The 71,031-nt window shown below is 46.1% G+C and overlaps 1 protein-coding gene and 1 pseudogene across 1 annotated transcript; both read right to left on the bottom strand.

Moving 5' to 3' along the window:
- Positions 1-43,581: 43,581 nt before the first annotated feature.
- LOC133754913 (ras GTPase-activating protein 4-like) lies at positions 43,582-70,574 on the bottom strand (annotated as a pseudogene).
- Positions 51,742-54,766, bottom strand: LOC133754898 (dehydrogenase/reductase SDR family member 2, mitochondrial-like). The gene is made up of 3 exons (XM_062185246.1): positions 54,713-54,766; positions 52,516-52,621; positions 51,742-52,395 (listed from the first exon to the last, which is right to left on the bottom strand). The coding sequence occupies exons 1-3, from the start codon at positions 54,764-54,766 to the stop codon at positions 51,833-51,835; spliced, it is 723 nt and encodes a 240-aa protein (XP_062041230.1). The 3' UTR covers positions 51,742-51,832.
- Positions 70,575-71,031: the final 457 nt, after the last annotated feature.

Raw genomic sequence — 71,031 nt, 5'->3', positions numbered from 1 at the left:
CTGTGGCTTGGGGTTAGGCCTATGCACTATACGGCAGTTCTGTAACCAAAGTGTATGAAAAACACTGTATGGGAGTGCTGCAGCCTGGGAGTAGATAGAAGAGTTTACAAGAGTTCTGTATGCTGAGTGTACAGAGCCATGGTTTGCGGGAGTTCTGCAGCCTGAGTGTAGAAGTGGTAGCTTAGGGCAATTCTGTAACCTGCGTGTAGAGAAAGACAGTATACCTGCGTTCTGTAGCTTGAGTTCTGGAGACCTGTTTAGAAGGAGTTCTGTATCCTGAGTGCAGAGAAGTGCTGTTAATGGGCGTTCTGTAGCCATAGGGCATAAGAGGCAGCTGCTGGGAGTTCTGTAGCTTGGGGTTAGGCATATGCACTAAATGGAGTTAGCGGTCGTTCTGTGGCTTGGGGTTAGGCCTACGCACTATACAGCAGTTCTGTAACCCAAGTGTATGAAACACACTGTATGGGAATGCTGTAGCCTGGAAGTAGAGAGAAGCAGTTTACAAGAGTTCTGTATGCTGAGTTTAGAGAGCCATGGTTTGCGGGAGTTCTGCAGCCTGAGTGTAGAAGTGGTAGCTTACGGCAGCTCTGTAACCTGGGTGTAGAGAGACGCAGTAAAAATGCGTTCTGTAGCCTGAGTGCAGGAGACGCTGTTAGCGGTCGTTCTGTGGCTTGGGGTTAGGCCTACGCACTATACAGCAGTTCTGTAACCCAAGTGTATGAAACACACTGTATGGGAGTGCTGTAGACAGGTAGTAGAGAGAAGCAGTTTACAAGAGTTCTGTATGCTGAGAGTAGGGAGCCATGGTTTGTGGGAGTTCTGCAGCCTGAGTGTAGGAGACACAGCGTTTGGGAGTTCTGTAACCTCGGTGTGGACAATCACAATATACCTTCATTCTGTAGCCTGAGTGCGGGAGACGCAGTTAGCGGTCGTTCTGTGGCTTGGGGTTAGGCCTACGCACTATACAGCAGTTCTGTAACCCAAGTGTATGAAACACACTGTATGGGAATGCTGTAGCCTGGAGTAGAGAGAAGCAGGTTACAAGAGTTCTGTATGCTGAGCATACAGAGCCATGGCTTGCGGGAGTTCTGTAGCTTCAGTGTAGAGAAGTGCTGTTAATGGGCATTTTGTAACTTTAGGTAAAAGATACAGCTTACGGGAGTTCTGTACCTTGGGATTAGGCATACGCACTATATGGGAGTTCAGTAGCTCACGAGCTTTCACACGCCATATACAGTAGTGCTGTTGCCTTTGAGTAGAGAGTAGCAGTTTACAAGAGTTCTGAATGCTGAGTGTACAGAGCCGTGGTTTGAGGAAGTTCTGCAGCCTGAGTGTAGAAGTGGTAGCTTAGGGCAGTTCTGAAACCTGGGTGTAGAGAGACGCAGTATACCTGCGTTCTGTAGCCTGAGTGCAGGAGACGCTGTTAGCGGTCGTTCTGTAGCTTGGGGTTAGGACTACGCACTATATGGGAGTTCAGTAGCTCACGAGGTGGCAAGTGCAGTATACAGCAGTGCTGTAGCCTGGTAGTAGAAAGAAGCAGTTTACAAGAGTTCTGTATGCTGAGAGTAGGGAGCCATGGTTTGTGGGAGTTCTGCAGCCTGAGTGTAGGAGACGCAGCGTTTGGGAGTTCTGTAACCTCGGTGTGGACAATCACAATATACTTTCATTCTGTAGCCTGAGTGCGGGAGACGCAGTTAGCGGTACCTCTGTGGCTTGGGGTTAGGCCTATGCAGTATATGGCAGTTCTGTAACCAAAGTGTATGAAAAACACTGTATGGGAGTGCTGCAGCCTGGGAGTAGAGAGAAGCAGTTTACAAGAGTTCTGTATGCTGAGTGTACAGAGCCATGATTTGCGGGAGTTCTGCAGCCTGAGTGTAGAAGTGGTAGCTTACGGCAGTTCTGTAACCTGGGTGTAGCGAGACGCAGTATACCTGCGTTCTGTAGCCTGAGTGCAGGAGACGTTGTTAGCGGTCGTTCTGTGGCTTGGGGTTAGGCCTACGCACTATACAGCAGTTCTGTAACCCAAGTGTATGAAACACACTGTATGGGAGTGCTGTAGCCTGGGAGTAGAGAGAAGCAGTTTACAAGAGTTCTGTATGCTGAGCGTACAGAGCCATGGCTTGCGGGAGTTCTGGAGCTTGAGTGTAGAGAAGTGCTGTTAATGGGCATTTTGTAACTTTAGGTAAAAGACACAGCTTACGGGAGTTCTGTAGCTTGGGGTTAGGCATACGCATTATATGGGAGTTCAGTAGTTCACGAGTTGTCAAACGCAGTATACAGCAGTGCTGTAGCCTGGGAGTAGAGAGAAGCAGTTTACAAGAGTTCTGTATGCTGAGAGTAGGGAGCCATGGTTTGTGGGAGTTCTGCAGCCTGAGTGTAGGAGACGCAGCGTTTGGGAGTTCTGTAACCTTGGTGTGCACAATCACAATATACCTTCATTCTGTAGCCTGAGTGCGGGAGACGCAGTTAGCGGTACCTCTGTGGCTTGGGGTTAGGCCTATGCACTATACGGCAGTTCTGTAACCAAAGTGTATGAAAAACACTGTATGGGAGTGCTGCAGCCTGGGAGTAGATAGAAGAGTTTACAAGAGTTCTGTATGCTGAGTGTACAGAGCCATGGTTTGCGGGAGTTCTGCAGCCTGAGTGTAGAAGTGGTAGCTTAGGGCAATTCTGTAACCTGCGTGTAGAGAAAGACAGTATACCTGCGTTCTGTAGCTTGAGTTCTGGAGACCTGTTTAGAAGGAGTTCTGTATCCTGAGTGCAGAGAAGTGCTGTTAATGGGCGTTCTGTAGCCATAGGGCATAAGAGGCAGCTGCTGGGAGTTCTGTAGCTTGGGGTTAGGCATATGCACTAAATGGAGTTAGCGGTCGTTCTGTGGCTTGGGGTTAGGCCTACGCACTATACAGCAGTTCTGTAACCCAAGTGTATGAAACACACTGTATGGGAATGCTGTAGCCTGGAAGTAGAGAGAAGCAGTTTACAAGAGTTCTGTATGCTGAGTTTAGAGAGCCATGGTTTGCGGGAGTTCTGCAGCCTGAGTGTAGAAGTGGTAGCTTACGGCAGCTCTGTAACCTGGGTGTAGAGAGACGCAGTAAAAATGCGTTCTGTAGCCTGAGTGCAGGAGACGCTGTTAGCGGTCGTTCTGTGGCTTGGGGTTAGGCCTACGCACTATACAGCAGTTCTGTAACCCAAGTGTATGAAACACACTGTATGGGAGTGCTGTAGACAGGTAGTAGAGAGAAGCAGTTTACAAGAGTTCTGTATGCTGAGAGTAGGGAGCCATGGTTTGTGGGAGTTCTGCAGCCTGAGTGTAGGAGACACAGCGTTTGGGAGTTCTGTAACCTCGGTGTGGACAATCACAATATACCTTCATTCTGTAGCCTGAGTGCGGGAGACGCAGTTAGCGGTCGTTCTGTGGCTTGGGGTTAGGCCTACGCACTATACAGCAGTTCTGTAACCCAAGTGTATGAAACACACTGTATGGGAATGCTGTAGCCTGGAGTAGAGAGAAGCAGGTTACAAGAGTTCTGTATGCTGAGCATACAGAGCCATGGCTTGCGGGAGTTCTGTAGCTTCAGTGTAGAGAAGTGCTGTTAATGGGCATTTTGTAACTTTAGGTAAAAGATACAGCTTACGGGAGTTCTGTACCTTGGGATTAGGCATACGCACTATATGGGAGTTCAGTAGCTCACGAGCTTTCACACGCCATATACAGTAGTGCTGTTGCCTTTGAGTAGAGAGTAGCAGTTTACAAGAGTTCTGAATGCTGAGTGTACAGAGCCGTGGTTTGAGGAAGTTCTGCAGCCTGAGTGTAGAAGTGGTAGCTTAGGGCAGTTCTGAAACCTGGGTGTAGAGAGACGCAGTATACCTGCGTTCTGTAGCCTGAGTGCAGGAGACGCTGTTAGCGGTCGTTCTGTAGCTTGGGGTTAGGACTACGCACTATATGGGAGTTCAGTAGCTCACGAGGTGGCAAGTGCAGTATACAGCAGTGCTGTAGCCTGGTAGTAGAAAGAAGCAGTTTACAAGAGTTCTGTATGCTGAGAGTAGGGAGCCATGGTTTGTGGGAGTTCTGCAGCCTGAGTGTAGGAGACGCAGCGTTTGGGAGTTCTGTAACCTCGGTGTGGACAATCACAATATACTTTCATTCTGTAGCCTGAGTGCGGGAGACGCAGTTAGCGGTACCTCTGTGGCTTGGGGTTAGGCCTATGCAGTATATGGCAGTTCTGTAACCAAAGTGTATGAAAAACACTGTATGGGAGTGCTGCAGCCTGGGAGTAGAGAGAAGCAGTTTACAAGAGTTCTGTATGCTGAGTGTACAGAGCCATGATTTGCGGGAGTTCTGCAGCCTGAGTGTAGAAGTGGTAGCTTACGGCAGTTCTGTAACCTGGGTGTAGCGAGACGCAGTATACCTGCGTTCTGTAGCCTGAGTGCAGGAGACGTTGTTAGCGGTCGTTCTGTGGCTTGGGGTTAGGCCTACGCACTATACAGCAGTTCTGTAACCCAAGTGTATGAAACACACTGTATGGGAGTGCTGTAGCCTGGGAGTAGAGAGAAGCAGTTTACAAGAGTTCTGTATGCTGAGCGTACAGAGCCATGGCTTGCGGGAGTTCTGGAGCTTGAGTGTAGAGAAGTGCTGTTAATGGGCATTTTGTAACTTTAGGTAAAAGACACAGCTTACGGGAGTTCTGTAGCTTGGGGTTAGGCATACGCATTATATGGGAGTTCAGTAGTTCACGAGTTGTCAAACGCAGTATACAGCAGTGCTGTAGCCTGGGAGTAGAGAGAAGCAGTTTACAAGAGTTCTGTATGCTGAGAGTAGGGAGCCATGGTTTGTGGGAGTTCTGCAGCCTGAGTGTAGGAGACGCAGCGTTTGGGAGTTCTGTAACCTTGGTGTGCACAATCACAATATACCTTCATTCTGTAGCCTGAGTGCGGGAGACGCAGTTAGCGGTACCTCTGTGGCTTGGGGTTAGGCCTATGCACTATACGGCAGTTCTGTAACCAAAGTGTATGAAAAACACTGTATGGGAGTGCTGCAGCCTGGGAGTAGAGAGAAGCAGTTTACAAGAGTTCTGTATGCTGAGTGTACAGAGCCATGATTTGCGGGAGTTCTGCAGCCTGAGTGTAGAAGTGGTAGCTTACGGCAGTTCTGTAACCTGGGTGTAGCGAGACGCAGTATACCTGCGTTCTGTAGCCTGAGTGCAGGAGACGCTGTTAGCGGTCGTTCTGTGGCTTGGGGTTAGGCCTACGCACTATACAGCAGTTCTGTAACCCAAGTGTATGAAACACACTGTATGGGAATGCTGTAGCCTGGAAGTAGAGAGAAGCAGTTTACAAGAGTTCTGTATGCTGAGTTTAGAGAGCCATGGCTTGCAGGAGTTCTGTAGCTTGAGTGTAGAGAAGGGCTGTTAATGGGCATTTTGTAACTTTAGGTAAAAGACACAGCTTACGGGAGTTCTGAAGCTTGGGGTTTGGCATACGCACTATATGGGAGTTCAGTAGCTCACGAGGTGGCAAGCGCAGTATACAGCAGTGCTGTAGCCTGGGAGTAGAGAGAAGCAGTTTTCAAGAGTTCTGTATGCTGAGAGTAGGGAGCCATGGTTTGTGGGAGTTCTGCAGCCTGAGTGTAGGAGACGCAGCGTTTGGGAGTTCTGTAACCTCGGTGTGGACAATCACAATATACTTTCATTCTGTAGCCTGAGTGCGGGAGACGCAGTTAGCGGTACCTCTGTGGCTTGGGGTTAGGCCTATGCACTATACGGCAGTTCTGTAACCAAAGTGTATGAAAAACACTGTATGGGAGTGCTGCAGCCTGGGAGTAGAGAGAAGCAGTTTACAAGAGTTCTGTATGCTGAGAGTAGGGAGCCATGGTTTGTGGGAGTTCTGCAGCCTGAGTGTAGGAGACGCAGCGTTTGGGAGTTCTGTAACCTTGGTGTGGACAATCACAATATACCTTCATTCTGTAGCCTGAGTGCGGGAGACGCAGTTAGCGGTCGTTCTGTGGCTTGGGGTTAGGCCTACGCACTATACAGCAGTTCTGTAACCCAAGTGTATGAAACACACTGTATGGGAATGCTGTAGCCTGGAGTAGAGAGAAGCAGGTTACAAGAGTTCTGTATGCTGAGCATACAGAGCCATGGCTTGCGGGAGTTCTGTAGCTTCAGTGTAGAGAAGTGCTGTTAATGGGCATTTTGTAACTTTAGGTAAAAGATACAGCTTATGGGAGTTCTGTAGCTTGGGATTAGGCATACGCACTATATGGGAGTTCAGTAGCTCACGAGCTTTCACACGCCATATACAGTAGTGCTGTTGCCTTTGAGTAGAGAGTAGCAGTTTACAAGAGTTCTGAATGCTGAGTGTACAGAGCCGTGGTTTGAGGAAGTTCTGCAGCCTGAGTGTAGAAGTGGTAGCTTAGGGCAGTTCTGTAACCTGGGTGTAGAGAGACGCAGTATACCTGCGTTCTGTAGCCTGAGTGCAGGAGACGCTGTTAGCGGTCGTTCTGTAGCTTGGGGTTAGGACTACGCACTATATGGGAGTTCAGTAGCTCACGAGGTGGCAAGTGCAGTATACAGCAGTGCTGTAGCCTGGTAGTAGAAAGAAGCAGTTTACAAGAGTTCTGTATGCTGAGAGTAGGGAGCCATGGTTTGTGGGAGTTCTGCAGCCTGAGTGTAGGAGACGCAGCGTTTGGGAGTTCTGTAACCTCGGTGTGGACAATCACAATATACTTTCATTCTGTAGCCTGAGTGCGGGAGACGCAGTTAGCGGTGCTTTTGTGGCTTGGGGTTAGGCCTATGCAGTATACGGCAGTTCTGTAACCAAAGTGTATGAAAAACACTGTATGGGAGTGCTGCAGCCTGGGAGTAGAGAGAAGCAGTTTACAAGAGTTCTGTATGCTGAGAGTAGGGAGCCATGTTTTGTGGGAGTTCTGCAGCCTGAGTGTAGGAGACGCAGCGTTTGGGAGTTCTGTAACCTTGGTGTGGACAATCACAATATACCTTCATTCTGTAGCCTGAGTGCGGGAGACGCAGTTAGCGGTCGTTCTGTGGCTTGGGGTTAGGCCTACGCACTATACAGCAGTTCTGTAACCCAAGTGTATGAAACACACTGTATGGGAATGCTGTAGCCTGGAGTAGAGAGAAGCAGGTTACAAGAGTTCTGTATGCTGAGCATACAGAGCCATGGCTTGCGGGAGTTCTGTAGCTTCAGTGTAGAGAAGTGCTGTTAATGGGCATTTTGTAACTTTAGGTAAAAGATACAGCTTACGGGAGTTCTGTAGCTTGGGATTAGGCATACGCACTATATGGGAGTTCAGTAGCTCACGAGCTTTCACACGCCATATACAGTAGTGCTGTTGCCTTTGAGTAGAGAGTAGCAGTTTACAAGAGTTCTGAATGCTGAGTGTACAGAGCCGTGGTTTGAGGAAGTTCTGCAGCCTGAGTGTAGAAGTGGTAGCTTAGGGCAGTTCTGTAACCTGGGTGTAGAGAGACGCAGTATACCTGCGTTCTGTAGCCTGAGTGCAGGAGACGCTGTTAGCGGTCGTTCTGTAGCTTGGGGTTAGGACTACGCACTATATGGGAGTTCAGTAGCTCACGAGGTGGCAAGTGCAGTATACAGCAGTGCTGTAGCCTGGTAGTAGAAAGAAGCAGTTTACAAGAGTTCTGTATGCTGAGAGTAGGGAGCCATGGTTTGTGGGAGTTCTGCAGCCTGAGTGTAGGAGACGCAGCGTTTGGGAGTTCTGTAACCTCGGTGTGGACAATCACAATATACTTTCATTCTGTAGCCTGAGTGCGGGAGACGCAGTTAGCGGTACCTCTGTGGCTTGGGGTTAGGCCTATGCAGTATACGGCAGTTCTGTAACCAAAGTGTATGAAAAACACTGTATGGGAGTGCTGCAGCCTGGGAGTAGAGAGAAGCAGTTTACAAGAGTTCTGTATGCTGAGTGTATAGAGCCATGATTTGCGGGAGTTCTGCAGCCTGAGTGTAGAAGTGGTAGCTTACAGCAGTTCTGTAACCTGGGTGTAGCGAGACGCAGTATACCTGCGTTCTGTAGCCTGAGTGCAGGAGACGCTGTTAGCGGTCGTTCTGTGGCTTGGGGTTAGGCCTACGCACTATACAGCAGTTCTGTAACCCAAGTGTATGAAACACACTGTATGGGAGTGCTGTAGCCTGGGAGTAGAGAGAAGCAGTTTACAAGAGTTCTGTATGCTGAGCGTACAGAGCCATGGCTTGCGGGAGTTCTGCAGCTTGAGTGTAGAGAAGTGCTGTTAATGGGCATTTTGTAACTTTAGGTAAAAGACACAGCTTACGGGAGTTCTGTAGCTTGGGGTTAGGCATACGCATTATATGGGAGTTCAGTAGTTCACGAGGTGGCAAGTGCAGTATACAGCAGTGCTGTTGCCTGGGAGTAGAGAGAAGCAGTTTACAAGAGTTCTGTATGCTGAGAGTAGGGAGCCATGGTTTGTGGGAGTTCTGCAGCCTGAGTGTAGGAGACGCAGCGTTTGGGAGTTCTGTAACCTTGGTGTGCACAATCACAATATACCTTCATTCTGTAGCCTGAGTGCGGGAGACGCAGTTAGCGGTACCTCTGTGGCTTGGGGTTAGGCCTATGCACTATACGGCAGTTCTGTAACCAAAGTGTATGAAAAACACTGTATGGGAGTGCTGCAGCCTGGGAGTAGATAGAAGAGTTTACAAGAGTTCTGTATGCTGAGTGTACAGAGCCATGGTTTGCGGGAGTTCTGCAGCCTGAGTGTAGAAGTGGTAGCTTAGGGCAATTCTGTAACCTGCGTGTAGAGAAAGACAGTATACCTGCGTTCTGTAGCTTGAGTTCTGGAGACCTGTTTAGAAGGAGTTCTGTATCCTGAGTGCAGAGAAGTGCTGTTAATGGGCGTTCTGTAGCCATAGGGCATAAGAGGCAGCTGCTGGGAGTTCTGTAGCTTGGGGTTAGGCATATGCACTAAATGGAGTTAGCGGTCGTTCTGTGGCTTGGGGTTAGGCCTACGCACTATACAGCAGTTCTGTAACCCAAGTGTATGAAACACACTGTATGGGAATGCTGTAGCCTGGAAGTAGAGAGAAGCAGTTTACAAGAGTTCTGTATGCTGAGTTTAGAGAGCCATGGTTTGCGGGAGTTCTGCAGCCTGAGTGTAGAAGTGGTAGCTTACGGCAGCTCTGTAACCTGGGTGTAGAGAGACGCAGTAAAAATGCGTTCTGTAGCCTGAGTGCAGGAGACGCTGTTAGCGGTCGTTCTGTGGCTTGGGGTTAGGCCTACGCACTATACAGCAGTTCTGTAACCCAAGTGTTTGAAACACACTGTATGGGAGTGCTGTAGACAGGTAGTAGAGAGAAGCAGTTTACAAGAGTTCTGTATGCTGAGAGTAGGGAGCCATGGTTTGTGGGAGTTCTGCAGCCTGAGTGTAGGAGACACAGCGTTTGGGAGTTCTGTAACCTCGGTGTGGACAATCACAATATACCTTCATTCTGTAGCCTGAGTGCGGGAGACGCAGTTAGCGGTACCTCTGTGGCTTGGGGTTAGGCCTATGCAGTATACGGCAGTTCTGTAACCCAAGTGTATGAAAAACACTGTATGGGAATGCTGTAGCCTGGAGTAGAGAGAAGCAGTTTACAAGAGTTCTGTATGCTGAGTGTACAGAGCCATGATTTGCGGGAGTTCTGCAGCCTGAGTGTAGAAGTGGTAGCTTACGGCAGTTCTGTAACCTGGGTGTAGCGAGACGCAGTATACCTGCGTTCTGTAGCCTGAGTGCAGGAGACGCTGTTAGCGGTCGTTCTGTGGCTTGGGGTTAGGCCTACGCACTATACAGCAGTTCTGTAACCCAAGTGTATGAAACACACTGTATGGGAATGCTGTAGCCTGGAGTAGAGAGAAGCAGGTTACAAGAGTTCTGTATGCTGAGCATACAGAGCCATGGCTTGCGGGAGTTCTGTAGCTTCAGTGTAGAGAAGTGCTGTTAATGGGCATTTTGTAACTTTAGGTAAAAGATACAGCTTACGGGAGTTCTGTAGCTTGGGATTAGGCATACGCACTATATGGGAGTTCAGTAGCTCACGAGCTTTCACACGCCATATACAGTAGTGCTGTTGCCTTTGAGTAGAGAGTAGCAGTTTACAAGAGTTCTGAATGCTGAGTGTACAGAGCCGTGGTTTGAGGAAGTTCTGCAGCCTGAGTGTAGAAGTGGTAGCTTAGGGCAGTTCTGTAACCTGGGTGTAGAGAGACGCAGTATACCTGCGTTCTGTAGCCTGAGTGCAGGAGACGCTGTTAGCGGTCGTTCTGTAGCTTGGGGTTAGGACTACGCACTATATGGGAGTTCAGTAGCTCACGAGGTGGCAAGTGCAGTATACAGCAGTGCTGTAGCCTGGTAGTAGAAAGAAGCAGTTTACAAGAGTTCTGTATGCTGAGAGTAGGGAGCCATGGTTTGTGGGAGTTCTGCAGCCTGAGTGTAGGAGATGCAGCGTTTGGGAGTTCTGTAACCTCGGTGTGGACAATCACAATATACTTTCATTCTGTAGCCTGAGTGCGGGAGACGCAGTTAGCGGTACCTCTGTGGCTTGGGGTTAGGCCTATGCAGTATACGGCAGTTCTGTAACCCAAGTGTATGAAAAACACTGTATGGGAATGCTGTAGCCTGGAGTAGAGAGAAGCAGTTTACAAGAGTTCTGTATGCTGAGTGTACAGAGCCATGATTTGCGGGAGTTCTGCAGCCTGAGTGTAGAAGTGGTAGCTTACGGCAGTTCTGTAACCTGGGTGTAGCGAGACGCAGTATACCTGCGTTCTGTAGCCTGAGTGCAGGAGACGCTGTTAGCGGTCGTTCTGTGGCTTGGGGTTAGGCCTACGCACTATACAGCAGTTCTGTAACCCAAGTGTATGAAACACACTGTATGGGAATGCTGTAGCCTGGAGTAGAGAGAAGCAGGTTACAAGAGTTCTGTATGCTGAGCATACAGAGCCATGGCTTGCGGGAGTTCTGTAGCTTCAGTGTAGAGAAGTGCTGTTAATGGGCATTTTGTAACTTTAGGTAAAAGATACAGCTTACGGGAGTTCTGTAGCTTGGGATTAGGCATACGCACTATATGGGAGTTCAGTAGCTCACGAGCTTTCACACGCCATATACAGTAGTGCTGTTGCCTTTGAGTAGAGAGTAGCAGTTTACAAGAGTTCTGAATGCTGAGTGTACAGAGCCGTGGTTTGAGGAAGTTCTGCAGCCTGAGTATAGAAGTGGTAGCTTAGGGCAGTTCTGTAACCTGGGTGTAGAGAGACGCAGTATACCTGCGTTCTGTAGCCTGAGTGCAGGAGACGCTGTTAGCGGTCGTTCTGTAGCTTGGGGTTAGGACTACGCACTATATGGGAGTTCAGTAGCTCACGAGGTGGCAAGTGCAGTATACAGCAGTGCTGTAGCCTGGTAGTAGAAAGAAGCAGTTTACAAGAGTTCTGTATGCTGAGAGTAGGGAGCCATGGTTTGTGGGAGTTCTGCAGCCTGAGTGTAGGAGACGCAGCGTTTGGGAGTTCTGTAACCTCGGTGTGGACAATCACAATATACTTTCATTCTGTAGCCTGAGTGCGGGAGACGCAGTTAGCGGTACCTCTGTGGCTTGGGGTTAGGCCTATGCAGTATACGGCAGTTCTGTAACCAAAGTGTATGAAAAACACTGTATGGGAGTGCTGCAGCCTGGGAGTAGAGAGAAGCAGTTTACAAGAGTTCTGTATGCTGAGTGTACAGAGCCATGGTTTGAGGGAGTTCTGCAGCCTGAGTGTAGAAGTGGTAGCTTACGGCAGTTCTGTAACCTGGGTGTAGCGAGACGCAGTATACCTGCGTTCTGTAGCCTGAGTGCAGGAGACGCTGTTAGCGGTCGTTCTGTGGCTTGGGGTTAGGCCTACGCACTATACAGCAGTTCTGTAACCCAAGTGTATGAAACACACTGTATGGGAATGCTGTAGCCTGGAAGTAGAGAGAAGCAGTTTACAAGAGTTCTGTATGCTGAGTTTAGAGAGCCATGGCTTGCGGGAGTTCTGTAGCTTGAGTGTAGAGAAGGGCTGTTAATGGGCATTTTGTAACTTTAGGTAAAAGACACAGCTTACGGGAGTTCTGAAGCTTGGGGTTTGGCATACGCACTATATGGGAGTTCAGTAGCTCACGAGGTGGCAAGCGCAGTATACAGCAGTGCTGTAGCCTGGGAGTAGAGAGAAGCAGTTTTCAAGAGTTCTGTATGCTGAGAGTAGGGAGCCATGGTTTGTGGGAGTTCTGCAGCCTGAGTGTAGGAGACGCAGCGTTTGGGAGTTCTGTAACCTCGGTGTGGACAATCACAATATACTTTCATTCTGTAGCCTGAGTGCGGGAGACGCAGTTAGCGGTACCTCTGTGGCTTGGGGTTAGGCCTATGCACTATACGGCAGTTCTGTAACCAAAGTGTATGAAAAACACTGTATGGGAGTGCTGCAGCCTGGGAGTAGAGAGAAGCAGTTTACAAGAGTTCTGTATGCTGAGAGTAGGGAGCCATGGTTTGTGGGAGTTCTGCAGCCTGAGTGTAGGAGACGCAGCGTTTGGGAGTTCTGTAACCTTGGTGTGGACAATCACAATATACCTTCATTCTGTAGCCTGAGTGCGGGAGACGCAGTTAACGGTCGTTCTGTGGCTTGGGGTTAGGCCTACGCACTATACAGCAGTTCTGTAACCCAAGTGTATGAAACACACTGTATGGGAATGCTGTAGCCTGGAGTAGAGAGAAGCAGGTTACAAGAGTTCTGTATGCTGAGCATACAGAGCCATGGCTTGCGGGAGTTCTGTAGCTTCAGTGTAGAGAAGTGCTGTTAATGGGCATTTTGTAACTTTAGGTAAAAGATACAGCTTACGGGAGTTCTGTAGCTTGGGATTAGGCATACGCAGTATATGGGAGTTCAGTAGCTCACGAGCTTTCACACGCCATATACAGTAGTGCTGTTGCCTTTGAGTAGAGAGTAGCAGTTTACAAGAGTTCTGAATGCTGAGTGTACAGAGCCGTGGTTTGAGGAAGTTCGGCAGCCTGAGTGTAGAAGTGGTAGCTTAGGGCAGTTCTGTAACCTGGGTGTAGAGAGACGCAGTATACCTGCGTTCTGTAGCCTGAGTGCAGGAGACGCTGTTAGCGGTCGTTCTGTAGCTTGGGGTTAGGACTACGCACTATATGGGAGTTCAGTAGCTCACGAGGTGGCAAGTGCAGTATACAGCAGTGCTGTAGCCTGGTAGTAGAAAGAAGCAGTTTACAAGAGTTCTGTATGCTGAGAGTAGGGAGCCATGGTTTGTGGGAGTTCTGCAGCCTGAGTGTAGGAGACGCAGCGTTTGGGAGTTCTGTAACCTCGGTGTGGACAATCACAATATACTTTCATTCTGTAGCCTGAGTGCGGGAGACGCAGTTAGCGGTACCTCTGTGGCTTGGGGTTAGGCCTATGCAGTATACGGCAGTTCTGTAACCAAAGTGTATGAAAAACACTGTATGGGAGTGCTGCAGCCTGGGAGTAGAGAGAAGCAGTTTACAAGAGTTCTGTATGCTGAGTGTACAGAGCCATGATTTGCGGGAGTTCTGCAGCCTGAGTGTAGAAGTGGTAGCTTACGGCAGTTCTGTAACCTGGGTGTAGCGAGATGCAGTATACCTGCGTTCTGTAGCCTGAGTGCAGGAGACGCTGTTAGCGGTCGTTCTGTGGCTTGGGGTTAGGCCTACGCACTATACAGCAGTTCTGTAACCCAAGTGTATGAAACACACTGTATGGGAGTGCTGTAGCCTGGGAGTAGAGAGAAGCAGTTTACAAGAGTTCTGTATGCTGAGCGTACAGAGCCATGGCTTGCGGGAGTTCTGCAGCTTGAGTGTAGAGAAGTGCTGTTAATGGGCATTTTGTAACTTTAGGTAAAAGACACAGCTTACGGGAGTTCTGTAGCTTGGGGTTAGGCATACGCATTATATGGGAGTTCAGTAGTTCACGAGTTGTCAAACGCAGTATACAGCAGTGCTGTTGCCTGGGAGTAGAGAGAAGCAGTTTACAAGAGTTCTGTATGCTGAGAGTAGGGAGCCATGGTTTGTGGGAGTTCTGCAGCCTGAGTGTAGGAGACGCAGCGTTTGGGAGTTCTGTAACCTTGGTGTGCACAATCACAATATACCTTCATTCTGTAGCCTGAGTGCGGGAGACGCAGTTAGCGGTACCTCTGTGGCTTGGGGTTAGGCCTATGCACTATACGGCAGTTCTGTAACCAAAGTGTATGAAAAACACTGTATGGGAGTGCTGCAGCCTGGGAGTAGATAGAAGAGTTTACAAGAGTTCTGTATGCTGAGTGTACAGAGCCATGGTTTGCGGGAGTTCTGCAGCCTGAGTGTAGAAGTGGTAGCTTAGGGCAATTCTGTAACCTGCGTGTAGAGAAAGACAGTATACCTGCGTTCTGTAGCTTGAGTTCTGGAGACCTGTTTAGAAGGAGTTCTGTATCCTGAGTGCAGAGAAGTGCTGTTAATGGGCGTTCTGTAGCCATAGGGCATAAGAGGCAGCTGCTGGGAGTTCTGTAGCTTGGGGTTAGGCATATGCACTAAATGGAGTTAGCGGTCGTTCTGTGGCTTGGGGTTAGGCCTACGCACTATACAGCAGTTCTGTAACCCAAGTGTATGAAACACACTGTATGGGAATGCTGTAGCCTGGAAGTAGAGAGAAGCAGTTTACAAGAGTTCTGTATGCTGAGTTTAGAGAGCCATGGTTTGCGGGAGTTCTGCAGCCTGAGTGTAGAAGTGGTAGCTTACGGCAGCTCTGTAACCTGGGTGTAGAGAGACGCAGTAAAAATGCGTTCTGTAGCCTGAGTGCAGGAGACGCTGCTAGCGGTCGTTCTGTGGCTTGGGGTTAGGCCTACGCACTATACAGCAGTTCTGTAACCCAAGTGTATGAAACACACTGTATGGGAGTGCTGTAGACAGGTAGTAGAGAGAAGCAGTTTACAAGAGTTCTGTATGCTGAGAGTAGGGAGCCATGGTTTGTGGGAGTTCTGCAGCCTGAGTGTAGGAGACACAGCGTTTGGGAGTTCTGTAACCTCGGTGTGGACAATCACAATATACCTTCATTCTGTAGCCTGAGTGCGGGAGACGCAGTTAGCGGTACCTCTGTGGCTTGGGGTTAGGCCTATGCAGTATACGGCAGTTCTGTAACCCAAGTGTATGAAAAACACTGTATGGGAATGCTGTAGCCTGGAGTAGAGAGAAGCAGTTTACAAGAGTTCTGTATGCTGAGTGTACAGAGCCATGATTTGCGGGAGTTCTGCAGCCTGAGTGTAGAAGTGGTAGCTTACGGCAGTTCTGTAACCTGGGTGTAGCGAGACGCAGTATACCTGCGTTCTGTAGCCTGAGTGCAGGAGACGCTGTTAGCGGTCGTTCTGTGGCTTGGGGTTAGGCCTACGCACTATACAGCAGTTCTGTAACCCAAGTGTATGAAACACACTGTATGGGAATGCTGTAGCCTGGAGTAGAGAGAAGCAGGTTACAAGAGTTCTGTATGCTGAGCATACAGAGCCATGGCTTGCGGGAGTTCTGTAGCTTCAGTGTAGAGAAGTGCTGTTAATGGGCATTTTGTAACTTTAGGTAAAAGATACAGCTTACGGGAGTTCTGTAGCTTGGGATTAGGCATACGCACTATATGGGAGTTCAGTAGCTCACGAGCTTTCACACGCCATATACAGTAGTGCTGTTGCCTTTGAGTAGAGAGTAGCAGTTTACAAGAGTTCTGAATGCTGAGTGTACAGAGCCGTGGTTTGAAGAAGTTCTGCAGCCTGAGTATAGAAGTGGTAGCTTAGGGCAGTTCTGTAACCTGGGTGTAGAGAGACGCAGTATACCTGCGTTCTGTAGCCTGAGTGCAGGAGACGCTGTTAGCGGTCGTTCTGTAGCTTGGGGTTAGGACTACGCACTATATGGGAGTTCAGTAGCTCACGAGGTGGCAAGTGCAGTATACAGCAGTGCTGTAGCCTGGTAGCAGAAAGAAGCAGTTTACAAGAGTTCTGTATGCTGAGAGTAGGGAGCCATGGTTTGTGGGAGTTCTGCAGCCTGAGTGTAGGAGATGCAGCGTTTGGGAGTTCTGTAACCTCGGTGTGGACAATCACAATATACTTTCATTCTGTAGCCTGAGTGCGGGAGACGCAGTTAGCGGTACCTCTGTGGCTTGGGGTTAGGCCTATGCACTATACGGCAGTTCTGTAACCAAAGTGTATGAAAAACACTGTATGGGAGTGCTGCAGCCTGGGAGTAGAGAGAAGCAGTTTACAAGAGTTCTGTATGCTGAGTGTACAGAGCCATGGTTTGAGGGAGTTCTGCAGCCTGAGTGTAGAAGTGGTAGCTTACGGCAGTTCTGTAACCTGGGTGTAGCGAGACGCAGTATACCTGCGTTCTGTAGCCTGAGTGCAGGAGACGCTGTTAGCGGTCGTTCTGTGGCTTGGGGTTAGGCCTACGCACTATACAGCAGTTCTGTAACCCAAGTGTATGAAACACACTGTATGGGAATGCTGTAGCTTGGAAGTAGAGAGAAGCAGTTTACAAGAGTTCTGTATGCTGAGTTTAGAGAGCCATGGCTTGCGGGAGTTCTGTAGCTTGAGTGTAGAGAAGGGCTGTTAATGGGCATTTTGTAACTTTAGGTAAAAGACACAGCTTACGGGAGTTCTGAAGCTTGGGGTTTGGCATACGCACTATATGGGAGTTCAGTAGCTCACGAGGTGGCAAGCGCAGTATACAGCAGTGCTGTAGCCTGGGAGTAGAGAGAAGCAGTTTTCAAGAGTTCTGTATGCTGAGAGTAGGGAGCCATGGTTTGTGGGAGTTCTGCAGCCTGAGTGTAGGAGACGCAGCGTTTGGGAGTTCTGTAACCTCGGTGTGGACAATCACAATATACTTTCATTCTGTAGCCTGAGTGCGGGAGACGCAGTTAGCGGTACCTCTGTGGCTTGGGGTTAGGCCTATGCACTATACGGCAGTTCTGTAACCAAAGTGTATGAAAAACACTGTATGGGAGTGCTGCAGCCTGGGAGTAGAGAGAAGCAGTTTACAAGAGTTCTGTATGCTGAGAGTAGGGAGCCATGGTTTGTGGGAGTTCTGCAGCCTGAGTGTAGGAGACGCAGCGTTTGGGAGTTCTGTAACCTTGGTGTGGACAATCACAATATACCTTCATTCTGTAGCCTGAGTGCGGGAGAGGCAGTTAACGGTCGTTCTGTGGCTTGGGGTTAGGCCTACGCACTATACAGCAGTTCTGTAACCCAAGTGTATGAAACACACTGTATGGGAATGCTGTAGCCTGGAGTAGAGAGAAGCAGGTTACAAGAGTTCTGTATGCTGAGCATACAGAGCCATGGCTTGCAGGAGTTCTGTAGCTTCAGTGTAGAGAAGTGCTGTTAATGGGCATTTTGTAACTTTAGGTAAAAGATACAGCTTACGGGAGTTCTGTAGCTTGGGATTAGGCATACGCAGTATATGGGAGTTCAGTAGCTCACGAGCTTTCACACGCCATATACAGTAGTGCTGTTGCCTTTGAGTAGAGAGTAGCAGTTTACAAGAGTTCTGAATGCTGAGTGTACAGAGCCGTGGTTTGAGGAAGTTCGGCAGCCTGAGTGTAGAATTGGTAGCTTAGGGCAGTTCTGTAACCTGGGTGTAGAGAGACGCAGTATACCTGCGTTCTGTAGCCTGAGTGCAGGAGACGCTGTTAGCGGTCGTTCTGTAGCTTGGGGTTAGGACTACGCACTATATGGGAGTTCAGTAGCTCACGAGGTGGCAAGTGCAGTATACAGCAGTGCTGTAGCCTGGTAGTAGAAAGAAGCAGTTTACAAGAGTTCTGTATGCTGAGAGTAGGGAGCCATGGTTTGTGGGAGTTCTGCAGCCTGAGTGTAGGAGACGCAGCGTTTGGGAGTTCTGTAACCTCGGTGTGGACAATCACAATATACTTTCATTCTGTAGCCTGAGTGCGGGAGACGCAGTTAGCGGTACCTCTGTGGCTTGGGGTTAGGCCTATGCAGTATACGGCAGTTCTGTAACCAAAGTGTATGAAAAACACTGTATGGGAGTGCTGCAGCCTGGGAGTAGAGAGAAGCAGTTTACAAGAGTTCTGTATGCTGAGTGTATAGAGCCATGATTTGCGGGAGTTCTGCAGCCTGAGTGTAGAAGTGGTAGCTTACAGCAGTTCTGTAACCTGGGTGTAGCGAGACGCAGTATACCTGCGTTCTGTAGCCTGAGTGCAGGAGACGCTGTTAGCGGTCGTTCTGTGGCTTGGGGTTAGGCCTACACACTATACAGCAGTTCTGTAACCCAAGTGTATGAAACACACTGTATGGGAGTGCTGTAGCCTGGGAGTAGAGAGAAGCAGTTTACAAGAGTTCTGTATGCTGAGCGTACAGAGCCATGGCTTGCGGGAGTTCTGCAGCTTGAGTGTAGAGAAGTGCTGTTAATGGGCATTTTGTAACTTTAGGTAAAAGACACAGCTTACGGGAGTTCTGTAGCTTGGGGTTAGGCATACGCATTATATGGGAGTTCAGTAGTTCACGAGGTGGCAAGTGCAGTATACAGCAGTGCTGTTGCCTGGGAGTAGAGAGAAGCAGTTTACAAGAGTTCTGTATGCTGAGAGTAGGGAGCCATGGTTTGTGGGAGTTCTGCAGCCTGAGTGTAGGAGACGCAGCGTTTGGGAGTTCTGTAACCTTGGTGTGCACAATCACAATATACCTTCATTCTGTAGCCTGAGTGCGGGAGACGCAGTTAGCGGTACCTCTGTGGCTTGGGGTTACGCCTATGCACTATACGGCAGTTCTGTAACCAAAGTGTATGAAAAACACTGTATGGGAGTGCTGCAGCCTGGGAGTAGATAGAAGAGTTTACAAGAGTTCTGTATGCTGAGTGTACAGAGCCATGGTTTGCGGGAGTTCTGCAGCCTGAGTGTAGAAGTGGTAGCTTAGGGCAATTCTGTAACCTGCGTGTAGAGAAAGACAGTATACCTGCGTTCTGTAGCTTGAGTTCTGGAGACCTGTTTAGAAGGAGTTCTGTATCCTGAGTGCAGAGAAGTGCTGTTAATGGGCGTTCTGTAGCCATAGGGCATAAGAGGCAGCTGCTGGGAGTTCTGTAGCTTGGGGTTAGGCATATGCACTAAATGGAGTTAGCGGTCGTTCTGTGGCTTGGGGTTAGGCCTACGCACTATACAGCAGTTCTGTAACCCAAGTGTATGAAACACACGGTATGGGAATGCTGTAGCCTGGAAGTAGAGAGAAGCAGTTTACAAGAGTTCTGTATGCTGAGTTTAGAGAGCCATGGTTTGCGGGAGTTCTGCAGCCTGAGTGTAGAAGTGGTAGCTTACGGCAGCTCTGTAACCTGGGTGTAGAGAGACGCAGTAAAAATGCGTTCTGTAGCCTGAGTGCAGGAGACGCTGTTAGCGGTCGTTCTGTGGCTTGGGGTTAGGCCTACGCACTATACAGCAGTTCTGTAACCCAAGTGTATGAAACACACTGTATGGGAGTGCTGTAGCCAGGTAGTAGAGAGAAGCAGTTTACAAGAGTTCTGTATGCTGAGCGTACAGAACCATGGCTTGCGGGAGTTCTGTAGCTTGAGTGTAGTTAAGTGCTGTTAATGGGCATTTTGTAACTTTAGGTAAAAGACACAGCTCACGGGAGTTCTGTTGCTTGGGGTTAGGCATACGCACTATATTGGAGTTCAGTAGCTCACGAACTGTCACACGACATATACAGCAGTGCTGTTGCCTGGGAGTAGAGAGAAGCAGTTTACAAGAGTTCTGAATGCTGAGTGTACAAAGCCATGGCTTTTGGGAGTTCTGTAGCTTGAGTGTAGAGAAGGGCTGTTAATGGGCATTTTGTAACTTTAGGTAAAAGACACAGCTTACGGGAGTTCTGAAGCTTGGGGTTTGGCATACGCACTATATGGGAGTTCAGTAGCTCACGAGGTGGCAAGCGCAGTATACAGCAGTGCTGTAGCCTGGGAGTAGAGAGAAGCAGTTTACAAGAGTTCTGTATGCTGAGCGTACAGAACCATGGCTTGCGGGAGTTCTGCAGCTTGAGTGTAGAGAAGTGCTGTTAATGGGCATTTTGTAACTTTAGGTAAAAGACACAGCTTACGGGAGTTCTGAAGCTTGGGGTTTGGCATACGCACTATATGGGAGTTCAGTAGCTCACGAGGTGGCAAGCGCAGTATACAGCAGTGCTGTAGCCTGGGAGTAGAGAGAAGCAGTTTACAAGAGTTCTGAATGCTGAGCGTACAGAGCCATGGTTTGCGGTAGTTCTGCAGCCTGAGTGTAGGAGATGCATTTTTGGGAGTTCTGTAACCTCGGTGTGGACAATCACAATATACCTTCATTCTGTAGCCTGAGTGCGGGAGACACAGTTAGCGGTACCTCTGTGGCTTGGGGTTAGGCCTACGCACTATACAGCAGTTCTGTAACCTAAGGCTGTAGCCTTAGGGCGTAAGAGTCAGCTGATGTGAGTTCTGTAGCTTGGGGTTAGGCATATGCACTATATGGAGTTCAGTAGCTCACGAGTTTTCAGACGCCATATACAGCAGTGCTGTAGCCTGGGAGTAGAGAGAAGCAGTTTACAAGAGTTCTGAATGCTGAGTGTACAGAGCCATGGTTTGAGGGAGTTCTGCAGCCTGAGTGTAGAAGTGGTAGCTTAGGGCAGTTCTTTAACCTGGGTGTAGAGAGACGCAGTATACCTGCGTTCTGTAACCTGAGTGCAGGACATGCTGTTAGCGGTCGTTCTGTAGCTTGGGGTTAGGCCTACGCACTATATGGGAGTTCAGTAGCTCACGAGGTGGCAAGCGCAGTATACAGCAGTGCTGTAGCCTGGGAGTAGAGAGAAGCAGTTTTCAAGAGTTCTGTATGCTGAGAGTAGGGAGCCATGGTTTGTGGGAGTTCTGCAGCCTGAGTGTAGGAGACGCAGCGTTTGGGAGTTCTGTAACCTCGGTGTGGACAATCACAATATACTTTCATTCTGTAGCCTGAGTGCGGGAGACGCAGTTAGCGGTACCTCTCTGGCTTGGGGTTAGGCCTATGCAGTATACGGCAGTTCTGTAACCAAAGTGTATGAAAACACTGTATGGGAGTGCTGCAGCCTGGGAGTAGAGAGAAGCAGTTTACAAGAGTTCTGTATGCTGAGTGTACAGAGCCATGATTTGCGGGAGTTCTGCAGCCTGAGTGTAGAAGTGGTAGCTTACGGCAGTTCTGTAACCTGGGTGTAGCGAGATGCAGTATACCTGCGTTCTGTAGCCTGAGTGCAGGAGACGCTGTTAGCGGTCGTTCTGTGGCTTGGGGTTAGGCCTACGCACTATACAGCAGTTCTGTAACCCAAGTGTATGAAACACACTGTATGGGAGTGCTGTAGCCTGGGAGTAGAGAGAAGCAGTTTACAAGAGTTCTGTATGCTGAGCGTACAGAGCCATGGCTTGCGGGAGTTCTGCAGCTTGAGTGTAGAGAAGTGCTGTTAATGGGCATTTTGTAACTTTAGGTAAAAGACACAGCTTACGGGAGTTCTGTAGCTTGGGGTTAGGCATACGCATTATATGGGAGTTCAGTAGTTCACGAGTTGTCAAACGCAGTATACAGCAGTGCTGTTGCCTGGGAGTAGAGAGAAGCAGTTTACAAGAGTTCTGTATGCTGAGAGTAGGGAGCCATGGTTTGTGGGAGTTCTGCAGCCTGAGTGTAGGAGACGCAGCGTTTGGGAGTTCTGTAACCTTGGTGTGCACAATCACAATATACCTTCATTCTGTAGCCTGAGTGCGGGAGACGCAGTTAGCGGTACCTCTGTGGCTTGGGGTTAGGCCTATGCACTATACGGCAGTTCTGTAACCAAAGTGTATGCACTATACGGCAGTTCTGTAACCAAAGTGTATGAAAAACACTGTATGGGAGTGCTGCAGCCTGGGAGTAGATAGAAGAGTTTACAAGAGTTCTGTATGCTGAGTGTACAGAGCCATGGTTTGCGGGAGTTCTGCAGCCTGAGTGTAGAAGTGGTAGCTTAGGGCAATTCTGTAACCTGCGTGTAGAGAAAGACAGTATACCTGCGTTCTGTAGCTTGAGTTCTGGAGACCTGTTTAGAAGGAGTTCTGTATCCTGAGTGCAGAGAAGTGCTGTTAATGGGCGTTCTGTAGCCATAGGGCATAAGAGGCAGCTGCTGGGAGTTCTGTAGCTTGGGGTTAGGCATATGCACTAAATGGAGTTAGCGGTCGTTCTGTGGCTTGGGGTTAGGCCTACGCACTATACAGCAGTTCTGTAACCCAAGTGTATGAAACACACTGTATGGGAGTGCTGTAGCCAGGGAGTAGAGAGAAGCAGTTTACAAGAGTTCTGTATGCTGAGCGTACAGAACCATGGCTTGCGGGAGTTCTGTAGCTTGAGTGTAGAGAAGTGCTGTTAATGGGCATTTTGTAACTTTAGGTAAAAGACACAGCTCACGGGAGTTCTGTCGCTTGGGGTTAGGCATACGCACTATATTGGAGTTCAGTAGCTCACGAAGTGTCACACGCCATATACAGCAGTGCTGTTGCCTGGGAGTAGAGAGAAGCAGTTTACAAGAGTTCTGAATGCTGAGTGTACAAAGCCATGGCTTGCGGGAATTCTGTAGCTTGAGTGCAGAGAAGGGCTGTTAATGGGCATTTTGTAACTTTAGGTAAAAGACACAGCTTACGGGAGTTCTGAAGCTTGGGGTTTGGCATACGCACTATATGGGAGTTCAGTAGCTCACGAGGTGGCAAGCGCAGTATACAGCAGTGCTGTAGCCTGGGAGTAGAGAGAAGCAGTTTACAAGAGTTCTGTATGCTGAGAGTAGGGAGCCATGGTTTGTGGGAGTTCTGCAGCCTGAGTGTAGGAGACGCAGCGTTTGGGAGTTCTGTAACCTTGGTGTGCACAATCACAATATACCTTCATTCTGTAGCCTGAGTGCGGGAGACGCAGTTAGCGGTACCTCTGTGTCTTGGGGTTAGGCCTATGCACTATACGGCAGTTCTGTAACCAAAGTGTATGAAAAACACTGTATGGGAGTGCTGCAGCCTGGGAGTAGAGAGAAGCAGGTTACAAGAGTTCTGTATGCTGAGTGTACAGAGCCATGGTTTGAGGGAGTTCTGCAGCCTGAGTGTAGAAGTGGTAGCTTAGGGCAGTTCTGTAACCTGGGTGTAGCGAGACGCAGTATACCTGCGTTCTGTAGCCTGAGTGCAGGAGACGCTATAGCGGTCGTTCTGTGGCTTGGGGTTAGGCCTACGCACTATACAGGAGTTCTGTAACCCAAGTGTATGAAACACATTGTATGGGAGTGCTGTAGCCTGGAGTAGATAGAAGCAGTTTACAAGAGTTCTGTATGCTGAGTTTAGAGAGCTATGGTTTGCGGGAGTTCTGCAGCCTGAGTGTAGAAGTGGTAGCTTACGGCAGTTCTGTAACCTGGGTGTAGAGAGACTCAGTAAACCTGCGTTCTGTAGCCTGAGTGCAGGACACGCTGTTAGCGGTCGTTCTGTGGCTTGGGGTTAGGCCTACGCACTATACAGCAGTTCTGTAACCCAAGTGTATGAAACACACTGTATGGGAGTGCTGTAGCCAGGGAGTAGAGAGAAGCAGTTTACAAGAGTTCTGTATGCTGAGCGTACAGAACCATGGCTTGCGGGAGTTCTGTAGCTTGAGTGTAGAGAAGTGCTGTTAATGGGCATTTTGTAACTTTAGGTAAAAGACACAGCTCACGGGAGTTCTGTCGCTTGGGGTTAGGCATACGCACTATATTGGAGTTCAGTAGCTCACGAACTGTCACACGCCATATACAGCAGTGCTGTTGCCTGGGAGTAGAGAGAAGCAGTTTACAAGAGTTCTGAATGCTGAGTGTACAAAGCCATGGCTTGCGGGAGTTCTGTAGCTTGAGTGTAGAGAAGGGCTGTTAATGGGCATTTTGTAACTTTAGGTAAAAGACACAGCTTACGGGAGTTCTGAAGCTTGGGGTTTGGCATACGCACTATATGGGAGTTCAGTAGCTCACGAGGTGGCAAGCGCAGTATACAGCAGTGCTGTAGCCTGGGAGTAGAGAGAAGCAGTTTACAAGAGTTCTGTATGCTGAGCGTACAGAACCATGGCTTGCGGGAGTTCTGCAGCTTGAGTGTAGAGAAGTGCTGTTAATTGGCATTTTGTATCTTTAGGTAAAAGACACAGCTCATGGGAGTTCTGTAGCTTGGGGTTAGGCATACGCACTATATTGGAGTTCAGTAGCTCACGAACTGTCACACGCCATATACAGTAGTGCTGTTGCCTGGGAGTAGAGAGAAGCAGTTTACAAGAGTTCTGTATGCTGAGCGTACAGAACCATGGCTTGCGGGAGTTCTGTAGCTTGAGTGTAGAGAAGTGCTGTTAATGGGCATTTTGTAACTTTAGGTAAAAGACACAGCTTACGGGAGTTCTGAAGCTTGGGGTTTGGCATACGCACTATATGGGAGTTCAGTAGCTCACGAGGTGGCAAGCGCAGTATACAGCAGTGCTGTAGCCTGGGAGTAGAGAGAAGCAGTTTACAAGAGTTCTGTATGCTGAGTGTACAGAGCCATGGTTTGCGGTAGTTCTGCAGCCTGAGTGTAGGAGATGCATTTTTGGGAGTTCTGTAACCTCGGTGTGGACAATCACAATATACCTTCATTCTGTAGCCTGAGTGCGGGAGACGCAGTTAGCGGTACCTCTGTGGCTTGGGGTTAGGCCTACGCACTATACAGCAGTTCTGTAACCTAAGGCTGTAGCCTTAGGGCGTAAGAGTCAGCTGATGTGAGTTCTGTAGCTTGGGGTTAGGCATATGCACTATATGGAGTTCAGTAGCTCACGAGTTTTCAGACGCCATATACAGCAGTGCTGTAGCCTGGGAGTAGAGAGAAGCAGTTTACAAGAGTTCTGAATGCTGAGTGTACAGAGCCATGGTTTGAGGGAGTTCTGCAGCCTGAGTGTAGAAGTGGTAGCTTAGGGCAGTTCTGTAACCTGGGTGTAGAGAGACGCAGTATACCTGTGTTCTGTAACCTGAGTTCAGGACATGCTGTTAGCGGTCGTTCTGTAGCTTGGGGTTAGGCCTACGCACTATATGGGAGTTCAGTAGCTCACGAGGTGGCAAGTGCAGTATACAGCAGTGCTGTAGCCTGGGAGTAGAGAGAAGCAGTTTTCAAGAGTTCTGTATGCTGAGAGTAGGGAGCCATGGTTTGTGGGAGTTCTGCAGCCTGAGTGTAGGAGACGCAGCGTTTGGGAGTTCTGTAACCTCGGTGTGGACAATCACAATATACTTTCATTCTGTAGCCTGAGTGCGGGAGACGCAGTTAGCGGTACCTTTGTGGCTTGGGGTTAGGCCTATGCACTATACGGCTGTTCTGTAACCAAAGTGTATGAAAAACACTGTATGGGAGTGCTGCAGCCTGGGAGTAGAGAGAAAAGTTTACAAGAGTTCTGTATGCTGAGTGTACAGAGCCATGGTTTGAGGGAGTTCTGCAGCCTGAGTGTAGAAGTGGTAGCTTAGGGCAGTTCTGTAACCTGGGTGTAGCGAGACGCAGTATAGCTGCGTTCTGTAGCTGAGTGCAACAGACGCAGTTAGCAGTAGTTCTGTATCCTGAGTTCAGAGAAGTGCTGTTAATGGGTATTCTGTAGCCATAGGGCATAAGAGTCAGCTTATGTGAGTGCTGTAGCTTGGGGTTAGGCATATGCACTATATGGAGTTCAGTAGCTCACGACTTGGCAGACGCCATATACAGCAGTGCTGTAGCCTTGAAGTAGAGAAAACTAGTTTACAAGAGTTCTGTATGCTGAGTGTACAGAGCCATGGTTTGCTGGAGTTCTGCAGCCTGAGTGTAGAAGTGGTAGCTTAGGGCAATTCTGTAACCTGCGTGTAGAGAAAGACAGTATACCTGCGTTCTGTAGCTTGAGTTCTGGAGACCCGTTTAGAAGGAGTTCTGTATCCTGAGTGCAGAGAAGTGCTGTTAATGGGCGTTCTGTAGCCATAGGGCGTAAGAGGCAGCTGCTGGGAGTTCTGTAGCTTGGGGTTAGGCATATGCACTAAATGGAGTTAGCGGTCGTTCTGTGGCTTGGGGTTAGGCCTACGCACTATACAGCAGTTCTGTAACCCAAGTGTATGAAACACACTGTATGGGAATGCTGTAGCCTGGAAGTAGAGAGAAGCAGTTTACAAGAGTTCTGTATGCTGAGTTTAGAGAGCCATGGTTTGCGGGAGTTCTGCAGCCTGAGTGTAGAAGTGGTAGCTTAGGGCAGTTCTGTAACCTGGGTGTAGAGAGACGCAGTAAACCTGCGTTCTGTAGCCTGAGTGCAGGACACGCTGTTAGCGGTCGTTCTGTGGCTTGGGGTTAGGCCTACGCACTATACAGCAGTTCTGTAACCCAAGTGTATGAAACACACTGTATGGGAGTGCTGTAGCCTGGGAGTAGAGAGAAGCAGTTTACAAGAGTTCTCTATGCTGAGAGTAGGGAGCCATGGTTTGTGGGAGTTCTGCAGCCTGAGTGTAGGAGACGCAGCGTTTGGGAGTTCTGTAACCTCGGTGTGGACAATCACAATATACCTTCATTCTGTAGCCTGAGTGCGGGAGACGCAGTTAGCGGTACCTCTGTGGCTTGGGGTTAGGCCTATGCACTATACGGCAGTTCTGTAACCAAAGTGTATGAAAAACACTGTATGGGAGTGCTGCAGCCTGGGAGTAGAGAGAAGCAGTTTACAAGAGTTCTGTATGCTGAGTGTACAGAGCCATGGTTTGCGGGAGTTCTGCAGCCTGAGTGTAGAAGTGGTAGCTTACGGCAGTTCTGTAACCTGGGTGTAGCGAGACGCAGTATACCTGTGTTCTGTAGCCTGAGTGCAGGAGACGCTATAGCGGTCGTTCTGTGGCTTGGGGTTAGGCCTACGCACTATACAGCAGTTCTGTAACCCAAGTGTATGAAACACATTGTATGGGAGTGCTGTAGCCTGGAAGTAGAGAGAAGCAGTTTACAAGAGTTCTGTATGCTGAGTTTAGAGAGCCATGGTTTGCGGGAGTTCTGCAGCCTGAGTGTAGAAGTGGTAGCTTACGGCAGTTCTGTAACCTCGGTGTAGAGAGACTCAGTAAACCTGCGTTCTGTAGCCTGAGTGCTGGAGACGCTGTTAGCGGTCGTTCTGTGGCTTGGGGTTAGGCCTACGCACACTACAGCAGTTCTGTAACGCAAGTGTATGAAACACACTGTATGGGAGTGCTGTAGCCTGGGAGTAGAGAGAAGCAGTTTACAAGAGTTCTCTATGCTGAGAGTAGGGAGCCATGGTTTGTGGGAGTTCTGCAGCCTGAGTGTAGGAGACGCAGCGTTTGGGAGTTCTGTAACCTCGGTGTGGACAATCACAATATACCTTCATTCTGTAGCCTGAGTGCGGGAGACGCAGTTAGCGGTACCTCTGTGGCTTGGGGTTAGGCCTATGCACTATAAGGCAGTACTGTAACCAAAGTGTATGAAAAACACTGTATGGGAGTGCTGTAGCCTGGGAGTAGAGAGAAGCAGTTTACAAGAGTTCTGTATGCTGAGTGTACAGAGCCCTGGTTTGAGGGAGTTCTGCAGCCTGAGTGTAGAAGTGGTAGCTTAGGGCAGTTCTGTAACCTGGGTGTAGCGAGACGCAGTATACCTGCGTTCTGTAGCTGAGTGCAGTTCTGTATCCTGAGTTCAGAGAAGTGCTGTTAATGGGTGTTCTGTAGCCATAGGGCATAAGAGTCAGCTTATGTGAGTGCTGTAGCTTGGGGTTAGGCATATGCACTATATGGAGTTCAGTAGCTCACGACTTGGCAGACGCCATATACAGCAGTGCTGTAGCCTTGAAGTAGAGAAAACTAGTTTACAAGAGTTCTGTATGCTGAGTGTACAGAGCCATGGTTTGCTGGAGTTCTGCAGCCTGAGTGTAGTAGTGGTAGCTTAGGGCAATTCTGTAACCTGCGTGTAGAGAAAGACAGTATACCTGCGTTCTGTAGCTTGAATTCTGGAGATCCGTTTAGAAGGAGTTCTGTATCCTGAGTGCAGAGAAGTGCTGTTAATGGGCGTTCTGTAGCCATAGGGCGTAAGAGGCAGCTGATGGGAGTTCTGTAGCTTGGGGTTAGGCATATGCACTAAATGGAGTTAGCGGTCGTTCTGTGGCTTGGGGTTAGGCCTACGCACTATACAGCAGTTCTGTAACCCAAGTGTATGAAACACACTGTATGGGAGTGCTGTAGCCTGGGAGTAGAGAGAAGCAGTTTACAAGAGTTCTCTATGCTGAGAGTAGGGAGCCATGGTTTGTGGAGTTCTGCAGCCTGAGTGTAGGAGACGCAGCGTTTGGGAGTTCTGTAACCTCGGTGTGGACAATCACAATATACTTTCATTCTGTAGCCTGAGTGCGGGAGACGCAGTTAGCGGTACCTCTGTGGCTTGGGGTTAGGCCTATGCAGTATACGGCTGTTCTGTAACCAAAGTGTATGAAAAACACTGTATGGGAGTGCTGCAGCCTGGGAGTAGAGAGAAGCAGTTTACAAGAGTTCTGTATGCTGAGTGTGCAGAGCCATGGTTTGAGGGAGTTCTGCAGCCTGAGTGTAGAAGTGGTAGCTTAGGGCAGTTCTGTAACCTGGGTGTAGCGAGACGCAGTATAACTGCGTTCTGTAGCTGAGTGCAACAGACGCAGTTAGCAGTAGTTCTGTATCCTGAGTGCAGAGAAGTGCTGTTAATGGGCATTTTGTAACTTTAGGTAAAAGACACAGCTTACGGGAGTTCTGTAGCTTGGGGTTAGGCATACGCATTATATGGGAATTCAGTAGCTCACGAGTTGGCAAACGCAGTATACAGAAGTGCTGTAGCCTGGGAGTAGAGAGAAGCAGTTTACAAGAGTTCTGTATGCTGAGTGTACAGAGCCATGGTTTGCGGGAGTTCTGCAGCCTGAGTGTAGGAGATGCATTTTTGGGAGTTCTGTAACCTCGGTGTTCACAATCACAATATACCTTCATTCTGTAGCCTGACTGCGGGAGACGCAGTTCGTGGTACCTCTGTGGCTTGGGGTTAGGCATATGTACTATAAGGCAGTACTGTAACCAAAGTGTATGAAAAACACTGTATGGGAGTGCTGTAGCCTGGGAGTAGAGAGAAGCAGTTTACAAGAGTTCTGTATGCTGAGCGTACAGAGCCATGGCTTGCGGGAGTTCTGTAGCTTGAGTGTAGAGAAGTGCTGTTAATGGGCATTTTGTAACTTTAGGTAAAAGACACAGCTTACGGGAGTTCTGTAGCTTGGGGTTAGGCATACGCACTATATTGGAGTTCAGTAGCTCACGAACTGTCACACGCCATATACAGCAGTGCTGTTGCCTGGGAGTAGAGAGAAGCAGTTTACAAGAGTTCTGAATGCTGAGTGTAGAAAGCCATGGCTTGCGGGAGTTCTGTAGCTTGAGTGTAGAGAAGGGCTGTTAATGGGCATTTTGTAACTTTAGGTAAAAGACACAGCTTACGGGAGTTCTGAAGCTTGGGGTTTGGCATACGCACTATATGGGAGTTCAGTAGCTCACGAGGTGGCAAGCGCAGTATACAGCAGTGCTGTAGCCTGGGAGTAGAGAGAAGCAGTTTACAAGAGTTCTGTATGCTGAGAGTAGGGAGCCATGGTTTGTGGGAGTTCTGCAGCCTGAGTGTAGGAGACGCAGCGTTTGGGAGTTCTGTAACCTCGGTGTGGACAATCACAATATACCTTCATTCTGTAGCCTGAGTGCGGGAGACGCAGTTAGCGGTACCTCTGTGGCTTGGGGTTAGGCCTATGCACTATACGGCAGTTCTGTAACCAAAGTGTATGAAAAACACTGTATGGGAGTGCTGCAGCCTGGGAGTAGAGAGAAGCAGTTTACAAGAGTTCTGTATGCTGAGTATACAGAGCCATGATTTGCGGGAGTTCTGCAGCCTGAGTGTAGAAGTGGTAGCTTAGGGCAGTTCTGTAACCTGGGTGTAGCGAGACGCAGTATACCTGCGTTCTGTAGCCTGAGTGCAGGAGACGCTATAGCGGTCATTCTGTGGCTTGGGGTTAGGCCTACGCACTATACAGCAGTTCTGTAACCCAAGTGTATGAAACACACTGTATGGGAGTGCTGTAGCCTGGGAGTAGAGAGAAGCAGTTTACAAGAGTTCTGTATGCTGAGCGTACAGAGCCATGGCTTGCGGGAGTTCTGCAGCTTGAGTGTAGAGAAGTGCTGTTAATGGGCATTTTGTAACTTTAGGTAAAAGACACAGCTTACGGGATTTCTGTAGCTTGGGGTTAGGCATACGCACTATATGGGAGTTCAGTAGCTCATGAGCTTTCACACGCCATATACAGCAGTGCTGTTGCCTGGGAGTAGAGAGTAGCAGGTTACAAGAGTTCTGAATGCTGAGTGTACAGAGCCATGGTTTGAGGGAGTTCTGCAGCCTGAGTGTAGAAGTGGTAGCTTAGGGCAGTTCTCTCACCTGGGTGTAGAGAGACGCAGTATACCTGTGTTCTGTAGCCTGAGTGCAGGAGACGCTGTTAGCGGTCGTTCTGTACCGTGGGGTTAGGCCTACGCACTATATGGGAGTTCAGTAGCTCACGAACTGTCACACGCCATATACAGCAGTGCTGTAGCCTGGGAGTAGAGAGAAGCAGTTTACAAGAGTTCTGTATGCTGAGAGTAGGGAGCCATGGTTTGTGGGAGTTCTGCAGCCTGAGTGTAGGAGACGCAGCGTTTGGGAGTTCTGTAACCTCGGTGTGGACAATCACAATATACCTTCATTCTGTAGCCTGAGTGCGGGAGACGCAGTTAGCGGTACCTCTGTGGCTTGGGGTTAGGCCTATGCACTATACGGCAGTTCTGTAACCAAAGTGTATGAAAAACACTGTATGGGAGTGCTGCAGCCTGGGAGTAGAGAGAAGCAGTTTACAAGAGTTCTGTATGCTGAGTGTACAGAGCCATGGTTTGCGGTAGTTCTGCAGCCTGAGTGTAGGAGATGCATTTTTGGGAGTTCTGTAACCTCGGTGTGGACAATCACAATATAGCTTCATTCTGTAGCCTGAGTGCGGGAGACGCAGTTAGCGGTACCTCTTTGGCTTGGGGTTAGGCCTACGCACTATACAGCAGTTCTGTAACCTAAGGCTGTAGCCTTAGGGCGTAAGAGTCAGCTGATGTGAGTTCTGTAGCTTGGGGTTAGGCATATGCACTATATGGAGTTCAGTAGCTCACGAGTTTTCAGACGCCATATACAGCAGTGCTGTAGCCTGGGAGTAGAGAGAAGCAGTTTACAAGAGTTCTGAATGCTGAGTGTACAGAGCCATGGTTTGCGGGAGTTCTGCAGCCTGAGTGTAGAAGTGGTAGCTTAGGGCAGTTCTGTAACCTGGGTGTAGAGAGACGCAGTATACCTGCGTTCTGTAACCTGAGTGCAGGACACGCTGTTAGCGGTCGTTCTGTAGCTTGGGGTTAGGCCTACGCACTATATGGGAGTTCAGTAGCTCACGAGGTGGCAAGCGCAGTATACAGCAGTGCTGTAGCCTGGGAGTAGAGAGAAGCAGTTTTCAAGAGTTCTGTATGCTGAGAGTAGGGAGCCATTGTTTGTGGGAGTTCTGCAGCCTGAGTGTAGGAGACGCAGCGTTTGGGAGTTCTGTAACCTCGGTGTAGACAATCACAATATACCTTCATTCTGTAGCCTGAGTGTGGGAGACGCAGTTAGCGGTACCTTTGTGGCTTGGGGTTAGGCCTATGCACTATACGGCAGTTCTGTAACCAAAGTGTATGAAAAACACTGTATGGGAGTGCAGCAGCCTGAGAGTAGAGAGAAGCAGTTTACAAGAGTTCTGTATGCTGAGAGTAGGGAGCCATGGTTTGTGGGAGTTCTGCAGCCTGAGTGTAGGAGACGCAGCGTTTCGGAGTTCTGTAACCTCGGTGTGGACAATCACAATATACCTTCATTCTGTAGCCTGAGTGCGGGAGACGCAGTTAGCGGTACCTCTGTGGCTTGGGGTTAGGCCTATGCACTATACGGCAGTTCTGTAACCAAAGTGTATGAAAAACACTGTATGGGAGTGCTGCAGCCTGGGAGTAGAGAGAAGCAGTTTACAAGAGTTCTGTATGCTGAGTGTACAGAGCCATGGTTTGAGGGAGTTCTGCAGCCTGAGTGTAGAAGTGGTAGCTTAGGGCAGTTCTGTAACCTGGGTGTAGCGAGACGCAGTATAACTGCGTTCTGTAGCTGAGTGCAACAGACGCAGTTAGCAGTAGTTCTGTATCCTGAGTTCAGAGAAGTGCTGTTAATGGGCATTCTGTAGCCATAGGGCATAAGAGTCAGCTTATGTGAGTGCTGTAGCTTGGGGTTAGGCATATGCACTATATGGAGTTCAGTAGCTCACGACTTGGCAGACGCCATATACAGCAGTGCTGTAGCCTTGAAGTAGAGAGAACTACTTTACAAGAGTTCTGTATGCTGAGTGTACAGAGCCATGGTTTGCTGGAGTTCTGCAGCCTGAGTGTAGAAGTGGTAGCTTAGGGCAGTTCTGTAACCTGGGTGTAGAGAGACGCAGTATAACTGCGTTCTGTAGCTTGAGTTCAGGAGACCCAGTTAGAAGGAGTTCTGTAGCCTGAGTGTAGAGTACTGCTGTTAATGGGCATTTTGTAACTTTAGATAAAAGACACAGCTTACGGGAGTTCTGTAGCTTGGGGTTAGGCATACGCACTATATGGGAGTTCAGTAGCTCACGAGTTGGCAGACGCCATATACAGCAGTGCTGTAGCCTGGGAGTAGAGAGAAGCAGTTTACAAGAGTTCTGAATGCTGAGTGTACAGAGCCATGGTTTGTGGGAGTTCTGCAGCCTGAGTGTAGAAGTGGAGCTTAGGGCAGTTCTGTAACCTGGGTGTAGAGAGATGCAGTATACCTGCGTTCTGTAGCCTCAGTTCAGGAGACCCGGTTAGAAGGAGTTCTGTAGCCTGAGTGTAGAGAATTGCTGTTAATGAGCATTCTTTAACCTTAGGGCGTAAGAGTCAGCTTATGGGAGTTCTGTAGCTTGGGGTTAGGCATATGCACTATATGGAGTTCAGTGTCTCACAAGTTTGCAGACGCCATATACAGCAGTGCTGTAGCCTGGGAGTAGAGAGAAGCAGTTTACAAGTGTTCTGTATGCTGAGTGTACAGAGCCATGGTTTGCGGGAGTTTTGCAGTCTGAGTGTAGAAGTGGTAGCTTAGGGCAGTTCTGTAACCTGGGTGTAGCGAGACGCAGTATACCTGCGTTCTGTAGCCTGAGTGCAGGAGACGCTGTTAGCGGTCGTTCTGTGGCTTGGGGTTAGGCCTACGCACTATACAGCAGTTCTGTAACCCAAGTGTATGAAACACACTGTATGGGAGTGCTGTAGCCTGGGAGTAGAGAGAAGCAGTTTACAAGAGTTCTGTATGCTGAGTGTACAGAGCCATGGCTTGCAGGAGTTCTGTAGCTTGAGTGTAGAGAAGTGCTGTTACTGGGCATTTTGTAACTTTAGGTAAAAGACACAGCTTACAGGAGTTCTGTAGCTTGGGGTTAGGCATACGCACTATATGGGAGTTCAGTAGCTCACGAGTTGGCAAACGCAGTATACAGCAGTGCTGTAGCCTGGGAGTAGAGAGAAGCAGTTTACAAGAGTTCTGTATGCTGAGTGTACAGAGCCATGGTTTGAGGGAGTTCTGCAGCCTGAGTGTAGAAGTGGTAGCTTAGGGCAGTTCTGTAACCTGGGTGTAGAGATACGCAGTATAACTGCTTTCTGTAGCCTGAGTGCAGCAGACGCAGTTAGCAGTAATTCTGTATCCTGAGTGCAGAGAAGTGCTGTTAATGGGCGTTTTGTAGCCTTAGGGCGTAAGAGGCAGCTGATGGGAGTTCTGTAGCTTGGGGTTAGGCATATGCACTCTATGGAGTTCAGTAGCTCACGAGTTGGCAGACGCCATATACAGCAGTGCTGTAGCCTGGGAGTAGAGAGAAGCAGTTTACAAGTGTTCTGTATGCTGAGTGTAGAGAGACATGGTTTGCGGGAGTTTTACAGCCTGAGTGCAGGAGTGTTAGCTTAGGGCTGTTCTGTAAACTGGGTGTAGATTTACGCAGTATACCTGGATGTGGGAGACACAGCTTATAGGAGTTCTGTAGCCTGAGTGTAGGAGACGCAGTTAATGCGAGTTCTGTAGCCTGAATATAGGGAGATGCAGTTTATGAGCATTCAGTATCCTTAGTGTAGAAGAACCGGTTATGGGATTTCTGTAGCTTGGGTGTAGGCCTACTCAGGATAAGGGAGTTCTGTCGCCTGAGGTTTGGCAGACATAGTAAATGGGAGTTTTATAACCTGGGTGTAGAGAGATTCAGCTTCCGGGTGTTCTGTAGCCTGAGTGTAGAAGAAACAGCTTATGGGAGTCCTGTAGCCTGAGTGGAGGAGATGATGTTTACAGGAGTTCTGTAGCCTGAGTTTATGAGATGCATTTGATGGGAGTTCTGTAGCCTGAGTGTAGGAGACACAGTATATGGGAGTTCTGCAACCTAGGGTTTGAGAGATACAGTTTCCTGGAGTTCTGTAGCATGAGTGTAGGAGATGGAGGTTATGAGAGTTCTGTAGCCTGTGTGTAGAAAGATACAGTTATGGGAGTTGAGTAGTCTGAGTGCAGGAGACTTCATTTACTGGAGTTCTTTAGCCTGAGTGTTGTTGATGTAGCTTATGAGAGTTCTGTAGCCTAGGTGTAGAGAGACGCAGTTTACAGGAGTTCTGCAGCCTGAGTGCAGGAGACACTGTTTACAGTTTTTCAGTAGCCTGTGTGTAGAGCACTGTTTTCGTTAGATTGTATCCTGGGTGTAAGAGAAGTAGTTTAGTGTAGTTCTGTATCCTGGGTGTAGGCATACACAGTATACCAATGTTCTGTAGCCTGGGTGCAGTGAGATACAGTTTATGGTAGTTGTGTTTCCTGGGTGCAGAGAGAATACTTTATGGGATTTCTGTAGCCTGGGTGTAGGTAGACGCTGTTATGGGAATTCTTTAGCATGGGAGTAGGGAGACGCAGTATACGGGAGTTCTGCATCCTAGGTGTAGAGAGAGGCAGATTATTGGAAATCTGTAGTCTGCATGTAGGAATATGCCATTTTCAGGCTTCTGTACCCTGGGTGTAGAGAGACGCAGTTAACAGGAGTTTTGTAGCCTGAGAGACACAGTTACATGGGTTTTGTAGCTTGGGTGTAGGTAGATGCCGTTAACGGGAGTTCTATGGACTGGGATTAGAGAGACGCAATATATGGGAGTTGTGTATACTGGGTGCAGAGAGAAGCACTTTACTGGATTTACCTAGCCCAGATGTAGGTAGACGTGGTTATTGGAGTTCTCGTACATTCTGATAGCCAGGAAGTGGGATCTGCAGCCGCAGCACGAGTCTAATCTCCAGTGAACAGGTGTGGTGCTCATGGCATGGACGGCATGATCCTGCGGGCGCTGCCGGGCTCCTGGAACTGCTCCCAGTGCATTGTGATCCGTGCTCAGCTGTCTCCAAATCCCGAGCTTTGGAGGGGAAAAAATAGAAGCGTCCACCAAGCGCCTGACAGCAGCACCAAGGTTGGTGGTGCAGACCCAGACCACGCCTGACCTAGGCCCATCCGCACTCCTCTGAGTGACTCTCTGGTTCTGGGGTCGCCGAAGCTCCTCCGTCTCTGCCTTTCTAATAAATATTAATATAGAATTTCAGATACTGAAAGACACAAGTCTCACATGAATTGACGCACTGGGCGACGCGAGGCGGACAGAGGCGGGGTCTGCTGACTGAGGTGATGCAGGGGCTCCAGGCAGCTCAGCAGAGTCACGCAAAAACCATTTATAGCAACTCTTGAGCTTTATTAAAAGAAAAACTTTAAGAAAGTTCCCCAGTAATAAAAAGTCTTATGTGTCCCACCCAGCAAAGAAAATCCTTGGTTATCGCCACAAATTTTTCTTTTAAAGATTTATTTGAAATGCAGAGTTGAGAGAGAGAGAGAGAGAGAGAGAGAGAGCGAGAGTGAGAGACCCTGGAACTGAGACCTTCCATCTACTGGCTCATTCCCCAAATGGCCACAACTCTGGCGGAAGCCAGGAGCCAGGAGCTTCTTCCAGGTCTCCCACGTGGGTGCAGGGGTCCAAGTGCGTGCGCCATCTTTTGAGCTTTCCTAGGTGCACTAGCAGGGAGCTGGATGGGAAGTGGAGCAGCCAGGCCCAGATACAGTGCTCACGTGGGATGCAGGTGTCACTGTCAGTCCCTTTAGCCATGAATTTATTGGTGCACTCAAGCAGAACCAAGACCCTGGGCCTGGCTCAGCTCTGACCACGTGCCGGGTGGGTGGAGAGGGGGGTGTTGGAAGGACAGTGTCTGCTGCTCCTCCCCTGTACAGGAGCCCGTGGTTCTCCCTTAAATACTGGGCGATGCTGAGCCCAGGACGGTCAAAGCCAGGGGACCTTTTGTCCTTTCTGTTTCCATATGATGGCAGTGCATGTGCTCCCCTTCCCTGGACACAGCTTTCGCCCGCGCTGGGAGGAGTCCCGGCTCCAGCCAATGCTTCCGTCTCTGACTCCTCGGTTCCCCACCTTCAGCGGCCCTGACGACCGTGGTTCCTGGGAGAAGTCCAGTTCCATCCAATGCTTCCGTCTCTAACTCCTCGGTTCCTTACCTTCAGCTGCCCTAACGCCCGTGGTTCCTGGTCTAAAAACCGACCCTGGCATCTGGAATCCATCTGTGGCGGGTCCCATGAAGGTCCTCACGGCCACAGATGCTCAGTGATGTGTGGGTGTGCATGCCCTGGGCATCAGCGCTGGTTGTTCCTTTGCTTCCAGGCTGTAGAGGAGGAGCCTGCTAAGAACCTAGGAGATACAAGAGCAGGCTCTCTGCCCACGGATGTCTGACTGAAATCACCTGAGTATGGCCATGCTTGTTTTAATGATGATGAACGTTAAAAGGGAACCATGGGTTGCTCAGAAATTATAGCACAGGAAATTCCCTAATAATAGCATGCATGTAGCTTGCAATAAAATGGGAAACTTGGTGAGGGTACTTCAAAACATTTCTAGAAAAAAAAGTAAAAACAAGCTTATTTCACTGGCAAAAAAGTGGAATCCATACCTGGTTGTTTATAATATGCATTTCCATGATCCGTTTGAAGACCCCTCATATTTATAAACTGCCCCTACAAAAGCTTTGCAAGGAAACGTTGTCATAGCTCCTACGTGGAGGTGACCCTCAGAAAGACCAGGAGGGGTCCAGGGAAAGCACCAGATTATGAGAGGAAGAGGGGAGCACAGGCAGGCGGCCCCCAGCTGCACAGGGAGCTCCACATGGCAGCAAAAGGCAGGCGAGGGGGACAGCAAGGGAGGAAGGGACTGAGCTCTCGTGCTCCTTAGGGAACCTCAGAGCCATGCACTGAATTAGATACAACACACGGTGACACAGGGCTCCTCAGGGAACCAGACCTCAGAGCAGTGCCCTGAGTCAGATACAACACACGGTAACAGTGAATGCTGAGAAAATGCAGTCAGTGAAGCTCCTTGCTGTCATCACCACCAGCAAGCCCAGAAGCTTATGTGTCCCTGCCATATAACTGGTTGGTTGTGAAATCGCCACTGAGGTTCCTTCTCTGACTCATTTATTTGTGGAGTGTGTTGCTTTGATTTCAATATTTGTGAATTTTCTTTTTTTATTTAGTAAATATAAATTTCCAAAGTACAGTTTATGGACTACAATGGCTTCCCCCCCATAATTTCCCTCCCAATAACACCCCTCCCATCTCCCACTCCCTCTCCCATTCAATTCACATCAAGATTCATTTTCAAGTATCTTTATATACAGAAGATTGATTTAGTATATATTAAGTAAAGATTTCATCAGTTTGCACCCACACAGAAACACAAAGTGTAAAAATACTGTTTCAGTACTAGTTATAGCATTACTTCACATTGGACAACACATTAAGGACAGATCCCACATGAGAAGTAAGTACACAGTGACTCCTGTTGTTGATTTAACAATTTGACACTCTTGTTTATGGCATCAGTAATCTCCCTAGGCTCTAGACATGAGTTGCCAAGGCTATGGAAGCCTTTTGAGTTTGCCAACTTCGGTCTTATTCTGACAGGGTCATAGTCAAAGTGGAAGTTCTCTCCTCCCTTCAGAGAAAGATACATCCTTCTTTGATGGCCCCGTTCTTTCCACTGGGATCTCACTCACAGAGATCTTTCATTTAGGTCTTCTTCTTTTTTTTTCAGAGTGTCTTGGCTTTCCATGCCTAAAATACTCTCATGGGCTCTTCAGCCATATCCGAATGCCTTAAGGGCTGATTCTGAGGCAAGAATGCTATTTAGGACATCTGCCATTCTATGAGTCTGCTGTGTATCTTGCTTCCCATGATGGATTGTTCTCTCCCTTTTTGATTCTATCAGTTTGTATTAGCAGACACTAGTCTTGTTTGTGTGATCCCTTTGACTATTAGACCTATCAGTGTGATCAATTGTGAACTGAAATTGATCACTTGGACTAGTGAGATGGCATTGGTACATGCCACCTTGATGGGATTGTATTGGAATCCCCTGGCACGTTTCTAATTCCACCATTTGAGGCAAGTCCGATTGAGCATGTCCCAAATTGTACATCTCCTCCCTCTCTTATTCCCACTCTTATATTTAACAGGGATCACTTTTCAGTTAAAATTTAGACACCTAAATTAATTGTGTTAATTACAGAGTTCAACCACTAGTACTAGAAAAAAAATACTAAAATGGATAAAGTATTACACTGTACATCAACAGTCAGGACAAGAGCTGATCAAGTCACTGTTTCTCATCGTGTCCATTTCACTTCAACAGGTTTCCCCTTTGGTGCTCAGTTAGTTGTTGCCGATCAGGGAGAACATATGATATTTGTCCCTTTGGGACTGGGTTAACTCACTTAACATGTTTTCCAGATTCCTCCATCTTGTTGCAAATGACTGGATTTCATTGTTTTTGACTGCTGTATAGTATTCTATAGAGTACATGTCCCATAATTTCTTTATCCAGTCTACTGTTGATGGCATTTGGGTTGGTTCCCAGGTCTTAGCTATTGTGAATTGAGCTACAATACACATTAATATGCAGACAGCTTTTTTGTTTGCCAATTTAATTTCCTTTGGGTAAATTCCAAGGAGTGGTATGGCTGGGTTGTATGGTAGGGTTATATTCAGGTTTCTGAGGATTCTCCAGACTGAATTTCATAGTGGCTTAACCAGTTTGCATTCCCACCAACAGTGGGTTAGTGTCCCTTTTTCCCCACATCCTATCCAGCATCTATTGTTGGTAGATTTCTGAATGTGAGCCATTCTAACCGGGGTGAGGTGAAACCTCATTGTGGTTTTGATTTGCATTTCCCTGATTGCTAGTGATCTTGAACATTTTTTCATGTGTCTATTGGCCATTTGGATTTCCTCTTTTGAAAAATGTCTATTGAGGTCCCTGGTCCATGTCTTAAGTGGGTTGTTTGTTTTGATGTTGTGGAGTTTCTTGATTTCTTTGTAGATTCTTTGTAGATTGTAGGTTATCAATCCTTTATCTGTTGCATAGTTTGCAAGTATTTTTTCCCATTCTGTTGGTTGCCTCTTCACTTTCCTGACTGTTTCTTTTGAAGTACAGAAACTTCTCAATTTGATGCAATCCCAAATGTTAATTTTGGCTTTGACTGTCTGTGCTTCTGGGGTCTTTTCCAAGAAGTCTTTGCTGGTACCTATATCTTGTAGGGTTTCTCCAATGCTCTCTAATAATTTGATGGTGTTGGGTCATAGATTTAAGTCTTTAATCCATGTTGAGTGAACCTTTGTGTAAGGTGAAAGGTAGGGGTCTTGCTTCATGGTTCTGCACTTGGAGATCCAATTTTCCCAGCACCATTTATTGAATAGACTGTCCTTACTCCAGGGATTGGTTTTAGATCCTTGATCAAATATAAGTTGGCTGTAGATGTTTGGATTGATTTCTGGTGTTTCTATTCTGTTCCATTTGTCTATCCATCTGTTTCTGTACCAGGACCATGCTGTTTTGATAACAACTGCCCTGTAGTATGTCCTGAAATCTGGTATTGTGATGCCTCCAACTTTGTTTTTGTTGTACAAGATTGCTTTAGCTATTTGAGGTCTCCTGTGTCTCCATATGAATTTCAGCATCATTTTTTTCCAGATCTGAGAAGAATGTCTTCAGTATTTTAATTGGTATTGCACTGAATCTACAAATTGCTTTTGGTAGAATGGACATTTTGATGGTATTGATTCTTCCAATCCATGAGCATGGAAGATTTTTCCATTTTTTGGTATCCTCTTCTATTTCTTTCTTTAAGAAATTCTGTAATTCTCATTGTAGAGATCTTTAACATCCTTGGTTAAATTTATTCCAAGGTATTTGATTGTTTTTGTAGCTATTGTGAATGGGATTGATCTTAGAAGTTCTTCCTCAGCCATGGCATTGCCTGTGTATACAAAGGCTGTTGATTTTTGTGCATTGATTTTATATCCTGCTACTTTGCCAAACTCTTCTATGAGTTCCAATAGTCTCTTAGATTCTTTGGATCCCTAAATAAAGAATCATATCATCTGCAAAGAGGGATAGTTTGAGTTATTCCTACCCAATTTGTATCCCTTTAATTTCTTTTTCTTGCCTAATAGCTCTGGCTAAAACTTCCAGAAATATATTGAATAGCAGTGGTGAGAGTAGGCATTCCAGATCTCAGTGGAACTGCTTCCAACTTTTCCCCATTCAATAGGATGTTGGCTGTGGGTTTTTCATAAATTGCTTTGATTGTATTGAGGAATGTTCCTTCCATACCCAGTTTGCTTAGAATTTTCATCATGAAAGGGTGTTGTATTTTATCAAATGCTTTCTCAGCGTCTATTGAGAGAATCATATGGTTTTTCTTCTGCAGTCTGTTAATGTGGTGTATCACGATGATTGTTTTGCGAACACTGAACCACCCCTGCATACCAGGGATAAATCCCACTTGGTCTGGGTGGATGATCTGATGTGTTGTTGCATTCTATTGGCCAGAATTTTATTGAGGATTTTTGCATCTATGTTCATCAGGGATATTGGTCTGTAATTCTCTTTCAATGCTGCATCTTTTTCTGGCTTAGGAATTAAGGTGTTGCTGGCATCATAAAAAGAATTTGGGAGGATTCCTTCTTTTTTGATTGTTCTGAATAGTTTGAGAAGAATTGGAGTAGTTCTTTAAATGTCTGGTAGAATTCAGCAGTGAATCCATCTGGTCCTGGGCTTTTCTTTGTTGGGAGGGCCTTTATTACTGTTTCAATTTCTGTGTCAGTTATGGGTCTGTTTAGGTTTTCTATGTCTTCCTGGTTCAATTTAGGTAGGTTGCATGTGTCCAAGAATCTGTCCATTTCTGATAGATTTCCCTGTTTGCTGGCATACAAGTCCTTGTAGTAATTTCTGATGATTCTTTTTATTTCTGTAGTGTCTGTTGTTACGTTTCCTTTTTCATCTCTGATTTTATTGATTTGGGTCTTTTCTTTTTTTAGTTAGTTGGGCCAATGGGGTGTCAATTTTGTGTATTTTTTCAAAAAACCAGCTCCTCGTTTGGCTGATTTTTTGTAATTTTTTTTTATTCAATCCTGTTGATTTCTTCCCTGATTTTAATTATTTCTCTTCTCCTACTAGCTTTGGGTCTGGTTTGCTGCAGATTTTCTAGATCCTTGAGATGAATTGAAAACTCATTTATTTGGTGCCTTTCCAATTTCTTGATGTAGGCACCTATTGATATAAACTTTCCTCTCAACACTGCTTTTGCTGTATTCCATAAGTTTTGGCATGTTGTGCTGTTATCCTCATTTACTTCCAGATTTTTTTAGACCTGAGGTCGCCCTGCTTATGACATATGTCCAAAATGGCGCCTGCTCCTTGTCTTGCTCACCTTTGAGAGGTGAGTGGAGAGAGAGAAACTCGTGTCCATATCGGTCACTTTTTTTTTTCCTCCCTCTTCTAGTTAGCCTGGTGAACTTTTCCCCATGGGATTCCAAGCCTCGGTCCCTCTAGTCTCCTCTTTCTACTTGCCCACTTGTGTCTCGGGCTATTGAGGTTCGGCTCGCCTCGTGTTCCAGTGTTGGTGTGTTGATTCTGCCACTGGTGTCCTGAACTGTGGGCTCCCACGCTCTCCATGTAGGTCCACTGTGAATCACTAGTTCCGGAAGAGTTTACTCTGCTATTTATTCCCCCACTCTTCCTTGAACCTGCAGTATCTCCACTTTTATGAAACTGTCTCTTCCCAGACTATCAGTGTGCTCCCTTCCTATTCTGCCATCTTGCCCTGTGAATCCATCCTTCAATCCAGGTTTCCCACACTGGCATCAGGGACCCAACCAGTTGAGCTATCTCTGCCACTTCCAAGAGTCGTATGAGTAGGAAATAAGTAGGAGACAGAATCAGGGGCTGGAACCCAGAGGCTCTGATGTGGCTTGGGTATCTTAACCAGAGACTTAGCTGCAGAGCTAAATGCCTGCCCCTTGGTGTGTGACTTTATGCACATCTTGCTGGGAGAAGGTCTTAATGTTTCCTGCACCTATAGTGCCTGAAGCTCCAAGTTCCTACACTTTCCTTGCTGAATCGCTGTCCCCAGGATCTCAGGGTTTTCCTCACCACTTCCCACACAGAGCCTCCTTGCTGCTCTCTCAGCTGTGTTTTCTATTATTACATTGAAACCCCATCATTTTGTGGTACAAGGTGGGGGAATGAAAACATTCTAGAATCATGTGATTCAATTCAGTTCAGTTTCTGTCCACCTGAGTCCCTGGATGCTCACTTTTAGAGTTATCACTTTGTGTACTCTTTCTCCTAAGACAGCAAAGCCAGATGGGACTGGAGTTGTCCACAGCCTCATCCAGGTCACACAAGGCTCTGGCAGTTTCCCACTAGGGCCGTGACTTGTCGATGAGGATCACCTGGGAGTACGTCAACCTGGCTACTCCCCCCCCCCCCCCCCCAGTATTTACAAATGAGGATTTTCCCTCTACCCTGGACCCAGGAGATTTTCTTCTACCCTTCACCATGGGCGCTAACCCTATGAAAATACAGTGGCCCATCTTAGACTGGAATGTCATGGTTTTTTGCTCTGAAGCTAATGTAAACTCAGCCTTGGCAATCCATCCAAATTCCCATTTGAATATTCCTACCAATGACAAGTTCCACTGTCTTCTGCTTTAGCTGATTTCAGCTGTGGTTCTCAGCATTTGCCTTCTGGAGGTTGAAACTGCACGGTGGTCACTTCCAGTTTGTTCAGCTGTCCTTGTGAGGATAATAGAGATGACATTCACAATCTTTTTATGTCCAAGTGAAACTTTCAGAATTGATAACTTTTTATTTTATGGACATATAAGTTTCCCCTAAAGTCACCTGTTTCCCTATGCAATGACAGTAGTTTTTTATATCCACCCAGGTGTGCAGACATCACCAACACTTTAAGAAGCACATTGTCACCCAAAGGAAAATAAATCCCTCCACCAGTCCAGTTCCACTTGCTTCAGTCTTATGCCCTGGCAACCATGAAGGGGCTTCCTGGCTTTCCTCACTATCACTCCATGAATGGATAGTATACATGTCATATACAAATACAAGAGATGCTATGAAGACACAAGCATGAGTTGAATTTTTATTCAGAATACAACACAGATGGACACAGTAAAACATGCTTACTGAAATACAGTGGTCACAGAAAGTCAGTGAGCATTTCTTTACAATACAGTACCTACAACAGACAAATTCAAAAGAAGGGGAAGTAGAGACATATGTTTGTGTTGTAATTCAGAATTTGTGTTGGGCACAACGCAAATTGTTGGTGCATATGGTGGCCATGGGCACATGGTATGTCATTGTAATTAATGTCCCTGAAATCTACTAACAAATTACAGAACAGTCAATGTTACATATCATACACACTGTAACAACTAAATGCCCAATGGAATCCATGGCAAACGTGGTAGCAGTTTACATAGATCCGCACAAGCCGAATGATCTTGGGACAGGTCAGGAGAAAAGCAGGGATTTCTCTGCCTGCAGTGTGGGCACCAGCAGGGAGAGATGCCCTCATCATGTCACACAGTGCAGAGAGCATTCACCAACTTCTACATTGGTTCTTTCATACCACTTGGTTGTCTGTAGCAAGAAGGCCAAGACTTTGTTTCTCACCGCTTCCCTGATCCTCTCCTGGGGCTTCTTGACTACACCGAGGATGACGACCCAGCAGTGCCTGAGTCTGACTGTTCACTGACCACCTCCACACAACCTAGTCCCATGTCCGCAGCAAAAAGTCTCCCTGCCTAACTCTTCCACAAGACCAATTCACTGACAGTTACCCTGTGTTCTCCTAGTTGTCCCTGAGGACCTGGTGGAAGAGATTCAAAGTGAACGGCCAGGTGAGGTGTCAAGGTTGCCTTTCTGTGTCAGACACAGAAATGTTGTTTATTTTTGGCATCCTTTTTTATATATAAAAATATGTTCGTGCATATTTAACATGGCCTAAGCTTTTTCCTCAGTGGGGGAGATTCAAGTGCAGATCTATTATCCATTGAGACTAGATTCAAGATACTATTCAAAAATGACAGCCTGAGTCTACACCTCAAGTCCAACTTTCGCCTCCCTCTCATTCCTAAGACCTCCCCATCACAGCCACTGTTCTTGCACTCAGAGGGCAACATGGCAATGTGCAAACAGAAGGAAGTGAAGATTTGCAGGGAACTGAATTCCTCTTGACCCACTTTCTTTCTCCTCCTAAGCTCTTCACTCCCTTTCTGTGCCACAGGTGATGATTCTCATCCTGAAGGACTGGCGTCACCCAGGCAGTGGATACACTTGCACCGGGGATGCAGCCCTCCTCTCTCACATGATGAGCTGCCCTCACTCCTGACCCCCAAGTTGCACTGTGATGTCATGCTGAGCAACCTAACTGGCCCTGCAGGAGCTGTAGCAGGAGCAGGTAAGCTGGGCCCCACCAAGCTCAGAAGAGAGAAACCCAGGGAGTGTGATGGTGGCTTTGGTGCCCCCAAAACAAGGCTTATCCTGTACTGCAACATTTGCAGCATGCAAAGAATGCTTGCTGTTTTCATTCCAGAGGTCTACATGTTCTCTCCAAGTGAATTACCCAAGAGCATGCAGGACATAGAAAACCTTGACCCAGAGGAGGGAGAGGGAATGTGAGGAGCAGACAGATAGGGGTAGTGGTGAGAAGTCCACATGGACTCCACTGCTTCATGTGCTTTAAAGCACATCACGCAAGCCAAGGAAATGGAACCCCAAACTGGAAAGGTGACCATCTTGCCTAAACCAGCAAGAGAAGAAAAGTGGTTGTACAGGATCTGGGCAGGCAAGAGAGGTATGCACCCTGGGAAGGTGCCAAGGCCAAATCCCCATTCTGTGTATGTCCCTAGGCCTGCTTGGCTGAGCCCTCCAGTAACCCTTAGGAGAGTCCAAAGGTCCTGGTAGGATCAGCAACTGTGTGAGAGCATTGGGGCCATTCCTAGAGGTGTGTATGCAGAGTAAAGGCAGAGCTCGCAGACATCTCTGTAGCATTAGCTGTAGCTAATGCTTCACCTGCCCAACCTCACCAGTGGGGCCTGACCCAGTAAATCACTGCAGTTTGTGAGATATGGGAAGATTCCCCTGACCTTCCCTATCTCTGGCCTCTTGGGAAGAGCATGAAGCACAGAGAGGTCCCCAGATCTTGGCTGAGCACTGTAGCTCTGTGGGCACTCAGTGGCTCCTGACATGACCTGGGGGAGATGACAGAATACAAGCACTACTGGCATTTGCCCAAGACCTGGGCTCCCCTCAGCCCCTTGAAGGATGGGGGTCATCTCATGGCACCTTTCTTTTGAGGATCAAGGGAGTTTTCTATGTATAGGTCTTTTTTTTAACTTTTGATATCATTAAGGTTTCTCTCTCTATCCATCAAATTCACTCATATCACTTGATGGCAATTCACTGCAATGTTCCTTTGAGTGAATTATAGGAATAGGACCACAGATCAGTTATGTTTCCTACATTTGTTTCCTAATTCTATATTTAAGCAACGTACATACTACTGGCTTCATTACTCTTTAAAAAGAAGTGTCTCAAATTGTCCATTTCACTTCAATTGACTGCATTATAGATACTCAGCAGTTATTTTGGATCAAGGAAAACATATTTGGGCTGGTTGTTTATAGCCCTTGTGTCTTCCATTGAGGAACAGTCCCTTTTTCTTCATATTATTTGTTGAACTCTTACTTAGTGTGGGGTTAACTTTACAACGATTAAGTGAACTGAAAATAGATCTTTGTAAAAATTAACAGTGGGAATGGGAGAGGGAGGATGAAGAATGGTTGGTGTGTTGATGGGAGGGAGGGAAAGGTGGGAATTATTATATTCCTAAATCTGTATATATAAGATACATGCACCTTGTATAACTTAAATATTTTTTTAAAAAAATAAGTGTCTTCCATAACTCTGTTGGTGCTGTAATATACTTCAGTGTCTTAAATACAACAACACAATTATTTTTCAACAAAACATACAGAGATCAGTTTTATGGTGCAGAGAGACACAACTTTACAGATGAGAAGAGAAAACCAAAGAGCTCTGGCAAGTTTTCCATAGTCTACACTCAGCTCTGTGAGGGATCGCATGGGCAGGAGCTGGATGCAGCAGTTAAGTCAGCACATGGGATGCCCACAATCCATACCTCAGTGCCTGGTTCTGATGTGGGAAGGGAAGTAGTGAGGGGAGGAGTCAACTCATGTGGCACTATGAGCCACTGCTGGGCAGCTCAAGCCAACACATGCAGCAGTGCCAGCCACTACATGACTGCTCTGGCCCAACGCATCATGGGATGGCACCATCAGGGGAATTGTGAGTTGACAGCAGCTGCAGCTCACCCCTGCAGGACAGCCTGGGCCAGCCCACAACTCAACACTCCCTTTATGTGCAGCATCCACTCACACTTCCCATGCACCACTAAGCCCACATACATCCAGGTAGCAAAAGGAAACACAAAACCCACACAAATTCCTCAACGCAGCAAATGTACAACCAGTGCTAGCTGCAAATATGCAATACGGCTGCAGGGTATGTCCCCACAATACCTTTAGGTCATTATAATGCCATTATTTTAAATTTACCATGGCCAGCACTCCCATTCCCTCAAGCACCTGAAGTCATGACAATCTGATAATTTTAAATTCAATTAAGTCCTACCCCAGACACCAGCTCCCACACTTACCAATAGCATAAAAGCGTGGTCTGAGCCTTGTTGAGGTTTCTGCAGTGTTGAAGTCTTTTTTCTATTTTGTCTGTGTGTTCACTCTCTCTCTCGAGCTGGCCTTAGCTCTTAAATGTGCACTTTTCCTGTGCTTTACATGAATCCTGCATTTCTATGCACTTTTTGTCTCCACTTTGAATTCTTTCACATGTGGAGTGAAGAATCTGGAATAATCCCAGCCTAGGACCCCACTGCAAACAGTTTGAGTCCAAGGTTCTCTGCTTCCAATTCAGTGTCCTCTAATGTACACCTTTCAGTCTAGATGCCCAAAGGAGCTTTCTTCAAGGTCAAGATTTTACTGGAATATCACTTGCAATCAGTTACTCCCACTGAGAAACCAGTAATCTATTCAGATGGAATTTGAAAGTATATTTCCATTGACAGAAAAAATTGAATTATTTTCAACATTACCTTTGTATCCCCATTTTGTTTTTTTCCCCAAGAACTTCATTTATACTTCATATTTCCTCTGGTTGCATCTGTATTCAACTATTTCTCTCAAATAGTAAGGAATCTTCTACTTGATTTCTATTCTTAATGTTCTCCAGGGTTATACAAGCACACTCCTGGCTTCCTGACCTGGGGATGCTCTGCTGCTCACTAGCCATGGACTCCCTCTGGTGGGGCAGCTGCACCAGGATCCCAGCTGCATCTGAAATAACCCCCGGCATCACTTCTCAGCAAGAGACAAGAGTTACTTCACACAAGCCCTTCCCACCTCTGGCACTCCATACCAGGGACAGGTGACCTGCCACAGAAGAGGCTAGTACAGGTTGGAAGGATGCATGGATGATGTGGTGCATCCTGGGACTTCAGAAATGCAGGCAGGGTAAGCAGTGGAGGTACTGGTCAGGCAGGATGGGCAGTGGAGGCACTGGTCTGGCCTCCTGGTGCACATGTGCATGACAGAGACAGTCTGGAAGCAGCAGATCCACATGTGAAGACAGCAGTGGGTGCAGCAGCAGCTAAGGCCTCATGAGACACGAAGAACTCCCCATGGGCGCCCTCCAGAGTGTGCACTGGGATCAGGTTGATCTGTCCATCCAGGAACCTTCCCTGTGGAATCTGTACAAACAGAAATGTCCAACCTGAGTGTGTGCCCAGACACATCCCAGCACTCAGTTTGGTCAATTAATTAATGCAAAGCAAAAATGCACAAATAGCCATTGTTAGGACATCTGGGAACTACATGAAAGCTTTTCAAATAGTTTAGAATCTCTGGCTTGAAAATTACAGCAATATTCCAGAGGAAATATCCACAAACTTACAAATAGTAAATTCTATTGAAATATTGCATCTGGGAGAAAAAAATGTTTGTTTCAAAAGCCTGTGTGTGTGAGGAACTATGTATTAATGGGGAAGACAATTCTAAGATTAACATTTCAGTGATTAAGGTGACTACAAAGCATTTTGAATTGTATACTAGAATCTAAGGTCACTTTTAAACTATGGCCTCTATAATGAAGGGCAGTGTTAGAGAAAGCACTAGATTTCAAAGCATGGATTTACATTTTAAATTAAATTCACAGGACGAAGGCCAAGCAGGAAACTTAAGCTGACTGTTCCATAGTAACACCTACAGTGACACTGCAGTTACTGCCAAAATGCTCTGAAGCTCAGAATCGGCAGAGAACCTGAAGTACCAGGCACAACCTGAGAGCAGTCACATTTATACGGGGTAAGAAGAGCAATTTCACTTACTGTGCATCATCCCCTCACCTATCTGGGTTTAGCAAACACAGACAAGGCTGCCTTCACCCCTGATTTCTGCAGGAAAGAACATGAAACTGCACAGCACACCTGGCCACCTGGCCTCTGACCTGCTCATGTCGCCCTCCATGGGGTCAGGGTATGAGCTGGCTCTTCCTGCACAGTGAGCAGCCCACAGAGCCTGACTGATGGGATAAGCAGAGACAAGAGGAAGGTCAAGGCCTGCACTCAGAGCCAGGGATCATCCTGGATATTTCAGTGAGGTTCAGAACTGAGTTCCTCCCTGTGAAATGGGAAGGGGAGCAGTGATGGGGACTTGCGTGTGCCCAGCCTTACAGAGCACACCCTAGGCTAAGTCTCTGTCTCGCCTCCAGCTGATCACTGCTGGGTTCTGTGGACATGCCCCATGAAGACTGTGTATAAAGAGTGGGAGTGGTGGTTGCTTCTCTCAGTGCTCATGGGGAGTGAAATGCATGATAACAAATCACTAGTAATGGACCCAGAAGTGAGAAGATCTGCAAATTGCTGAAAGAATGTCAAAAAGTCACTTGAATGGAAGCTCACTGAGTTACACAAGGCTAGCAGATAAAATCAGGAAAAAGTACATATATCAGAACTCTTCAGATGTTAATGATAAAGAAGAACCATGGGGCCAGCGTCCTGGCTCACTTGTTAATCCTCCACCTGCAGTGCCAGCATCCCATATGGGTGCTGGGTTCTAGTCCCAGCTGCTCCTCTTCCAGGCCAGCTCTCTGCTATGGCCTGGGAAGGCAGTGGAGGATGGGCCAAGTCCTTGGGTGCCTGCACTCATGTCAGAGACCAGGAAGAAGCACCTGGCTCCTGGCTTCAGATCGGCACAGTGCGTCGGCCATAGCAGCCATTTGGGGGGTGAACTAAAGGAAGGAAGACCTTTCTCTCTGTCTCTCTCTCTCTCACTAACTCTGTCAAAAAAAAAAAAAGAAGAATAACCACACAGAATTACTGGAGATGAGGAATTCAATATTAATTTTTAAAAAATCTTCTAAGGAAGTAAAAAAAAAAATGGCACTGGAGTGGTTGCTTGGCCTTGCAGCTGAGATGCAGGGAAAGAGGCTTGATTCCATGCGCTAATGCTTGGCTTCAGTTCCCAGATCTAGGTTTGAGCTGCTGCGGACACTTGGAAGCAGCAGATCAGGGCTCCAGCAGCTAGGGCCTTGCCACTCCTGGACTGAGTTCCCAGCTCCTGATTTGGCCCCAGTCTACCCCAGCCATGGCAGACATTTGGGGACATAAGCAGTGGATGGAAATGTATTTTCTTCCCACTCTATCCCTCTCATTTGGTCAAAAACAAGTAAATTTAAAAAACTGTAAATGTATTTTTCCTTGTGAGAATTACCTAAATAAAGATGAGAAAAACTAACATCCAGTTTACATGAAATTGTTTTTTTAAAGAGTAAAATCATTTATGAAAACGTATATTTTGAAATAACTAATCATAAGTTTCCTCTATTGGTGTCATATTTTACAAAATATTCTTCACAACTGTCCTAATGTTCGCATGAACAAAAATATTGTTAAATCCCTAAGCATTAAAATGATTTGGACAGAAGCTGCATGTTTGGCCTGCTGACCCAGGTAGATGTGCAAGCAGGGAGCCTAATTACGGTCCCAGCATTCAAGGGTGAAGAGTGTCACTCTAGCTAAAGGAGGTGTGTGGGGACTATACTGCCCATATACAAGGCCAGGACAGGTTAGGAAGCAGAGCCTTGTTCAGTCCAGCTCCTCTCTGAGTATAGCTCAGTGAGGTTTCCAGATGTCTCCTGGATCATCAATAACAGGTCACAACCTGCATGGTGGGACCAGTGTTGTGATGCAGTGGGCTAAGCTGCCACCTGCAATGCCAGCAACTCATATGGGCTCTGGTTTGAGTCCCAGCTGCTCCACTTCCAATCCAGTTCCCTGCTAATGTGCCTGGCAAAGCAGAAGATGGCCCCTGCATCCATGTGGGAGATGAAGTTCCTGGCTCCTGGCTTTGGCCTGGCCCAATTTAGGCTGTTGGAGCCATTTAGGGAGTGAACCAGCAGATGGACCATCTCCATATCTATCTCTATCTCTATCTCTCTCTCTCTCTCTCTCTCTCTCTCTCTCTCCTCTCTGCCTTTCAAATAAAATAAGTAAATGTTTGGGAAAAAACCTGTATGGTGTCCCTATTGAAAACATCCTCTTGTGGTAACACTTAGTTGTGTGCACTTGTGTAAGTGGATAGAAAAACTGAAGGAACTCTAAGGTATACACAAAACTGCAAAAATACTAAAATGAGCCTAGATATAGAGAAAGTTGCCTTACCTGTGTAGCTGTATCCTTGGGCCAGCATGCTTCAACAGCCTAGGAGGAAGGGATTTATTACTACCATAATTTCTAGAAATGTATACACACAAAATACATATGCACGTATTATGTAATAATATAACTGGACATAAACCTACATCTCCTAAATACCTGAGTTTATAACAAGAAACTATACACATACACTAAATATACATGAAAAGCATATATATATATATTTTTTTTTTTTCCAGGGCACATTTGAGTTTATTTTAGGAAAGACATGTTCAAAGCAACAAATTACAGAGAGAAGCAGCTGAGACCCCGAGCCCTACTCCTTGCCCTTGAAGTTCCCCCAAAGCACCAGCCCCTCAAACCGTTCAGTCCCACACGGCCCCACACCAAGATCCACTGAATGCCCTGGCCACGTACAGGAGGCACCGGGATGGCAGTGCCAGAAGAGCTTCTGCCTCCTCAAGCCTGGGACAAGTGAGCCCACAAATAACCACGGTTGCCACCATCCCAAGCCCAGGCCCATGGTGGCACAGCCGCTCCCAGCCCCTCAGAGCCGAGGGGAGAAGCCAGCCACCACGATGCTCTCGCCGGTGATGTAGCTGGCATCCGGGGAACACAGGAAAGCCACAAGTCCCGCGCAGTCCTCTGGCTGCCCGATCCTCTGCAGCTTCTGGTTTTCCTTAAAGAGGTTCCAGAAAGCCTTGTTTTTGTGTAACACTTTGCTGAAGTCCGTCTCAATCAGCCCTGGGATGAGGCAGTTCACCCGGATGTCCCTGGGGGCCAGCTCCAATGCCAGGGTCCTGGTGAGGCCCAGCAGGGCAGTCTTGCTGATGTTGTAGGCTCCCAGCTCCACTTGAGGCATGTATGCCGAAATGGAAGAGACCAGGACGACAGCAGCGCTCCCCCTCCGCTCCGTGTGGGGCAGCAGCAGGCTCAGGAGCAGAGCTGGGGACTTCACGTTCACGCTCAGGATCTTGTCCCACACCTGCTCACTGGCCCCTAGGGTGCTCCCCACCAGAGGGTTGACAGCAGCATTGCACATCAGGAAGTCAACGCCTCTGCAGCGCTCCAGGGCCGTGGCCACCAGTCTTTCCTGGTCCTCGGCCTTCCCTCACACTCACCACACACATTACACACATAGTAATGTTTATGTCAGGCAATACTGGGCCCACCACTCACCTGATAAAGATCATGGGGGCATAAACACCCAGAGTCCCTCTGCTGCCAGACACAAGGGACCCTGGCAGACACCAATCACCAGGTCCACATCACTGAGACAACTGACACCAGATTTGTCACTCTCAGTGTGGAACTGGCTACTTCCCAAAACTGTCCACTGGAAGGAAAATGCATCCTCTCAATAACCTATCAGGTGTTCAGGTTCTCAGGTGCCACAGGGGTGGCTGCAGCTGGGCCCCTCCCTGGAGAACATTCCCTCATTCTGTGTTCTGAGGTGACCATGGCAGCAGTGCATGTACACATGAGCTCAGATAGCTAAAGAACAACTCAGCCCGGGTGCCAGTGGAGAGTGGGTGTTTGGGGACTTTACAGAGCCAGGGAAAGGCCCCATTCACTGAAGGCTACATGGGATGACAGACTTTGGTCTCAGAGTGGAGTCGACAAGGGGTACTTTTAACTTCATGCAGAGCCTAAACTGTGTCTCTGAGATTTACCTACTCTGGAAAAGTCTGAATTCTTCAAATGAATTCATAGAGCAGAGGCTGATTCAATTGGAATCTCTTCCTGTTATTGAAAAACAAGGATTGACAGCCCACATCTTCAAAGCATACTACATGGTATGGTTTCCTTGTAAACCTCATTCCTGGAGCCCGGAGCAGCCCTGAGCACCAGGCAGTACTGAAGAGGTGGGGCTGAGGGTGCCTCGTCCCAGTGGAAGCTACCAACGGATGCTATCAAGGACAATCTCCCTGCAGAAGTTAGCATCACCACAACTGGGGACATGGCAAGAAGCAGCCTCACATTTGTGGGAGTCAGAAAGGAGTCAGAAAGAAAGGACTCCCAAGGAGTCAGAAAGGAAGTCTCTGGTAAGGGCCATGGGAGAGGTTTGAAGATAGTATTATAGCAGTTAGGAATGAGCAGGAGCCCCTGGAAGGGGGAAAGTCACCTTGGAGTCTATGGGGAAAGCAGAAGATGCTGCCGAAGATGAGGTTTTCGGCACTTGAGTCAGTAGAAAGAAATCAGGGGGCTGGCACCATGGAAGAGTGGGGAAAGCCACTGCCACTACAGATCCAGCTCTCTGCTGTGGCCTGGGAAAGCAGTGGAAGATGGCCCAAGTCCTGGGGCCCCTGCACCCACATGGGAGACCAAGAAGAAGCTCCTGGCTTTGGATTGGCACAACTCTGGCTGTTGTGGCCAACTGGAGAATGAACAAGTGAATGGAAGATATCTCTCTCTTTCTGACTCTTCTTCTCTCTCTGTGTAACTCTGACTTTCAAGTAAATAAATAAATAAATGTTAAAAAAAAAGAAAGAAAGAAATCAGAAAAGAGACCAAGGAAAATGGTAGCGTGTATCAAAGTAACCATACAGATGGCTTTTGGTCACCTCCTCATTACAAGGTCAGCTGCTATATGGGTGGGGAAGGCTGTGTTTAAAGCCTGGATGGGTACTGTTAGTATATCGGGCATCCTGTAGCTAGTTCATGTTTTTGAAAGGTCCAAAATCTATCTGGTTTCTTCACTGGATCTGTCACTGACAAATGATAGTGCCGGGTGGTGTTGGTCTTGCACTTGCATCTCACTTTCCTGATCATATCTATAAAGTACAATTCTCACTGTGTGTAGGCCAGCAATGGTACTGAAGCCATAACCCATTCACCAAGTCCTAAGAGACACATGGGATGGAAACAAAGGGCTTCACAGGTGGCTACTCCCTTTCATAACTAAATTGCCTGTGCTTCATTCTGAAATGGTGTGGGCCATGCATGTGCCCTGTCATCCACCTTCATCTGAAGATGTGGGGTGGAGGTTACATGCAGCACTCAGAACTAAATATTTAATGGTAATTATAAGTATCCAAATTTCACTTTCATCATTGACCTCAGTGATTTTATTTTTGAAATTTCACAAAGCAAGTGGCCCAGAATCTAAGAGATTCCTACAGAATGAACCCTAATTCTATCTTATAGTATATTAGTCTTTTACTCAAAATGAAATCCACATGAACTACACTGGAACAAAGACAGACACTATGAACAATAAATGAGGTCACAGGACAAGATATTCTCTCCGTGGGATACAATGAAGTGCAATTCCTGTGCACTGTCCCTGGACCCACCAAATTCTAAAGTCAGAAAAAAAGAGTTGTCTGGTACCTCACCGGTTAGTAGGAATCATTTTTTTAATTTCTTCTGGTCTATGGATCCATCTGGGACTGCTGGTAGGCTGGACACAGCACTACTTCCACACCCAGGTCTGAGTTCCAGACATTGTCTCAGACTTCTGGTCTCCAAATGGAGACATCTGGCCCTGGTTGAATCTAATTTGTGTCAGAGTCTATTTGTCTGGTAGTTCCTTCTGTATTGTTGTGTTTGTGTTGTCATTGTCACAGGGATGGGGCATGGATCATTACTCCCTGCTGATCCACCATTGGGTTATTTTTGACAAAATTTCAGTGAATTTAAAAGGCACACAGCTAGATCTTTTATTTCACCCTAAATACTTATGATTTCCAGCTTTTCTGTGAATGAGAGTGGCTGTCAGGTAGCCAACACTGAGTTGCCACTGGAGGGATCTACTAACCTTTCTATAGCTTCATAGGTCCAAAAGGTGATCTACAAAAAATCTGGTCAACTTGACCAGATTCCATACAGTGAAACCTGGATTGATTTCCTTTCCAATCCTCACCATGGCTAAAAGGTTACCAAGAAGAACAGGTAAAAATGATAGGGGGATGGCATGTCCTCTCAGCTAAACTGAATGGTAGGTGCCACCACTTCCTGTTATTCAGGGCCCCCTGGGGTATCCATTCACACTAGACGACCCCCTGTTATGGAACCAGTCCATTGGCCTCACCTCAGGAACCTTCAGTGACCACTATGCCAGAGGCCCCCTACTCTTCACAGATGATGGACTGTCACCAGGTGCGCCATCCTTTCAGCCCCCCACATATGTGCAGTGGATCGACATATCACCTGAAGCCCTAAGGAATACCTGATTCTACACAGCCACCTGAACTGGTCTATGTTCCATTTTCCACAAGTGACTTGTATAATTGAAAAAATAAAAACTCTTCTTTTTCTGAAAAGACACAGGGATTAATCTCTCTCCTTGAATCTATCTTTTTCACATGTCAGCTGACTTGGGATGATTGCCAACTACTATTCCAGACCCTCTTCACCTTTGAGGAAAGAGACCACATCTGAAGGGATGCTCAAAAGCTAATCATAGGACCAGATGGTCAATCAACCTCTGAACCAGCCCAGTTGGAGGCAGTTTTGCCTGCAGTCTGACCCCAGTGGGACCCAAATGATGACAGAGGTACAGAGGCTCTTGATTGGTATTGCCAGACTCTAATGAGAGGGGACTTAGTGGTGGCCAGGAAACCAACAAACCTTTCTAGGGTGTGTGATTCTTTTTTTTTTTTTTTTTTTGGTATTTTTGACAGGCAGAGTGGACAGTGAGAGAGAGACAGAGAGAAAGGTCTTCCTTTGCCGTTAGTTCACCCTCCAATGGCCACCGCGGCTGGCGCGCTGCGGCCGGCGCACCGCGCCAATCTGATGGCAGGAGCCAGGTGCTTATCCTGGTCTCCCATGGGGTGCAGGACCCAAGCACTTGGGCCATCCTCCACTGCACTCCCTGGCCACAGCAGAGAGCTGGCCTGGAAGAGGGGCGACCGGGACAGAATCCGGTGCCCTGACCGGGACTAGAACCCGGTGTGCCGGCGCCGCTAGGCGGAGGATTAGCCTATTGAGCCGCGGCGCCGGCCATGTGTGATTCTGTCTAAAGGCCGGACAAGTCTCCCTCAGCTTTCCTTGAATGACTCCTTGAGACTTACTGCTTATATACCCCTAGAGATCCAGAGACCCCCCCCAAAATAGGGGTGCCATAAATGTAGCCTTTGTTTCTCAATCAGCACCTGATATTCAGTGTAAATTATAGAAATTAGAGGGATTTGAGGAAAAGCTTCTTTCTGAGTTGGTGGAGATAGCCCAAAAGGTTTATAACAGGAATGATCCTGTTACCTCTCAGACAAAAACGATGGCCAAAATGTAACTCAGGGCCATCTTCTCTAGACTTGTTCTGTGAGCAGGGCAGCCACCAGCTGGCTAGTAAAGACTCCTCGATTTGATTTTATTGATTAGAGTGGTCTTTGTTTGATGTGCCCCACAACAGAAGTTAATATAGAAACAGTACACAAATTGCATGGACATATTATTTGCATATAATTATAAATACTTCTTTATGATTTATATCCTGCACATTATATCACTTTCTCTTATGTTATGATCATTGTCATGAATTTGTGATATTATTATATCTGTTTTCACAAAACTAAACACAAAATACCTTATTATGAGCTCTAGTCACTGTGCTGTGGAACATTAAAATTTATTTATTCTACATTTTTATATTCCTTATCTAACCTTTCTCTAGCCTACCCTGATAATACCCAGTCTCTAGTAACCATTATTCCAATTTCAGGTCTACTTTTATTAAACTTTCATGTAAGAGGGAAAAAGGGTTGTATTAAAATTTCTATGTCTGATTTCACCTAATATAATAACCTCCAGTTAAATCTACTTTGTGGCTAATGTTAAGATTTGATTCTTTTTATGGCTGAATAATATTCTGTTGTTTTTATATGTTGCATTTTTTTCATCTATTTACACATAAATAGGCACCTAGGTTGGTTCCATACTTTGATATTGTGAATTGTGCTGGATATGGGAGCTCAGGTGTTTCATGTGTTTATTTCATTTCATTCAAACACATGACTAGGTATCGGATGCTGGATCATAGATCAGATCTATGTTGAATTTTGTGGGGAACATCCATACTGGCCTCCAAAATGGCTGTACTAACTTTCATTCTCACCAGCAGTTTATGAGGACTCCTTTTTCTCCACATCCCCACCAGCATTTATTTTTTATCTGAGAACAGCTACTGGAACTGGAGTTGTAATTTGCATAATTAATTCTTGGGGGAATAGAGATCCTAAACAGACCAATAACCAAGGCAGAGATTGAATAAGTAATAAAGAACACATACAATCTAACACAATTGACTCCTGAGGCCACAGAAAACCAAACAGACAGAGATTCAATCAGTAATAAAGACCCTCCCAAATAAGAAAAGTCCAGGAGTGGATGGGTTCAGTGCTTAATTATACCAAACTTTTAAGTGGTACTAGTTCCAATTCTTCTCAAACTATTCAAAACAACTGAAAGGGAGGAATTTCTCCCAAACTGCTTATATGAGGCCAGTATTACCTTAATTCCAAAACTAGAAAAAGATACAACAAAGAAAGATAATCATAGACCAACATCCCTAAAGAACACAGATGTAAAAATCTTCAACAAAATGCTAGCTAATAGAATCCGACAATACATCAGAGATCATTCATTCACCTAGGCCAAGTGGGATTTATCTTTGGTATGCAGGATTGGCTCATCACATGGAAATCAATAAATATGACACATCACATTAACAAATAGAAGAAAACCATATGATTATCTCAATAGATGCAGAGGAATAACTTGTTAAGATACAATATCTTCTCATGATAAAAACCCTTCATTCATTAACATATTCAAGGCACTTTATGACAAACCCACATCAGCCTCATACTGAATGGGCAGAAGTTGGAAGCATTTCCACTAAGATGAAGAGCCAGGCGAGGATATCCATTCTCATGATGCTAGTCAATATAGTTCTGGAAATTTTAGCCAGAGCCATTTTGACAAGAAAAAGCAACCAAAGTGACACCAATTGGAAAGGAGAAAGTCAAATTATCCCTGTTTGCAGATGACACAATTCTATATATGGTGAAATCAAGAGTCCCACCAAAAGACTACTAGAATTCATGAGAGTTGATAAAGTTGCAAAATATAAAATCAACACACTGCCAATAGTCTTTGTACACAATGCCATGGCTGAAAAAGAACTTATAAAAACAGTAGCATTCACAATAGTTACAATAAATTAAATACCTTGAAATAAATTTTACCAAGATGTGAAAGATTTCTACAATGAAAATTACAAAACATTAAAGAGAGGACACAAAAAATGGAAGACACTTCCATGCTTGTGGATTGGTAGAATTAATATCATCAAAATGTTCATTCTACCCAAAGCAATTTGCAAGCTCAGTGCAATCACAACCAAAATACTAATGGCATTCTTCACAGACAAATAAAAAAATGATGTTAAAATTCATGCAGAGGGGTCAGCATTGTGGTGCAGCTGGTTAACGCCCTGGCCTGAAGTGCCGGCCTCCCATATGGTTGCCAGTTCCAGTCCCAGCTGCTCCACTTCCCATCCAGCTCTCTGCTATGGCCTGGGATAGCAGTGGAGGATGGCCCAAGTCCTTGGGGCCCTGCCCCTGTGTGGGAGACCTGGAGGTAGCTCCTGGCTTCAGATTGGCATAGTTCCAGCCAATCAGAAGTTGTGGCCAATTGGGGAGTAAACCATTGGATGGAAGACCTCTCTCTTTCTCTCTGCCTCTCCTCTCTCTGTGTAACTCTGACTCTCAAGTGAAAAAAAATTCATGCAGAAACAAAAGAGACCCTGAAGAGCTAACTTAAACAACTAAAACAAAACCAGAAGCATCACAGTATCGGATTTTAAGAACACATTTATAGGACAGTTATAATCAAAAAAAGTCTGGTACAGGTACAAAATAGACATGTAGACCAATGGAACAGAATAGAAACCCCAGAAACTAACCTACATACACACACAACCAACTAATTTTTCATAAAGAAGCTAAAATCAATGCCCAGAGAAAGGGCAATATCTTCAGAAATGGAGCTGAGAAAATTGGATCCATGTATACAAAAATATGAAACAAGATCCCTATTTACACCTTATATAACAATCAACTCAAAATGGATATAAGATCCATGACATGATACCATCAAATTAACAGAGGTAAATGTGGGTGAAGCTTTGTAATGCATTGGCATAGCCAAAAACTTCTTGGAAAAGACTGCAGAAGCACAGGCAACAAAAGCAAAAAATAGGCAAATGAATTATACTAAGAAACTTCTGAACTACAAAAGAAACTCTTAACCAAATAAAAAAGCAATCAACAGAATGGAAAAAAATGTGAATTATGCAATAAAGAAATAATATCAACAACAACAAAAACAAACTAGTTAAGAAATGTGCATAGAACATGAAAAGGCATTTTTAAAAGGATGGAATTCAAATGGCCAATAATGGAAAAATGCTCAGGATCACTAGTCATCAGAGAAATGCACATAAAAACCACAATGAGGGGTTGGTGCTGTGGTACAGCATGCAAAGATACTGTCTGCACTATCAGCATCCCTGTGGGTGCCAGTTTGAGTCCCAGATGCTAAACTTTTGATCCAGCTCCCTGCTAATGCAACTTGGAAAGTAATAGAAGATAACCCAAGTCCTTTCACCTCTGTACCACATGGGTGGTCCAGATGAATCTCCTAGCCAAGCCTTGACCATTGTAGTTATTTGGGGAGTGAACCAGTAGCTGGAAGATTCTCTCTCTGCCTCTGTCTCTCCTTCTATGTAACTCTTTCAAATAAATAAATAAAGCTTTAAAAAATAAACAAAATAGCCTGTCACTTCATCCCATTTAGAACATCTATAGTCTGGTGCCGCGGCTCACTAGGCTAATCCTCCACCTGTGGCACTGGCACCCCAGGTTCTGTCCCAGTTGCTCCTCTTCCAGTCCAGCTCTCTGCTGTGGCCCAGGAGGGCAGTGGAGGATGGCCCAAGTGCTTGGGCCCTGAACCTGCATAGGAGACCAGGAAGAAGCACTTGGCTCCTGGCTTCAGATCAGAGCAGCATGCTGGCCATAGCGGCCATCTGGGGAGTGAACCAACAAAAGGTTCACCCTCCAATGGCCACTGTGGCCGGGAACAGAGTTTAGATTAATGGCATTCTGGGGTTAATGGTGGATGAGGAGTTACTGTAAATAATAGGAATTTAGAGATTAATAAAAATGCATTTATATTAGACTGTGCTTATGGTTATAGAACTCCAAAATTATGATAAGCATGGAATAGTCACATGGGCAGAGAGGCTCCTGACTTTCACAGAAAAAACTGAAGACAAACAAATAAGACAAGGTTGCACATATTTTGCTCAATTTTGTTCAAAAATATTTAAGACCCTAAACACAGGGTCTTACAATTCAATGAACAATATTCAGTAAGAAAAAATTACACACATTTAAGAAATTTTTGCACCAAAAATAACATTTAATTCCATATTTCTTATTTGCTATTACCTAATTCAAATTAATTCCAAATACACTTAAAGAAATACTTCATTTTTTGTATGTGAAAAAAAGTAAAAGAAAGATGTATTTGGCATCAACTTAAGATAAAGTACTACCTTCTAATCGCTCCACTTAGCATAATAAAATACCAATTCTGTTATTTCCAGATTATGTTAGTCTTAATAAACTACTTCCAAAGGCAATAATATTAGAGGTGAAAATAACTTAAATGTTTTAACACTGCTTAACCTTATACACCAAGTAAGATGCTGTTTGGAGTTTATTTCTTGGCATTAATTATACACACATATGGCCTACAGAGTGAAATTTTAATTCATGCATATAATGTGTACTGATGAATCAGGGTAAACAATTTTCCCTACTTTGAAGTGTAATACTTCATTATCAGAGCCTCAGAACACCTCTCTTCTAATTGCTCATAAAATATAGAATAGATTACTGTGGACTATGTCACCCCACCATTCTATGTAACACTAGGAACTCACTTCTAAAATCTAACTCTGATTTGGTACCAATTACTCCAAGTAGTTTTTACAAATTTCTTAATTAGTGAGTTTGAAAAAAACAGACACACAGAGAGAGAGAGACAGAGAGGGAAAGATAATACTCCCATCCACTGTTTTACTTCACGGAGGCTCAGCATTGCTAATCAAGACCACAAGGGTTATGACCTCACAGATGTAAAAATGGCTATTATACAAAAATAAAAATGATAACAAGTATTGAACCAGATGTGGGGGAAAGGAAATATATAAAATTGTTTGTGGGAATGTAAAATGGAAAACACTATGGTGGTGTCTCATACAAAATTAAAAATGGAACTAGCAAAACAAAGCTTTCCCACTACTGGATATACATCCAAAGGAACTAGAATCATCTATCTAAAAGATAACCTGGGGATCGGTGCAATGGCGCAGTGGGTTAATCCTCCGTGGATGTCATCGGCTTCCCATATAGGTCCTGGTGGTCATGGCTGCTTCTCTGCTATGACTTGGGAAATCATAGAAGGATGGCCCAAGTGCTTGGGCCCCTGCACCCACATGGAAGACCGAAAGAAGCACCTGGCTCCTGGCTTTGTATTCACACAGCTCTGGCCATAGCGGCCATTTGGTGGGTGAACCAATAAAAGGAAGATCTTTCTTTCTCTCTCTCTCTCTCTCTCTCTCTCTCTCTCTCTCACTGTAACTCTACCTCTCAACTAAATAAATAAAATCTTAAAAAATAAAAGTTACATTTCTTCATATGAAGACAAGAACAAGACAAGACTGTGTGAAAAGCCACACAGTCAACAGATGAATACAGAAAACATGATACACAATGGTATCACATTCAATACTAAAAAATATATACTATTTTTTCACAGCATGGATCCAAATGTATGAGAGTGGACATCAGAATGCTTGAAGTAAGGCACAGAAAGATAAATACCACACATTGTCACTTACAAGAGGAATCTAAGAACATCAAACTTAAGCACAGAACAGAATAGTGGTTACCAGGGGCTGAGAATGAAGGAAATAAGATGGTGGTTTAAGGACACATATTTGCAGTTAGGAGATAAATTAACTCCTTGAGACCTAACACACAGTGCAGTATATTGAATATAAATACAGTATTAGATGGTCACAATTTGTTAAGATCTCAAGTACTCTTCTATAAACATATAATCTGAATTTGTTAATTTGACTGTCCTATCATTAAATAATGTATATGTACAGAAGAAACAAAAAGGTTAAAAATATGATTAAAATGTGAATTTTCCACAAACTTGAAGTCCGCTCACAAAGACGTTTGTGAAAAATAGGATTACAAGATAACGTGAATTTTCCACAATCTTTTAAAAGTTCCCTCACATATCAAAACATCAATTCACAGAATCTGAGTATATACAAATTTTGGGTGTCAATTATACTCAAATTTCAAATATTCTTGAAAATCTACCTTATATTAAATTATAAATTAAAAATAATTTAGGAATCTAGACTTGCATCTTTGGGATTGGGAAGGTTATCAGGGAACAGAAATAATTTTTAAAGCACTCATAATATGATTAGCTGAAATTTCTATTTTGAAAGTTCAAAGAGGGATAATCACCGTCAAGGTAATGTGTAAGGGCTATGATGACATCCAAGTACCAGGTTACAGTGGCCTCCTGCCCCTCTAACGCTTCAACAAAAACCCTGAGCCAAATAAACCTGTTTTGTTTTTAATTTCCCAGGTCTGTGACACTTATGTCAGCAACATAAAGTGAGGTCAGAACCCCAGAAAGAGCTATGCTGAGAGGCCAAGGTCCAGAACTGAGTCCCTGATTCCGACATCTTCAGGAAACTTGGAGAGTTTCAGGTCACCCTGGGAAGAACTGAGCACCCCATGAACAACAGCCCCTCGTCTGCATAGACCCCATCACACAACCCGCTTTCTCCCTAGCGACCACCTGGTCCCCACTCACTATTGGGGAAGATGCGAGGCTGCCGCCACACAGCTGCCCAGAGACGACTCCTGGGCTCCTGGGCCCACAAGTCTCTGCCAGGAAGGGACAGGACTCCTGGGGTCCGGTGCCAGCCCAGCCCCGACCCTGTGGACAGAGGGGCTGAGGGCAGTGCTGGGCCGGCAGCAAGATGGGGCCACAGACTCCAGAGCCCTCCCCGCCTTCCCCATTTCTGCACGCCCGCCCTGCACTCACCTTCTCACGGCTTCTGAGGGGTGCGGAATCCTGTGGGGAAAGACCCTTGGAGAACGGGGGATGAACCTCCCAGCAGCTCGGCCCCCTCCCCGGACCTCTCTCCGCTGCAGAACTGGACGACGATTATGGCGTCAAGATCCTGCGCGATTACGTAGCGTTTATTCTACTGCTCCTGATTGGACAGTTTAGATAGCTGTGAGCACGTACTAGTCACAAAGGATGCAACCAATCACCATCTCCACAGCGCTGACGTGCCAGATAGGAAAAAATAAGAGGGAGACCTGGGTTCAGTACCGAAACTTCCTTCTCCAGGGCTCCACCTTGACTATAGAAGGAGGGCTTTTCACCCCTGGTCCTGCCTCACGCTGGGCTCCCTCCTGCTCCCTGGTCCCTGCCACTCAGAGGATCCTACCTGGAGGGTGCAGGAAACTGCTTCAGATCAGTTACAATCTACTGGCTGTGTACTGAAATCTGAGCCTTCCTTTCAAACTTACATGTGACACATTTTTCTGTTGAGTCATTTGTGTTTTTTTAAATATTGATTTAAAGAATATTTTTAAAACATCACAGTATCACTTTGCTCCTAAATCCGTATATATGAAGCACGTGAAATCTGCTCACTTTATTTAAATATTTTTAAAATAAAAATAAATTAAAGGGAAATGAAAACTGGATTTTAAATAGTATCAAAAGGAATAAATACTTAAAAATGAAGTAAATCAAGGAAATAACATATCTAAAAACTGAAACTTATAAAGGATTATGGAAAGTATTAACGATTGAAAAAATTTGTAGAAATTTTTAGTGTGTTCATGAATTATAAAATATATATGTGAATTCATTAAGATTCTAAGTGACCTATAAATACAAATGATTCTTTATAACATCCCAGTAGTTACTTTTAACAGAAAAACTTAAAAACTGTAGAGAAATTCATATGGAATATAAAAGGATCCAAATACCCACAATAACTCAAAAATAAAATCAAAGGGAGGATTCAAGATGGCAGCATGGAAGGAAGCTTACTACTCTAGTCTAAGAGAATATAGTTTAAAAAAAAATGGATAGAGTGCGATCTCTGGGAAGGGGTAGGGAGACAACAGCAGAGGAAACTCCATGCAAATTGGGGTCCACTGTGGACATACGTGGAGGGTGATGAGGCACAGAGCTCAGGACCTCAGTAGCCAAAGGCCTCTGCACCAGCTCTGCAATGAGATGAGACCAGAATGCAACAGCCCAAGTCACTGGTGATAAAGCTATGGGAAGAACCTGACATGGGCCCGGTTTGGAGCACTGGGCTGGGGGGGGGGGTACAGTGTATCTGCCTACTTGGAAGAAAAAAAGGGGACACATTTCTCTCTCCCCAGTCATCCAGCAGTGGCATCATGTAACTAGCCGAGAGAAGGTGGGCATCATTTTGGACATATGTAAGAGCTGCACCAGCTCATGTCTGTGTGCCCAGCAACCAGCTGAGGGAAGAGATGCCTGCATCTGGATGGGAGAACTGACGGGGGCTGAATGCTCATGACTGTGGGATGCTCGGGTGCCAGGACTGTGGAAACACGGTGACTGTGTGAGAGGGTGCAGGGTGTGTCAAGACCTTTGGCCAATCACTGTGGGTGGCTCCACATGCTTGGGGCTACCTGAGTTCCTGGTGGGGTCATTGCAGTAGAGTCCATGTTCACAGGGAGGACTGCATAGATTCTTTGTGTTGTTCTTGTGGTGGTGAGGATGAAAACTATACCCACTGGGGCTCATACACAGGTATTGTTCTCCATTGAAGAGAAGGTGAGCAGGAGAATATGCCAACAGAACAGAACGAATCTCCCCTCTAATAAAAAAGAGATTTACCACGTCCATCTTGGGTGTCACCCTGGACATCCCCTTAACCTTGAAGCACTGTGCAGAACTCCCTAACCACACCCAGCATTCACCTCTGGGTATTCACTGAAAGAACAGACACTCTCCTAAGCCAAAGACAGACAGTTCAAAGATAAAGGAAAAAAAAACAAGTATCACCACAAATGATAATAATAAATGAAACAATTCAAGAAAGAAGATTATGACAATCCCAAAAGAATAAAACTCTTCAATAATAGAATGTGAAGAAGTGATTAAAGAAATGCCAGAAATGGAATTCAAAAAATTGATCACAGAATTGTGAGTGATAAAAAAATAAATTTGTGAACTAAAGAAATCCATAAGAGGAAGGCATCTTGGCATAGCAGGTGGAGCTGTTGTGTGCAGTGCTGGCATCCCATACAGGTGCCGGAAGGTGTCCTGGCTGCTGCACTTCAGATTCAGCTCTCTTGTGTGGCCTGGGATATCAGTGGAAGAAAGCCCAAGACCTTGGGTCCCTGCATGTCCACCAAAAGACCAAGTCCCCCATGTGGGGACGTGGAGCAGAATCCTGGTTCCTAGCTTTGGATCGGTGCAGCTCCAGCCCTTGTGGCCAACTGGGGAGTGAGCCCCATATTGAAGACCTCTATTTCTTTCTCTCTCTCTCTCTCTCTCTCTCTTTCTCTCTCTGCCCCTCCTTCTCTGTGTAACTTTGACTTTCAAATAAATAAATAAATCTTTTTTTAAAAAAACAAGAAATCTGTACATAAGAAAAAAGAAAAGTTTCCCTGTGAAATTGAGATTTTAATTTGAAATCAAAATGAAATATTGGATATGAAGAATTCACTTGAACAAATAAAAAATACAGTGGAAAGACTTAAAAACAGACTTGATGAGGCACAAGAAAAATATGAGTTAGAAGACAAATCTCTGGAAATTTAATATACTGCTCCCAAAAAAAAAAAAAAAAAAAAAAAAACAACAAGAAGAAGAAATTAGAAAGCTTAAAACAGTGTCAAGAATTATGTGATACTATGAAATAACCCAACATACAGGCTTTATGAATTTCTGAAGGTGTGAAAAGAGAGAATGGATTAAAATGCCTATTTAGTTAAATAATTAGAGAAAACTTGCCTAATTTGGAGAAAGGAAGGGATGTCCAAGTACAGGAAGCATACAGAAAAACTAAGGGTATGAACAGAAAAGATCTGCATTGTGACAACACAAAGATTGTAAAATGTGCACCAGAGAAACACCCAGTTTACTTTCAGAGGTTCTCCAATTAGACTCACATTAGACTTCTCATCAGAAACCCTACAGGCTAGGAAAGAATGGCAAGATATATTCCAAGTCTTAAGAGAAAAAAAAAATGTCAACCCAGAATACTATACTCTGCAAAGCTCTCATTTATGAATGAAGGTGAAATAAAGAACTTCCATAACAAACAGAAATTGAAAGAGTTTGTCACCGCTCTTCCAGCCATACAAAAGGTACTTTAGGATGTGCTACACACAGCAACACAGAAATAGGCATAGATATTTTAACACTTCTGTTCAACAGTGTAATGGAACATTGTGCTAAAGAAATCACACACACAAAAGAAAAAAACTCCAGATTGCATACAAAAGAGCAAACATGACTTGTAATATCTAAGACACATTTACAAGCAAAAGACATTCTGAGGTATTCACTAAAATCCTTAAGAAAAACTCTGTGATGTTCAGAATATAGAATAAAGATAAAAGCATCAATCATATTTCTGTGCAGTAGCAATGAACATCATGAAAATACAATTAGCATTAGCATTCAACGTAGCATAAAATTGAAAATATTAGTAAGAAATTTTAAAAAATGGATTTTATACTAGAAGAGAAAAATATAAGAACACAATTTTTAAAACAAAGCAGGGATTTCAGTAAGACATTTTAATACAGCAAAAATATGATTACTATTAGTTATTAGAAATGCAATCAAATCTAGGGAAATATATCAATTCCTATACAGTAAAATGACTGATTCAACCACAGATAAATGTTGCCAGGGACATGAAGAGCATGGAACCCTCATAAACTTCCACTGCAGCCACTATGGACAGTAATCTGGCAGTTTCTCAGCTTGTTCTGCATAGGACTGTTTATCGCCTCAGTAGTTTATCCCCCAGGTATGCCACTAAAGATACAAAATCAACATGCCCATAAAGGATCAGTGCAGCAGTATTCATGAAAGCCAAATATGAAAGCAACCCAAATACTAATGTGTAAGAAAAAAAAGTGTGCAGTATATCTTTTATAATGGCATACTATTTGGCAATACACATCAATTAAGAAACAAAAGACCACAATAATAATGAAAGTCAAAATATTTTAAGAAAGCGAGGAAATCAGAAGCAAAACCCCACACACTGTAGCATATTCAAAAGAATGGCCGATCTCTGGAGATAGAGTTTAGATTAATGCCTGTGTGGGGCTACTGGTGGACAAGGAGTTATCGTAAATAATATGAAGAATTTGGTGATTAATGAAAATGCATTTATATTAGGCTGTGCTTATGATCATAGAACTCCAAAAATCTGACAAAGCATGGAATACTCACTTGAAACATCATGGCTGGGCAGAGAGGCTCCTGACTGTGGGCTTCATAGAAGAAACTGAAGACAAACAAACATGACAAGGTTTCACATACTCTGTTCATTTGGTTAAAAAATATTTAAGACCATAAACACAAGGGGTCCTTACCATTCAATGGACAATGTTTAGTATGAAAGAACTATCATTTAGGAAATTTTTGCACCAAAATTAACAGCACTTAATTCCATATTTCATATTGGATTTTGCAGACAGCTCCCGACACTTCCCCATGGCTCAGGCTCCATGCTGCGCAGGTGCCGGGAGAGGAGCTGGGCCTCCAGGTCGTGGTCCGGAGGGTCACTCCAGTGTCGCAGGGTCCCCCACGCCCGCGTCCTGTAGAAGCCCCCACCTGACTTGTCCCTCTGGTGGCCACAGCTCCTCAAGACGCCAGGGTGGCAGGAGACCAGCAGGCTGGGTTGTTGGCGCTCACTTCCGCAGCCCCACAGACATGGCTCAGCTCGTTCACACACTTGCACTGCAGGGGGCGGTTTGGGGCCGCCCGTGTCCTCCGTGTAGATGACCCGCAGGACGCGGGAGCTGCCCAAGCTCTTCTCCTCAACCTTTTCGGCCGCCTGGATGTGGGCCAGCTTGACAAGGGAGCTGTTCCTGGAGCCGGGCGTCTGGGCGCGGCTGAGGGCCTCGGTGGGGAGGGAGACACGGAGCTTCTTGAAGGGGGCGGCCAGGGGGCCCTCGGCCTTGGTCCTGTGGAGGAAGAGCGGCCCCTCCTTCAGCGGCAGCGCCTGCGAGCTCAGAGCGGCTGCAGGTGCAGCTCCTCCTCCTCCTCCATGTCCTGAGCTCGGTGACGAAGTCCCTCAGCGGCCCACGCCCGGCGCACTGTGGGCTGCAGAGGCTCCATCCACGCCTCCTCGGCCCTGGGCGCCAGCGTGTCCATGCTGCCCGCGTTCTGAACAGCCTGGGCCAGAGGAGCAGGGTGCGACAGGTACCGGAGTCTGCGTGCCGCTCCCGCAGGAAGAGCTTGGGCGACATGATAGCCAGAGAAGAAGCGCACACACAGGAAGCTGGTGGCGGTGAGGAGTGGCAGGTTCTCCTGCTGGGCGCTGGGGAAGCGCTCACACACGTGCACGCGCAGGAAGAGCGGAAGGAAGGTGGCACGGCCATGGCGAGGCATGCGTGAACGGAGCGACAGTATGCGCTCAGCAGCGCCCTCAGGTGGGCGCGCAGCGTCTGTGCACCCTGCTCCAGCACCTCAGCCTTGTTCTGTGGGCGGTGCAGCCTGGAGTCCCCTTCGTCCTTAACTTCCACCTTGCTGGGGTCCAGCTCCACGTACTTCTCTTCAAACACCCTGTCAAGGATGGTGCGCAGCACGCCGTGCATATACCACAACCCCCACCTTCAGAAAAGACTCCATGGAGTTGGAGGCCGCAGAGTTGCTGTGAAAGAGGGTGTTGGCCTTGCTGGTGCAGCCCAGGTCCAGCTGGAACAGCAGGGCCAGGAATTCCATATATTTTAATTCCATATACACTTAAAGAAACACTTCATTTTTCTTATGTGAAACAATTTAAAATAGTAACTTCAAGAGCAACATGTAGGAGCAAGGAAAATACAATGCCAACAATAAATAATTTTATGTCAAACTTTCTAACAAAGCAAAAGAGAAAAGAGTCTTACTTTTATCATATGCAGGAATAAATAAATCAGGTTTGATCATCATTGCTATTTTCAAGATTCTGTGTCACTAAAATCTATTTTGGAAGGTGTCACTACGAGAGAAACCCTTTGTGTTGATGATAATAGATTTTTCAGTACATAATGCAGAATTACAAAGTGTTGCATTAAGCGTTGCTCCTGTGTTAAACCATTGTTAATCCTCTCTGAGTTAGGTAGCATACTAGGCATCTTGTAAAGGAAGTAACTAGGTACAAGAAGGCCAAGTGATTTGCCTAAACTCAGACAACCCACCGGCAGCAGACCCTCAGTTCAAATCCAGGACTTCTGGCCAGCAGACAGGTTTTAACATGTACAGTAGATTTTACTTTTAAAACTAATTTTGAAAAGTAATTTTTTAAAAGTAGATTTTTACTTTTAAGGGTTTTAAGTAGGAAGAATATATAAGGTATGATAAAGAATAACATTAGTAACATTTTGGACTTCTTAGGATTTAAATACACAATAGATATCCAAAGAGAGATCTCAAGTAGGCAGTGTGATATACTAATCTGAAATGAAGGAGGGTTCCTGGGCTAGAGATACAAATTTGGAAATCATTAGTACATACACGGTAGTAAAAGTCATTAGAAAGAATATCAAAGATTGCACTCTAGAAAAATTTCATGTTTAAAAAGAGGGAAACGAGAAAAAAAAAACAAAAGAAACAGACTATGATGAATACATTAGAAAGACAATATAAATCTAGATAAATGAGTGATAGTTTTATGCTTGTTTCAGAATACTTATGATTAAGGCCAGCATTTGTCATTTTTGATTTATGGATGATAGCCATGCTACCTGGGAGAGGTGACACCTCATTGTGATTTTTATTTGCATCTCCCTGATGACAGTGATCCTGCATTTTTTGTCATCTGTCTGTTGGTCACTTTTATTTCACCCATTGAAAAATGCTTGTTCATGCCATTTGTTCATTTTTTAACTGGAGTGTGTTTTATTGTTAAATTTCTTGAGCACCTTATATATTCTGGATGTTAATCTAGTAATGAGTGCTTACTGTTTCCAAATGGGGCTTTTCTCCCTCTCCCTCTAAACAATACTTCAGGAAACACACCAGCTGTAGAGGCCATTTGGGGAGTGAACCAACTGGAGGGAAGACCTTTCTCTCTCTCTCTCTCTCTCTCTAACTCTGCCTGTCAAAAAAAAAAAAAAATGACAAAACAGACCTTAAGGCAAAAACCATTAACAAAGATAAGAACTAGAATCCACTTGTCTTTCCAAGACCATGATCCTAGCCAAGTTACTATCTTGCCTATACTGTTTGAACAACCTCTTAGCCTAGCCTGCTTTATGCCCCTCAAACAGAGTGGTTTCCTAATAGTCTTTCATTGAAATTTTCCATGCTCTGCACGCACTCGGATTAGAACCCAAGCTCCTGACCATCATCTACAAAGCCCTGCAGGGGCAGCTTCCCCCCAGCTCCAGCCTTACTCCCTCCCAGTCTCCC

This window comes from Lepus europaeus, unplaced genomic scaffold, assembly GCF_033115175.1.
Source record: "Lepus europaeus isolate LE1 unplaced genomic scaffold, mLepTim1.pri SCAFFOLD_30, whole genome shotgun sequence".
NCBI lineage: Eukaryota > Metazoa > Chordata > Mammalia > Lagomorpha > Leporidae > Lepus > Lepus europaeus.
This window is presented reverse-complemented; position numbering and strand designations above follow the sequence as displayed.

What these genes read in the sequence shown, in the direction of transcription:
- LOC133754898 (XM_062185246.1), bottom strand. Translation starts at nt 54,766, where the DNA reads ATGTCTCCATTTGGAGACCAGAAGTCTGAGACAATGTCTGGAACTCAG. An exon ending in TGTCTGGAACTCAGACCTGG is followed by an intron (nt 52,622 to 54,712) that starts GTGTGGAAGTAG and finishes TTTTCCTTCCAG; the next exon opens with TGGACAGTTTTGGGAAGTAG. An exon ending in TGTCTGCCAGGGTCCCTTGT is followed by an intron (nt 52,396 to 52,515) that starts GTCTGGCAGCAG and finishes GGTGAGTGTGAG; the next exon opens with GGAAGGCCGAGGACCAGGAA.